The following is a 72,089-nucleotide window of genomic DNA, read 5'->3' as shown; positions in this document are numbered from 1 at the left end:
ATCCAATTCAGTGGTAAAAATATTGAACGGAAAGAGAGCTGAGGACAGAGTTCTCTCTGCCTACTAGAGGTTTCCCTCCTCCTTGACTTTAAGTCATGGATGGTTACTTTTTGGGTTTCATCACTTCACTAGTTCTCAATCTGCAATCTTCCACTCCATATCACCCCATCTATTCCACAAGCATGCATACAAAAGATGCTGCCGTAGTAATTGGAATGCTCAATTTGGAGTCAGAGAACTTGGGGTCAAATCTTTGCTCTGGCATCTGCTAGCCATTTAACTGATAGGAAAGTTACAATCTCTGTGAGTCTCAGTTTCCTCATTTGTAAAATGGGGATAAATAATGCTTGTAGCAAGTACCCTACAAGGTTATTGTCAGGATCCAATTAAGTAGTGTACATAAATTACTTTGCACAATTCAAAATGCTATATAAATCAGCTAATATTATTGTTCCTGTGGTTCTTTTACAGAATTTCCTACCAGTCTAGTAACCCTGTCAAAAAGAAAATGAGGCTACTTTGGCATGACCTTTGATCAAGACCATGCTGGCTTTTTGTGATCACTGCTTCCTTTTATAGATGTTCACAAACCATCCCTTTAATAATGCATTTTAGAATTTGCCAGAAATTGTAGTCATCATAGTTCTATGTTCTATAGACTGTATTCTTTTCACTTTTTTGAAAGCTAGTTCTTTTAGTAGCCTAAGGGAGGTGGTTTTGTCTGGAGTTGGCAATCTGAACTCATCAAGGACCATTACCTTTTTACTTATCCTGTGTTTCAACTCCCTATTTAAAAAAAACATACAAGCACACACACGTGTATATACATATAGATGTATATGTATGTGTGTATGTGTGAATGTATATATGTACATATATATAAGGGCAGTTAGGTGGTCTGGAGAACTCCTTTTCCTGAGTTCAAATCTGATCTCAGACATTTACTGGTTGTGTGACCCTGGGAAAGTCACTTAACCCTGTTTGCCTCAGTCCCTCATCTATAAAATTAGCTGGAAAGGAAATGGCAAACCACTCCAGTGTCTTTGCCAAGGAAAGCCCAAATAGGTTCACAAAGAATCAGAAATGACTGAAAACAACTGAACAAATTAAATATTTTTATCTTTCCAATCCAAAGATCTTATTCCTTGGCAGAGAAAACGAAAGCAAAATAAAAGTTTGAATAATTCTGTCTTCTCTATCGTGCTATTATTTTCCTATCCAACCAAAGCAGTGGTACTATCTCTTCTTTAATCCTCCTTCTCCGCACCCCACCCATAATGGCTGAAAAAGTCCTTCATTTTGTCCTTAACATTCATCACTAGTCTGTTTATTCTGAGTTTTGGCAGTCCTGACATTCTTACATAAAGATGTCATACTTTTATATCCATCTTCCTTTATTTGCCAAAATCTCATCTTGGCAAAGATCACAATAAACCCTAAAATTCTATTGTTTTAACTCATGAAAAGCGATTTCATCTCCACTGATGTGCTCACCATTGCTAAAGAATATTTGTGCTTTTGCCTTTTAATCCCTAGCACTTCCTTCAAATATTCTGGAATGTCACTAGAGGGGTTAGTCCACACATTCCCTAAGTCTACGTTTGATTTCATAAGCTGAGTCAAAGTTCCTGAGAAGAAAACAGCATGAATACAATAGGATGCTATCAGCACAACACAGGTCAAGCTTTACCCTATAATAACTGACTGATGTTTCTTGGCTAAGGGAAGCTGTGTCAGTACTCCTAAATTCAAAATGTACAGTCATGACATGATAGAAATGCTAAATGCTTTAGGAGTGAACCTAACTCAAACCATTATGATGAGTTGCATTTTATAATAATAACTTGCATTCTAAGTCATCTTCCAAATTTTCACAAATTCCCCTGGGAGAATTTCTGAGCAGGGAAGCAATGGATTGAAACAATCACATACCTTGTTTTGAAGGTCCAAGCCATAGTTTCTGCGGGGTTAAAGCCATTCTGCCACTGAGAGGCATTGCCCCTGTTGCCTTTAAATATCTCCAAGATGCAATCTGTTTAGGCTTAGTGTGATAGGGAGACTCTAAAAAAGAAAACAGATGATATTAGAGTGACAAAATACCATTTTCCCCTAGATAAATTTGCTATGAAACAAAAATTTTGCATAAAACAAAAGTTTCATAAGGGCAATCCCTCCAGGGAAAATTATTCTGCTCAAAATGGTTACATGCTATTAGAACTATAAAGCCAAGAAAAATTCAGAAAAAGTTTTTCCCTTCAGAAAAACAGGAAAAACTATGAATATTTTTCCTTTATTTTCTACATGTTGAATTTCTAAATTACCAGGTAGCATAATTCAATGATCAGACCAAGTTATATACAATATACTTTATATCCCTAATAAGGTAACTGTAAGTATGCGAAACCCAAACCATTTGAAAAACTGTATTGGGATGTTTATAAAAACCAAATTTACAAAAGCCCAAATTAATGTCTAATCAAATAAAACTAGATTGATCCAGCCTGAATATTTATAACACTCCCAAATGCTTGCCTTTCAGGGATAATAATGAGAAAATGACCATTGTACCTGAAAGACTATTCAGAGAGATGACTCAAAAATGAGAAAGTTTAAAAAGTTTATCTGCATTTTAAACCCACACCCAAGTATGTTCTTTTTATTTAATAATATAGCAAACTCTCAATTTCATTATTTATGCTAATGGAGAATAATGTAAAGTAATAGAAAATAAATATGTCTCCAAAATGTAACATATGCTTTTGGGGAGTAGTTTACTTTTCTAATTAAGTCTGGCTTAGGCTAATAAGAAAATGAATTTGTATTCCCCAAGTACATACCAGACAGAATTTGACATGATGTAAAGGGAAGTCGGTCTATAATTTAAATTGTGATATAGATAACTCCAAAGTAAATGATTCATAAACAGATGATTGAGAGTTGGTGGTACACATATTACAGCAATACCAAGTGAAAAACAGAACAAATATATACCACACATATCCACAAATATTATTATAAGTTTGATTATAAAAACATCTCTTTTGCTTACACACAAATGGCAGCTCTGGCGTATCAAGCACTTCAGTTATGGTATAGAGGCTACGACCAAGGAGGCTAAAGAAACTACTACTTAATTTTAATTAATAATTTATCTGATTAGCTGTGCTTTAAGGCAATTAATAATATTATTCACAACATGTATATATGAAAAATATGCTATTTATATATGAAAATAAACTGTAAGTCAGAGAGCTAGGTGTTAAAGAATAGAATATCTATTAAAAGTTACAGAAGGAACTGGAAACCTGTTCTTCTGAGGGTTGATCCACTGAGGGGAGAAGGGGGAGCCTGGGGAGGAGAGGGAACAGTTGAAGCTTACACAGAAGGTCAAGTCATCAATTCACAATATATTTACAAAGTCTACACTAATTGTTAAAACACTCTTCTAGGTGCTGGGGATACAAAAATGAAGACGAATACTGTCCTTACCCCTCAAGGAACTTCCCATCCAAAGGAGGGTCAGGGAAGGGAGTAGATATGTATACAAATAACTATGATAAAAGGCAAAGTATGATTAAAGGAAGAGGAGAGGACAAACAAGAGTGCTGTGATGGGTACAAGTTCGAAGGAGGTAAATTTAGGCCTGAGGTAAGGTAAAAAATCCTAACAAATAGTTATCTAAAAGTGGAATGGGCTGCCAGAGTTAGTAGGTTCCTCCACACAGGAAGACTTCAGCAGGCACTGGATAACCACTAGTCAGTTATACTGCAGAAGAAATCCTTTTCAGAGATAGCTGGATTATTAGGTGGCTCTGAGACCCCTTTCAATTTTGAGATTTTCCGCAAAATTTAAGAGAGAATACACTTCTAGCTAAAGGGATTAGGAAAAGCCTCATGGAGATAGGTCCTGAACTAGGCCTTGAAAAGAAAGATTTCAAAGTGTGGAGATGTGAGGTCAGAGTGTCAGTAGGAGAAGGTAGGGTGAGAGTACACAAGTGCCAATTGTCCAGTATTGGCTAGAGTGTAGAATACTCACTATATTGTGAAATACAGGTGGAAAGGTAGACTAGAATTAAATTACAGAAGATCTTGAAAACCAGCTGAAATGTTCGCTTTGAACTCATTTGACAGGAGAAAACCACTACACAAAGCTTTAAAGTGAGAGAAAAGTGACAGAATCAAAACTGCATATTAGGAAGATTACTTGGGCAGCTGTATGAATGATAGAAGGGGAGAGGCTAGAGGCAGGCAGAAGAGTTAAGTTAGGAGGCTACTACTGAAGAGGTAAGAAGGGCCCTGATTAAGATGGTGGCAGCAAAAATGGAAATGAGGCCTGACTGAGGTAGAACACAGATGACTGGCGGCTAATCTGATATAAGCAGTGAAGAAGGAACACTTGAGGACTGCTACAAGATTTTAAGTGGGTGACTGAGAGAATGATGCTATCCTCAACTAAAACAGGGAAATTAGGAAGAGAGATGATTATATTGGTGAAACAGCAAAGTGGTGACAACTGGAGACAAGTTAAAAGTAGCTGGAGTAATGATCACAGGTCACAGATTTGTAGCTATAAAGGAAAGCAAGGCTATTTAATCCAACTCCCCTTCATAAATGAAGAAACTGAGGTATAGGGCAATTAGGGAACCAAAATAGAAATGCCTGGAATTTAAGGCCCTCTACAATCTGGTACCCACCTACCTTTCTAGTCTTATTCCATACTACCCTTTATAAACTCTATGCTCTCACCAAATTGGACTACCAGTGATCGGCAATACCGGATACTCAATGTTCTACCCCGTGCCTGTACTCCTCTTGATATCTGTCCCTCGCTATCCTTGTCGTCTTTCAAGACTCAGCGTAGGCTTTCCCAAGAAGCCGGCCCTGATTCCCCATCCCCCCACTGAGCTGTTAGTACTCTGTCTTTCCTCAGTTCTTGAATTTTACTTATTTTTTGCACATGTTGTATCTCCCTTGAAGTAGAACTAAAGTTCCTTGAGACTATTTCATCTTTGTATTCCCAATGTCTAGGCTTGATGCCTTACAAATAGTCAACGCCTTAATGTTTAGGAAAAAAAAATGTAATCTGAGAGACATAATTAAACTTACCTGATTTTAAAATTAAGAACGTGGAAAATAAAACTTTAATAAATAACTAGAACAAATACTTAAAAGTATACTTCAATTCTATATTTAGGACATTACTAGTAGACATTGTAAAAAGAATGAAAAGGGAATTGAGGAATATCACCTTAGGGAAAAGAGGACAGAGAAACAAAAGAGGAAAAAGGAAGAGAAAAAAATGACACAGAAAAGGAAAATATGACATATTCGGGAGAGGAGAGAGTGAGGCCAGGTTAATGTGACTAGAGAAAGAATGGTAAGAGAGACAGGTTCAAAAGATTCCCAAGTTTGAGTAAATTATTCTTTGCACATTCTTCAGATTATTCACTAAGACTTTAGGGTAAATGAGTGTTTCAACTTCTTAACATTGCCCTTTCAAATCCTAATTAGTTGATGACTGCCGTTCTCAGCTCATTTGATTTTTATCCCTAAAGTTTCAGAGGTTCCTATTTTTAATAAGATGACCCCAGCAGCAAAAAGTGTAAAAAAGAGTTTATCTTTTGCTAGTAAAGAAAGTCACAAGGAAAACTAAGAGATAGTGGAGAAAAGGCAAGAACTCGGCCGAGCTCTCAAATTCTCTTCTAAACAACTTTAAAATGGGGGCAGCTAGGTGGCACAGTGGGTAGAGCACCAGCCTGGAGTCAGGAGGATCTGAATTCAAATGTGACCTCAGACACTTGACACTTACTAGCTGTATGACCTTGGGCAAGTCACTTAACCCCAATTGCCTTGCCTCCGCCCTCCAAAAAAAAAAGTAAACAAGTTTAAAATAATACCTCAAAACAAATTCTGGAGTGACAGAACCCACGAAAGGACAAGGTGAAACAATTTTCCAACCCAAGATAACTTAAAAGGCTGGCAGGAAAGGTCTGTTGCACTGAAGTGAGAGTACAGCACAGTTCAGCATAGGCAACACCTTGGTGGGCCAGCAGCAGACCTCACCTCTCCAAGCCAAAAGCAGGCCTTGGGAGCAACTGAATCAGCACAAGCAGTTTCTGGGCTTCCAGAACTCTCAGCCCAAAGATAGTAAACGAGTCAGACAATTGGGCAGAAGGAGATCACAAGGGTTGTCTCTTTACCCATATGCAGTTCCAGGTCCCAGTCCTAGGTCAGAGTACCAGGACAAAGAGAAACAGTAACACACCAGAGCTGGCAGCTACAGGGGATGGGGGGACCCTGGTCATAGTTTAGAGCAGAAGAGAATACTTGTGGTTGCTCACAGACCAGAAGAGAAGTAAACATATCTTCCCTTAGATCACACCACCTTGGAAAAACTGAAAATTTATAGACCCCCAGAACTAGCTCTGAAAACAGCAGCACAAAAACCCCGAAGCTTGGGACAGTGCCCTTTCCACTCTGGGAGCACAGCTTAACTTTATCATAAAGTTAAAAGACAAGAAATGGGCTAGAAAAATGAGCATGTACTAAAAAAAAGAACCAGACCACATAAAGTTATTATGGTGACAGGAAAGATCAAAACACAAACTCAGAAGACAACAAAGTCAAAACTGCTACATCCAAAGGGCCCTCCCCCACCCACAAAAGAAAAATGTGAATTGGTCTCAGGTCCAAAAAGAATTTCTGGAAGAACTCAAAAAGGATTTTAAAAATCAAATAAGAAAGGGCTATAAAAGTGTACGTACCCTTTGACCCAGCAAAACCACTTCTGGAGCTATATCATACAAATGGGAAAAGAACCCACATGTACAAAAATATTTATAGCAGCTCTTTTTGTGGTGACAAAGAACTGGAAATTGAGGGGATGCCCATCAATTGGGGAATGGCTGAACAAGTTGTGGTATATGAATATAATGGAATACTATTGTGCTATGAGAAATGATGGGCAGGTGGACCTCAGAAAAACGTGGAAAGACTTATATGAACTGATGCTGAGCGAGGGAAGCAGAACCAGGACAACATCATAATCATACACAGTTACAGCCACATTGTGTGATGAGTAACTTTGACAGACTTGGCTCTTCTCGGCAATGCAAGGGTCTAAGACAACTCTAAAAGGCTCATGATGGAAAATGCTAAACACATCCAGAGAAGGAATTACGGAGTCTGAATGCAGATCCAAGCAGACTATTTGTTCCCTCTCTTTTTTATTTTGTTTTGTTTCTTCTTTCTCATGGTTCATTCCATTGGTCAGAATTCCTCTTTACAACATGACAAATGTGAAAATGTTTAATGTAAAAGTATTTGTCGAACTTACATCAGATTTGCACACCATCTTAGGGAGGGGGGAGGAGAAAATTTGGAACTCGAAAGCTTGTGGCACTGAATGTTGCAAACTAAAAATAAATGATTTTTTAAAAAATATCAAATAAGGGAAGTAGAGGAAAAATTTGGAAGAGAAATGAGAATGATGCAAGAAAATCACGAAAAAAGAGTCAACACTTTGGTAAAAGAGGCACAAAAAAAAAAAATGAAGAAAATAACACCTTCAAAAACAGAATAGGCCAAATGTTAAAACAGGCACAAAGATCTACTGAAGAGAAATATTCCTTAAAAAGCAGAATTGGCCAAATGGAAAAAGATATAAAAAAATCCACTGAACTTCTTAAAAAGGAGAATTGGAACTGATCCAGACATTCTGGAGAGCAATTTGGAACTATGCCCAAAGGGCTATAAAAATGTGCATACCCTTTGACCCAGCAATGCCACTTCTAGGGCTACATCCCAGAGATCATACAAATGGGAAAGGAACTCATATGTACAAAAATATTTATACCAGTTCTTTTTGTGGTGGCAAAGAATTGGAAATCAAGGGGATGCCCATCAATTGGGGAATGGCTAAACAAACTGTGGTATATGAATGTAATGGAATACTATTGTGCTATAAGAAACGAGGAGCATGGGAGCAGCTAGGTGGTACAGTTGAGTAGAGCACTGGCCCTGGAGTCAGGAAGACCTAAGTTCAAATCTGACCTCAGACACTTGACACACTTACTAGCTGTGTGACCTTGGGCAAGTCACTTAACCCCAATTGCCCTGCCCCCCCTCAAAAAATTAAAAAAAAAATAAAAAAGAAATGAGGAGCAGATGGACTTCATTATAAGCTGGAATGACTTATACAAACTGACGCTGAGTGAGGGGAGCAGAACCAGGAGATCATTATACATGATTACAGAAACATTATATCTGTAAGGGCTAACTTTGATAGACTTGACTCTTCTCATCAATGCAAGGTTCAAAGACAGCTCCAAAAGACTCATGATGGAAAAAGCTATGCACATCCTGTAAAAGAATTATGGAGTCTGCATGCAGATTGAGGCAAACTTTTTGCTCTCTCTCTCTCTTTTTTTTTCCCCTTTTTTAATTTGGTTTCGTTTCTCCTTTCTCATGATTATTCAATTGGTTATAATTCTTCATTACAAATGGACTATTATGTAAATATGTCCAATGTGAAGGTATATGTAGAACCTACATTGGATTACATGCCATCTTGGGGGGGTGGGGGGAGAAGTGGGAGGGAGAGAAAATTTGGAACCCAAATACTTACAGAACTGAACGTTGTAAACTAAAAATAAAAAATAAATTTAAAAAGAAAAGCAGAATTAGCCAAATGGAAAAAGATGTACAAAAAGTAATTAAAGAACTCCTTAAAAAGTAGAATTGGCCAAAGGGAAAAGGAGGTACTCAATGAAGAAAATAATTCCTTAAAAATTAGAATTGGGTAAGTGGAAGCTAATGATTTCATGATACTTCAAGAAACAATAAAATAAATTCAAAAGAATGAAAAAAATGTGAAATACCTCGTTGGGGAAAAATCTGACCTGGAAAATAGGTCGAAGGAAATGTACTTTATTTTTTCCAATTACATGCAAAGATAGTTTTCAATATTCAGTTTTTATAAGATTTTTGAGTTCCAGTTTTTCTCTCTTCCTCCCTCTTCCTTCCTCCATGATGGCAAACAATCTGATATAGGTTATATATGTGCAATCTTGTTAAATGTATTTCCACATTAGTCATGTTGTGAAAGAAGAAACGGACAAAAAGGAAAAACCATGAGAAAAAAATATGTGAAAATAGTATGCTTTAATTGGCATTCAGACTTCACAGTTCTTTCTCTGGATATGGTAGCATTTTCCATCATGAATCTCTTAGAATTGTTTTGGATCATTGTATTGCGGAGAAGAGATAAGTCTATCATAGTTGATCATTGCACAATTTTTCTGTTACTGTGCACAATGTTCCAGGAGAGATAATTTTAAGAATTATTAGACTACCTGAAAGCCGTGATCAAAAAAAGAACCTTGACCTCATCTTTCAAGAAATTATCAAGGAAAACTGCCCTAATATCCTAGAACCAGAGGATAGAACAGAAATGGAAAGAATCTGCCAATCATCTCTTGAAAGAGATCCCAAAATGAAAACTCCCAGGAATATCACAGCCAAATTCCAGAGCTCCCAGGTCAAGGAGAAAATACTGCAAACAGCCAGAAAAAAACCATTCAAATATTGTGGAGTCATAGTCATGATAATCCAAGATTGAGCATCTTCTACATTCAAAGACTGGAGGGCTTGGACTCTGATATTCTAGAGGGCAAAGGAAGTAGGATTACAACCAAGAAGAATCTCCTACCCAGTAAAACTGCCTATAATCCTTCAGGGGAAAAAAATGGATATTTAATGAAATAGAGGACTTTCAAGCATTCCTGATAAAAAGACCAGAGCTGAATAGAAAATCTAACTTTTAAATACAAGACTTAGGAAAAGCACAAAAAGGTAAATAGAAAAGAGAAACCATAAGAGATTCAGTAAGGTTAAACTATTTATATTCCTATATGGGAAGATGATACTTGTAATTTCTAAGAACTTCATCATTACTAGGGCAGTTACAAGGAGTATACATAGACAGAGGGCATGTCTATGAGTTGAATATGATGAGATAATATCTAAAAAAAAATTAAGGGGTGAAAAAGAGGAATACACTGGGAAAAGGAGGGAGAGGTAGAATGGGATAAATTATCTCACATAAGAGAGTCACAAAAAGAGTTTTTACAGTGAAGGGGAAGAAGAAGGTGTTGGGAAAAAGGGGCAGAGCGTGTAGACCTTACTCTCATCAGATTTGGCTCAAAGAAGGAATAACATACATACTCATTTGGGTACATAAATCTATCTTAGCCTATAGGAAAGTAGGAAGGAAACGGGATAAGAGAAGAGGACGGGGACTGATAGAAGGGAGGGTGGATTAGGAAAGGTTGTAGTCAGAAGCAAAACACTTTAAGGATGGACAGGGTGAAAGAAGAGAGAGTAGGATAAAGAGAAGGAAAAATAGGATGGAGGGAAATCTACAGTTAGTAACTGTAACTGTGAAAATAATTTTTACAGCAAGTTTCCCTGATAAGGGCCTCATTCTTAAATAGTGAACTGAATCAAATTTATAAGAAAACAAGTCATTCACCAGTTGATAAATGGTCAAAGGATATGAACAAGCAATATTCAGACAAAGTAATCAAAGCTATATACAATCATATGAAAAAATGCTTTAAATCACTACTGATTGAAATATAAATTAAAACAACTCAGAGGTGCCACCCCACACCTATCAGATTGACTGATATGACAGAAAAGGAAAATGACAAATGTTAGAGGGGATGTGGAAAAACTGAGAGACTAATGCATTGTTGGTGGAGTTGTGAACTAGTTCAACCATTCTGGAGAGTAATTTAGAACTATGCCCAAAGAGCTATAAAATCATGCATACCTTTGTCCTAGAAATGCCACTACAAGTCTATATCCCAAAGAGATAAAAAAACAAAAAAGGAAAGGGACTTTAATGTACAGAGATATTTATGGTGGCTCTTTTTGTGGTGACAAAGAACTGGAAATTGAGGGAATGCCCATCAATTGGGGAATGGTTGAACAAGTTGTGGTATATGATTGTAGTAGAATACTACTGCGCTGTAAGAAATGATGAGCAGGATGCTCTCAGAAAAAACCTGGAAAGACTTACATGAACTAATAATGCAAAGTGAAATAAGCTGAACCAAGAGAACACTGTACACAGTGACAGCAATACTGTATGGTGATCAACTGTAAATGACTTAGCCATTTTCAGCAATACAATAATCTGAGACAATTTTGAAGGATTTATGATGAAAAATGCCAACACTACCTCCAGAGAAAGAACTGATGGAGACTGAATGCAGATTAGAGCATACTTTTAGAAACCTTTTTAGTTTTTCTTATGCTTTTTTTTCTTCTGTGCTTTCTTTCACAACATGACTAATATAGTATTTTGTTTGACTGCACATGTATGACCTATATCAAACTGCTTGCCTTCTCAGTGAGGGGAGGGAGAGAATTTGAAAATTTTAAAAAATAAATGTTGAAAATTATTTTTACATGTAATTGGGGAAAATAATAAAATATTAAACTATCAAGGGAAAAAGCCACTATAGCAATATTTTTGTTTTTAAATTTGTCAATGAAATGAAATCCTACTCTAAAGTCTGATTCTGGTACCTCATCATGATACAGCAATTCTCAAAAGTTATGCCAGCAAAGCATAATCCCTGGCAAATGCCAAAAACAGTTGAGCAAGGATCAGATGTGAGTAAAGGTCACCTGAAGACAAGCCTACCTAAGGTTAGACAGGCTCCTCTAGCCACCAAGTGGTCAAATGCTTTGGCATTGTCCCAGGAGGAGCTGGGGATACAAAGACAAATAAAATAGTCCCTGCCCTCAAGGAATTGCCATAGGAGCAGACAACATAGACATGTAAATAAATACAAATATGTGTAGCACATCTTCTGGTTACTCCCCCAATTTGCAATCACATTCATAATTTGGATCCCTAGAGGATAGCTAGTACTCCCACAGGTTCTACAGTACCCAGTGACCATAGTCTCTGACACTCAAGTGATGCCCATTAACAGGCAGTCAGTAGACACAGTTAGCTCTTACTAAGATATACTGGCACAAACAGTAGTTACAAAACATTTCCCTCTTAGAAACCTACCACAAATATAGTAACTATGAGGTGAGAGGGGAGTAACACAAAGTAAAATCTGAAAGGCTGGCTGGAACCAAACCAAGAGAACCCTAACTGTCAGGCTCAAGAGTTTCTATTTTATCCTAGAGTCAAGAAGTAACCATTGAAGTTTCTGAACAGAGAACCCATCACTTTAGGCAGGAAGATCTTTGTGAAAGCTATGGGAAGGATGGGCTGAAAAATGGGAGAGAATGGGGAAAGGAGGACAAGTAGGAGGTGATTAAAGTCATCTAGGAGAGAGCTGAGGAGGGCATGAATTAGGTGGTAGCAGCAGCACGGAAAAGCAAATGGATTTCCAGAGAAGCTGGACTAGATTTCCTTCTGCCACTGTTTCCAACTCTAAAATGATATAATTCAATGAAAGCCTAAGTCCTAACTCAGAGTCCACTATAAACATATGCCAGCAAGTTGAGCTGTCTGACTTTACCCATCTGTAGAAAGAAAGTATTTTGGCCTACTTCCTAGGGCACTAGTGAAGGACAGCTTAACGAAAAAGAAATGCATAACATTTCCAATGTAAAACAGTTTATGTGTGTCTCTATGCGTAGAAGATCAGAGGAAAAGAACTGTATCATACTTACTTGGTGATCTTGGTGGATATTTGTGAAAAGTTTTCTTTTTTGATTTCTGAAAGGCAGAAGAAATGATGTAAAAATATGTTGTGTTTTTCTGTTACAAAACAGTACCACTACTGAAACACTTAACATGTGACCTGTAAAAGAGTAATGATTTTCAGTAATATGTCAGCGGGAGTCTCATAGCAAAAATATGGGCAACTAACTTATCTGACTTAAAGGAGAAGACTGAGCAAAGGTGAAGGCTTATAACACAACGATCCATCAAAATAAGATCAGATTTAGCTAAACCTAATACTACATGGGGATTCAAAGTGACATACATAACAATACAAAGGAAAGACAGAAAGCATGACAACTTCAAAAGAATTAAGCCACATTAGGATGCTACCCAGAGAAGGATCTCAACAACTCCACAACTCCTTGTCTACAGTAACTAAGTAGTTATAATTCGTAGCTTCTCCTACTGCTCTTGAGCGCTACCACCACTACAAGCAAGTGTAAGTTCTGTTAATGAAGAGACAACCAATGCAAAAAAAAAAGTATTCTCTCTGAAACATTGTTTTCAACATAATAGAATGGCCTGCTATACATCTGTAGAAATTAAGACATGACAAGAACTATAAGAGCTTTCCTGCACAGAATTTGGATGTCCTTATTTTCTAATACATACAATAACCTTTACCATTTATTTGAACTCTGCCATTGAACAGTTTTCCTCCTTATAGATGAAATGCTGACCATTTGTTATTTAATTTGTAAAAATTACTCCTTTGAGCATCTCAAACCTGGTTTTTTCAAACCCTAAGTAATATTTAAAATTTCTACTCCAGAACCTGACCCATACAAAGTAAAAATGGGACCAAAGCACTGTCTAGGATGTTTACAAGATTGCATTTGCCAGGGTACTAAAGCATACAGCTGATTGGAAAGTGTTCACTTACCATCTCTAAGTCTGATTCGTAGGTATTCGCGGATAGACTGTCATCTCCCTAGAAAAAAGAGATGTGTATAACATCATTTTATTAATCTGGTTTGGCTCCTACTGCTCTCATCTCATAAAATCTCCTAAGCTAGCAATAGTTAATTTAACTATACTAAGAGAAGAAACCAGACCTGTGAATACACATACTGGTCTAGGGAACTCTCAACAAGGAAACTCCCTGTTCTGATGTTATCTATTCATCCATACCTGGCATTCTGCTATATGCCCTGACACTCCTCACCCCTATCCCACCTGGAATAGCACACTTCAGAACAGTCATCCAAAGACCACTTCTCCTCTCTCCTCCCAGGAAGAGTTAATCTACTCAGTTTTGGAATTCCCACTCTGGGGCTGATCCTGATTGTGAGTGTATACAAACTCACATACCCCAATATATCTAGGCAGCCCCAGGCCATGCTTCACATCTCATGGAGCTTTCCCCCATAGGCATCTGGATATCTGCCCTCCTTTGGACTGGTAGTCTGCTCCCCTTCTCCTTTCCACATATTGCTCTGGGCACAATAAGAAAATCAGTACTCCCATTGCTTCTGGAAATGATGTGGAAATGAAATGTCTCCCAAGGCCAAAACTCCCTTTGCGGGCTACCAATCCACTTGGTATCTATTAGATGCTAATAATTAGAATATTACATATATATATAATAATTCTAGTAATTAGATCATATATATAATTCTAACAATTAGAATATTATATATATAATAATTCTAATAATTAGAATATAAGTTGGGCTGCTAGGAGGTGCAGTGGAAGCGTGTTGGGCATAGAGTTAGGAAGACTCCTCTTCCTGAGTTCACATCAGGCCTGAGACACTAGCTGTGTGACTCTGGAAAGGTTACTTAAGCCTCTTTGCCTCAGTTTCTGTAAAATCTGTAAAACGAGGTAAAAAAGGAAATGGCAAACTACTCCAATTATCTTTGTCAAGGAAACCCCAAATAGGGTCACGAAGAGACCAACAACAGCAGAATATAAGCTTCTTGAGAGCATGATGAACTATCTACTTTCATATCTGCATCCTCCACATAAAACCTAAATAAATGCTTTTTCATTCACTCTATGTAGATCTGTACCATAAAGACAAAGTTCCCCAAGGCACTGAGTTAATTAACTTAGTCTGAGTTACAGAGCCTACATATGTCAGAGGTAGGAAGGACTTGAACTCAGGTCTTCCTGATTCTTAAGCTGGCTCTCTTTCCCTACTATCTCATATTGACTCTCAAGATTCTGGTCCAAAAAGAGGAAAATTCATAGATTGAATAGCTACTAGCTTATTCAATCTTGCTATCAAATCATATAGGTAGAAAGAAAACAGCCTGGTGATTCAATGACAATAAAACAAAGTGATGGCTTTCTATGGAATCCCTAGATCAGATTTTAAAATACTTCTAAATAAAAGTGCTTCATTTTAAAGAGTTGCTCTTATTTTCTCCTTCAATCAATGTACTTGGTGATGAGAAAGGCCATAGATGAACCTATTCTGTTAAACAAGGTGAAAATTCTGTCTTAAAAATCCACTGATATGACCACATTGGAAAGCAAGAGACTTTTATTTATGAAGGTCCTTTTCCACTCCCAATCTTTAGAGGTTATGTATTAGCTAACTGAATATGCTGTCAAGACAAAGTTGCCAAGTAGAAAAAAACATTTTCTCATATGTAAGAATATGCCAATTTACCTACTGCTAATCTAGATCCAGTTTTTCAGAAACAGAAAAGATGGAAGGTTTTCAATTCCTTTTGAATATAACGGATACCAAGTGCTGAAGATTAGGACTAGCACCTATATTATAAGACTAGCAACGTTACATTCAGATTTTACAGTAGGTATTTATATTTCAAGAGACATGATTTGTCTTAGGTATACTATTCAAGCCCAGGTAATAACATGCTGTTGGAGTCCTACTGCATTTCAAATTGCACGGGGGCTGTTCAAACGTCATTTACTGGGTTAACTACTGTTGCTTTATGGTACAATAATTTTATTGGTCCTACAAAATTTATTTAGATGTGTATGGCCATTGTTATAGCAGATCTATTTTATGGCTGCTATACATAGCTGACTCTATTATAATAACTTATTACCTGGATTTGGATAATCTCCAGATGATAAAAACACCTACTATAAAATCTGATCTTCAGCACTGGGTGCTTGACCTTAAACAAGGTCAGAATGTTTGGCCCATGCCAAAACAAATGTCTGATTACAAGATTATGCATAAACATTTCAACAAAGGAAAGAATATAAAGTAATTACAGCATCCCCAAGGGGCATCCATCTGCTTCTAACCTTTGGTCTAGTCTCCCTAAAAATTCTACATCCTAGTTAATAAACCCTAAAAAGAGAGGATCTCACAGTGGCTACTTATGTCAACACGGGTACAAATGATGATCATTTAGCTGTTTGAAAAAGAACAGTATTAATTAAAGTATTTACATATGATGAGGACATGGACTATTAAAGCACATTATGGTAAGTCCTAGGCTGTCTTCTTTCGATCTGCCCAATAATGTGTTAAAGCATGTTTCTGTTCAAAATTCAGTTAATAGTTACCAAATATCAACAGTGTTGGCTGGCACTATGATTACGTTCCATAATACTATAAGAGTGCAATAGTTCTACCCTCTTCCTTTATGATTTCAAATCATAAGATTTCGAACTAGAAAGGACCTCTGAGATTATCTAGTTCATTTCTCTCATTTTGTAGCTGAAGAAACCAGGGCCCAGCAAGGTGAAGATATTTGCTCATTAATCACACTGACGGCAGTAAGTAGTGGAAATGGGTTGTGAACCTAGTTCTTCTGACTACAGATGCGCTACACGGCAAGTTATTCAAATGTAAGCAATTGCAATGAGTTGAGAGGATTCTTCAATCTCATCTTTAAGTTCTTCCAGGAAAATGTAAGGTCCTTGAGGGCAGACTGTCTAATCTTTGCCATTATATCCAGCACCTAGCACAGATCCTGCACTTAGTAGGCACTTAATAAATACCTGTTGGCTGACTGATTCCAACATCCTAAATAAAAGACACTATCCTTATTGTTTATGTAAGTCAATTTAGGTGCTTCTGTTCCTTTCATGGTCCTTTCTGGTCATCATCTCTATCCTACAGTGAATTTATTTGATTAGAAGGGTAGTTTTTTTTTTAAAGGAATGAAAATGAGATCCTGGTGAAGCAAGGAAATGTTACTGGGTAGGGAATGAAAGACATCATTTACTGACATAATTTCAGACGGAGGAGGGACAAGTACCACATAGAGTGTTTAATTTCCCAAAGGAAGAATTCCTTGTAGCATACCTGTCATGTTATTACTCAGCTCCTTTATTAACATACTACTACATCTCTTCAGTTAATCATTCTGCTCCCTGCTGTGATAACACTATGCACAATGCCTAAACAGGGACATGAGTTGTTTCACAGGAGAACAAAAAATCAGGGCATTTGCATACTGTTACAGTATTTCCACACCCTTGCTTTCAATTCCTGCAAACTTTTTTTTGACATTTTTGCAGAAAAGATGAGTAGGAAATTTTATATCAGTAAAGCAGGCCCTCTTCACTCTGGATAATCCTTATTTAATGATCAAATTACGTGGCTCAAACACATTATTGTGCAGAATGTTACATTATTTTCAAACTAACCTAGAGATAATTTCACAACTTAACTACTCTAATTCACTCTTTATGACCTAAACTATTGGATAAAAAAAGACATAAAACATGTAACACTAATTAGAAACTTAGGGAGACATATGAGACTCTGTGAATATATTCTTAGACAAGTCTATGTAAACTCTGACCCCTCTTAATTCTTCTGAAACATAACTGGACAGCATGGGTTGGGTGGAGGACGTAGATAATCCATAAATCATATAATCCGTTCAAAGTTAACAGAGAGTTAAATAGGTTTACTACAGCATTTCAGCCTAGTGCTGCAACTCCTACTAAGCTTGAGGGTTACCTCTATGAAGGTGATGTGCTCTTTCACTTAACCCCTCAGCCTATTTCATCATCAGTCACATAATGGAGGGGTTTAACTCAATGGCCCCTAAGGCCCCCTTCCAGCTCTAGATCTACAATCCTATGATTCAGGCACATCTTATCCATTCCTTTCTCCCTTGAGCTCTCATAATCATCACCACTAAATCAAGCTGATTTTATCCACTATAAATTTATGAGTATATAAGGCAGTCTGAGAAAAACGGTGGTTTAGCTGGTATAGGCAGAGTCAGCCTTGTAGTGAGGAAGACCTGGATTCAAAACCTGCCTCTAACATAGACTAGCTATGGGACCATTGGCAAGTCATTTCTCTTAATGCTTTTCAGGCAATATACAAGCATTACGTAACAGTTCCTGGTCTGTATTAGCAGAGGGAGTTTCTATACTGATGAAATGACAGATCTGGACAAATCAAGACAGCTTAACTCTCACACTTTCTTGACAAATCTCTTGAGCTACAATTCAACTCACTAGAAAATTCTCCAGTGACTGTTCTAAATCTTTTCTTCTTTCAAGATTCCAACTTGATAAAATCCAAGGTCCTTTCTAGGTCTAATCTATGATCCTACGAACTGCATCTCTATCCCTAATACTTAAGAGCAAATTATAATCTCTTATTTCACTGAAAAGACTAGGGCCATCACACAGAAGCTCACATATCTCACAGCTTCTCAGCATTATCTGTACTTTAGGAAGATCACTTTGGCAGCTAAGTGGAGGATGTACTGAGGAGGGAGATGGAAGTAATTTAGGGTTGGGATTTGATGTGGTGTGAGAGTTAACAAGACTGAAAAAAAAAGTCTAGGAAGGAGAGCATAGTAGAGAGTTAAGCTAAGTCAAGAGTCAAGATCGTGAAAGAAGGAAATTAAAGCAAGAACATGGGTGACATATTGAGGGGTAAAATGCTTACCTTCACAATGAAGGTAAGAATAGGTTTAGGAGGAAGAAGGCAAAGTAAATAACAGGAGGTTATTACTAAATAAAGGAATTTGAGAGTTCTTTCTCACTGAAGTGGAATACTTGTACGTGATGGTGAGATGAAAGGTACAACCTTCCCTGTGTGTTGCCCAGGGGATTCAGAGAGGGGAAGGAGGGGAAGAATAGGTAATGGGAATTGAAGAGACTGAGGAACTGCAAAATTGAAGTATTTGAATATCAAGTTAAGTCCCCTTGTGTAAGTAAGAGAAGGGGTTAAGATAGTGAGAAAGTCTATGACCCAGGTACTGAATTTCTTGAGAAGAGGAAGAATGACATGGGGGCTGGTTGAAAAAAGCCACTAGGTTCTAGATTGGGTAATAAATTTGGATAGAGCGAATTTCCAAAGAGAACTTGTTGAACCATGGGAACAGAGGGAAAAGTGTGGAAATGGCAATGGGGATAAAACAATATTTCAATTTCTCCTCAAAGAACAGTGTATTTAGTAGATATGAAACAGTGCAACCAGTAATAGAAAGGATGGCCAGAGATGTGGTATTTTGGGGAAGCCAACTCTGAGAATTCCAGAAGGGAGAAAGAGGAGAAAAAGAAGTCAAAAATGAAGGGAAGCTCATTAATTATGGAATGGGAGTTCCAGAGGGCACAGTAGAAAGAGCAAGCAGAGCAGCAGTATGTCACTGGAGGAATAGGGTTAAGGTGGAGGATGAGAACAGTGTAGGGTTGGAAAGGGTGGTTTACTCTTAGGCAGTAGAGTCTTCACTAGGATTGGGAGAGTAAGAGTGTGTGGGAGTTTGTTAACCATAAGGAAATAGGACTTTTTCCATCGCAACTGCCTTGACGATGGGAATGGGGTTAGGATGATACTGTGCCACTACGCAGCCTCATGACCCAATTGTGCTGGGTTTCCCTTTGGTGGTGAAGGAGTATTCTGGCTGCACTGAGCCTTTGCGATCTTCAATCAAGACTCAGCTCAGGAGCCACTGAATGGTAGGATTCATTGAATACTTATATAAAGCTTTCCTCATTCTCCACCTGTGTACACGTTCAATCTATGAATAAACATTTATTAAATGCCTACTATGTGCCAGGCACTGAGGATAAAAAGACAAAAATGAAACCACTTCAGCCCACAAAGGGCTTACACCTTAAGCTCCTTACATTTAGTATCCCTCTAGTAAAATGTAAGCTCAATGAGGCCAAGTATGGTTTCTTTCTTTGTCTCTGTACTTCTAGAAACCAAAATAGTGCCTCACACAGGTGGCACTTCAATGTGAGTTGAATTAAACTGAATTCCCTATCTCTTCGCCCCTTCATCTATAAATTTCTGGAAATAGTTTATCCCCAAACTTCACTTCCTTCCCATCTACTGCTTTTTTACTGCTTTGCAATTTGGTTTCTGTCCACATCACTCTCCTAAAACTAGTCTCTCTTAAAAGTCACCAACGAGCTCCTGACAGATAAAATGACCTTTTTTTAGATCTCCTCTGACTTTCTATGCCATCCTTTTGGATACTGACTTCTTACTTAGATTCAAAGTTACCAAACTCATCTGTTTCTCCTACCTCACTTCTTCTTTGTATCTTTTTAAAATCTCCTCCTCCTCATTCCTCAAAGTTAGTGTCCCACAAATTCTCTTTGACCCTCTTCACTTTTCCCCTTCCTATCTTCTTACAGTTTCAACTATGTCCTTTATGAAGATGAATCTCAACTGACCTGACCTCTAGCCTTGATCCATCTTCTGTGCTCCAGACTCATCAGACTTCAAATGGCAAAAGGACACTTTCACCTTGATTTTCTACTCAAGCTTAACATGTCCAAAGTCAACTTTATTACCATTCTTGACTTTGCTCTTTCTTTTCAAGGCATCACCCACTCAACTGGCCTCTATATTTGAAACTTTAGTATTGTTCTTGGCTCTCCCCTCTCTCTCAGATCTCATAACCACTTAGTGGATTTTGTGATCCTTGCTTCTACCTCCAAATCTCACAAGCATCCTCTCAATTCCAACAATTTCAACACTAGTAAGGGATATTACCATTTGCATGGATTACCATGCAAGCCTCCTGACAGATTGCCAGTTTTCACTCTCATTCCTCCAAACCATCCATTTATCCGCCTCTACCAGATTAATCTTCCTCCTGTAAAGATCAGGTCTTGTCACTACTCATGTCAAAAATCTTCAGTGACTCCCTGTTGTATACTGAATAAAGTTCAAACAAATTTATTAGGCATTCAGAGACCTCCAGGATCTTGAACTACCTTTCCAGTCCTACCTTGTCCTGCCCCTCTCCAGGTACCCTACACGCCCTACACTACCTTTTACTATATAATGTCCTCTTGAGCTATCTTTTCCTATCAAATTCCTACTGAGTCATTAAAGGCCAACTCAAAAGAAGCCTTTACATGTGGGGCCTCAGAGACCACTTTTTTTTTTAGCTTTCTCTAAAGTAGAACAATAGCTAGAGTGCCTGGGGTCAGGAAGACTCCCCTTCCCAAGTTCAAATCTGACCTCAGACACTTAGTGGCTAGCTGCATGACCTCAGGCAAATCACTTAACCCCGTTTGCCTCAGCTTCATCTGTAAAATGATCTGGAGTACGAAATGGCAAACCTCTCCAGCGTCTCTGCCAAGGAAACACCAAATGGGGTCACAAAGAGTCATACACAACTGAAAATGTCTGAATAAAAAGGACTTGTGTTTTATAGTTGTCCATGTAAGAAGATATATTGTCTTCTCTAAATATTGTATCACTCCCCATCTTAGTGCTCTGGAGTTTAGAATCTAAACTAATAAGTATTTACTAAACATTTGAGTTAAATGTCACCAACAAATATTCATGGAACACCTAGTAAAGGAGAGGGAACTGGGCTGACAATACAGAGTCCTAAAGTACAATCTCTAACCTCAGGGAGAATAGGCTCTAACTGGGTAGCAAAACAGGTATAAAGAGGACAATATAATGCAATATTAAATGGGATAAGCTATAAGAGACAGTGTGGTATGGCGAGAACCCTAAGATTTTGGGCTCTGCCAGGTTTTCTAGCTGTGTGACCTTCGGCTAGTTGCTTCACCTCTCACGGTTCCAGCTGCCACCTCTGCAAAATGAAGGGACTGGACTAGAACTGGCCACCGGAAGATCTCTCAGTTTACTTCCAGTTCTGTGAGTCTATGGAATGCCACAGGCGATGAAGGAATACGAGGACTTGAGTCTGAATCCCAGCGCTGCCATTTATTTCCTTGGGGAAGTCACTTCCCACCCTCCCCTCCCTCGTCAATTTCCTAATCAGTAAAATGAAGATTAGAGGAGATTGGCCTATATGACCCCCAACGTCCCTTGCAGCTCTAAATCCTTTTCTTCTCCCCCCAAAACTTCAAAGTTAGAACAGATGAAATGAAACAGCTGCTTCCTTTTCCAGGTCCAAATGAAATAACAGATAAAAACGCTATTTTTTTTAAAGCATGTCGCAAAAGATTCAGTGCCTTTTCAAGTTTTCACAGCTTGACGTTGAGCTTTGAGATCTTACAGCTACACTAAGACTTTTGGGACGCTGTCTCCGCTTATCAGAGCTGGAGGGGCCCTCGGAGGTTATCCAGCTCCTTCCTCTTCATTGCACAGAGGAAGAAACTGAGGCCTAGGGAGGGAAAATAAGTGAACCAAGATTGTAACTATCAGAGGCAGCATTTGAACCCAGGTCCTCCGACGGCCCACGCCGTGCACCCACGCCCCTCACGACCCACACCAAGCATCGCATCGCGGAGGCGGAGTGTGGCAGTTGAACATGGAGCGGGGGAGGCCCGCTTCCTTCCCTTACCGCTTCCGAGCCCTGCTCACTGATTTCCTGTGACATAGTGGCGGCCGGGTGGGGGGCCCTGGGGAGCCGGGAATGGCGGGATCCCCGCTAGGAGGCGCAGCTAGTCACGGACTCGGTGGGCCTCTGCGCCCCACGTCCGCCATGCCCCCCACCCGCTGCCGCCGCCGCCGCCGCCGCCGTCGCCGCCACTGCCACCGCCGCCCGCCGAGTAGGCTGCAGGCACAGCCAGCGCAGCGGACAGGCCCCACTTCCGGGGAATGGTTTCCATGGCAACAGCATCAAACAACCCAACCAAGCTCCGGCCAGGCCGCCTCCGGCAGCTCCGGAAACAGAGAGCGACTTCCCGACTTCCCGGAGGATAGCCGCAGGGCTCCCTGGGAAAAAGGAGCCGGATGGAGGCGGTGGCTGGCTGGGTTGGGCCCACCGAGAGCGTGCCAGAGTTGGCAGTCTTGAACTGGAAGAGGAAATAAGCCCTGAAGGAATGCCCTAGTCGGGTCCTTAGCTCTGGCCGGTGATTGGGTTCTGGAGGATGGGGAAAGGAGGAAAGGATGAGACAGGAGGAAAAGGACCGTGGGGCTCGGTAGGCCTGTTAGCTGTGCGTATGGGATAGATCAGATGGAGACGGGCGGAGGGAGGGATGGATGTAGAGATAAATATATATATATATATATACATATATATGTATATGTATATATAATGCATATGTACTTGTAATATATATGGATATCTTGCTGTTGTTGGTCCTAAGGTTTCTCGGAGGACCGGTGACGTCACAGAGTGATGTCTCCACTTGCGCTTGAATTGACTCAAAGTGAGGCGGAGCAGCGCAAAGTCCTCAGCCTCCCTCTCTCTTCCAGGGCGGTGGAGGTCCTGGGGCAGGACCAAAGTCTGGATGACTGGCGTGGGCGGGGACGACCCCGGCGTCTTAGATGTCAGACGAATTTGGAACAAACATATATATATAGCATCCATAATATATTATCTGTTTTGTGCGTGTGTGTGTAATATATAATATATAGCATGTGTGGGAAGCTAGGTGGTACAGAGCTCGCGGTGCTAGGAATGGTGAAGTACCCCATTGCCCCATATGTCCTCCACGTGTTCCTCGCTAACATGACTTCAAATTCCGCCTGAGACACTAACTGTGTGACCTTAGGCAATTCACTTCACCCTGTTTGCCTCGGTCTCCTCATCTGTAAAATGAGCTGGAGAAGGAAATGGCGAACCACTCCAGTATCTCTGCCAAGAAAACCTCAAATGAGGGTCATAGAGAATCAGAAACGACTGAGCAACAAAAATAGCATCTATGTATTTTGAATATTTGAGATATGTTCAATATAACATTTCTATGTATTTTTAAGAATTTAAAATTTGTTAAGTATCATATAGTAATATGAACGTCTTACTATATACTAAAAGAGAAGAAGCAATAGTATTTTTGTTAACAATACGGTGGCTTACTTAGCATAGCACAACTCCCTAGGACCTAGAAGGCACTTAATCAATGTTTACCAATTGCTTGATTTACTTAAACAGCCCAAGAGATTTAACAACAACAAGGTCAAAACAATAACTTTAGTAAAGAGGCAGAAGGGCAGTAAAGAAGCTCTTTTTTTGTATCTTTATATCAAAATGCATCTATCAATAGTAAAGCTATTTTTAAAATCTATATAAAATAATTACAAAATGCACAAATACCTGGGAGTAAACCTGCAAGCATACACACAGGTTTTATAGAAATGCAACTACAAAGCACCCTTTACAAAAGTAAAGGAACACTTAAATAAATGAAGAGCTATTCATTGTGCATGGCTAGGCTGAGCTAATTAATATAATAAAAACCCACATGACATCCTAAATTAATTTACAGATTTAATCCAATAAATCTTATTACTGAAGGACTACTTTATGGAACTGGACAAAATAATGTTGATATTGAAAAAACAAGTGATTATAATAGAAACAATGAAAATGCTATAAATGAATTATACTGCAAAATAATAACAAAACAATTTGAAATTGTTTAAAACAGAGAACTAGATCAGTGGAACAGGCTAGCTAAACAAAATGTAGAAGCAAATAAAAACAATGCCACAAAGTTCAATTGACCTCACACAAACTACTGAAGAAAGAACTCTGTTCCAAAAGAAATACTGGGAAAACTGGAAAGCAATTTGGCAGAAAATAGGTTAAGAGCAAAAACTTATCTTATAACACAAGCTTCTAATGTAAGCTTCTAATGGATAAGGGACCATGAGATAAAAGGAAACATCGCAATAAATAGATAATGGACAGAGGTACCATTCAGATCTGTGGCTAGGTTGAGATTTCCTATTGAAATCATAAAAACTAAAACATTTTTATTACATTAAAAAGCTTTTGCACGAACAAAATCAAGTCAGAAAACAAGCTATAGATTGGAAACCCATAAGTATAGATAGATGTGAAGAGTGAAGTAATCACAACTAAAATAATGTTATATACACAATGACAATAATTATGTAAATGAAATCAACCCAGATGGGCTGCCTGACTCAGCCTAAATGCAAAGAAGAACATTGATTCCAGAGGCCAGATTATGAAATCCTCCTCCTTCTTGTTAGTAGACAGAGCAGGAACATGCTGACTGTGGAAAACGTGTGGATATATATTGCTGCATTGGTTGGTTCTAGTTGACTTTTTCTTTATTGTAAGAAAAGTTAGGGGGCAGAGAATGTGAAATGTTATATTTTAAATGACAATAAACTTTTTAAAATAAAGTAAAATGAAGGTATTTGAGTGGATTGTATTACTCCCCTGCTTAGAGGCTCCATATGCCTACTGAATACAGATACAGGCTGGTATTTGAGGCCAACCAAAATTTGCCTCCATCTGACCTTCCAGCTTTGCTTCTCCTTACATCTCTTTATCCTATGTTCCAGCTAAAGTCACCATTAATACCTCTGTCTCACCCTATCCTTTTCTGCGTTCATTCATTTGTGTGTACTGTGACCTATGCCTGTGACAAACAACCCTCCCCAAATGAATTCTGCCTATTCAATTCTTCTCTTTCTTCAAGGCCCAGCCTAGTTCCCACCTCCTTCATGAAACCTTTCCTAGGTATATTTTTATTTATAGTTTTTCTATCACCTTTTCTGTACCTTCTCTTAGTAGTCAGGTTTCCTAGAAAGCTGTCACTTAGGAGAATAAAAAAGAGGAAAAAACAGTTTGGCAAAACTAACCAACAGAAAGAAGAGTCTGATATTATTTTATGTGTTCCCTACTCATAATCCCCCAGCTCTGCAAAAAAAAAAAAAGAGAAGGACCTTATATCTCTTTGGGGGCCAAGCTTGGTCTTCGTAATTCCACAGCCTTCATTTTCTTTTCATTTCTAGTGTCTTAGATGTTTGGAAAGTAGTAATTCTTGCTTTTGCTGACTACTTTTCATCCGTTCGTATGTCTTCCCATGCTTGCCTGTACTGATCATATTCATTGAGTCTCACAGCACAGTAATATTCCATTGTATTCCTACACCATAACATGTTTAGACATTCCACAGTTGATAGGCATCTACTTTGTTGCAGTTATTTATAAATATAAAGAAAAGGGCTTCTAGAAATATTTTGATACAAATGAGATCTTTCTTCTTATCACTGACCATCTTAGGACATAAGCCTAGCAATTGACTCTCTAGGTCAGAGTACTACCTTTTTGGACATTTTAGTCATTTTCTTCACATAATTACAATTTTTTTGTCTCTGAACGGTCGTATCAGTTTTCATCTCCAACAACGGCATTAAAAGCGTTCCTATCTTTCCACAACTTCTGTAAACATTGGCTCTTCCCATCTTTGTCATTTTTGCCAGTTTGCTTAGTGTGAGATGAAATTTATCATTATTTTGATTTGCCTTTCTGTTATTAGTGCCATGCTCTTCTGGATTCACTCTTCCAACCCCAACTTGAACTGACAGATTGGGTTGCCAGAAGGCAATGTCTACTGCTCCCCTCAAGGTTTTAAAGCTCAACTTGAGGGGTTGTAGCTTCTAATGCTTTTTTTCATGAGCCCCCATCTGTTGTGCTTCTCTCAATTTAGAATCAATCAGCTGACATCAGTTAGCTATTATAAAAGAGATTTTTTACTGAGAATATACAACGAGAATGATAACTATAAAACCTCGTAAACTTAGGGGTACCTTCTCTGCTTGAACACACAAACAAGGTCTCTGGGAAGAATGTGCAAGCTTTAAAAAGTACTATGTTTCTGTTTTCTTTCACAATATGACTAATGTAGAAATATGTTTTGCATGACTGCACATGTATAACCTACATCAAATTGCTTGCCTTCTCAATGAGTGGGGAGAGGAGGGAAGGAGGAAAAAAATTTAGAACTCAACATTTTTTTAAAAATGGATGTTAAAATTTGTTTTTATATGTAATTGGAAAAAAATTTAAAAAAATTTTAAGTAGTTAAGTTTAGAAAATATTCTATCTAATAAAAGTAATTTAGTCCAAAATTTTAAAAATAATAAAAAGTACCATGTTAGTGAGGAACACATGTAGAGAACATGTGAGTCAACGGGGTACCTCACAATTCCTGGCACTAGGAGTTTTCTCCTTTCTTGGAGCCCCCACCAAGTTTGCTTCTCAGTGTTAATCTCACTTCCAGATGAATTAGTTCCTTGCTTAGCTGGGCTAGTTCCTTGAAGGATTAGTATCTCAGTGTGGGTCTCTGTCAGTCCACTGTTGAGCTTGATCAAGCAGGTTACTTCTCAGGGTTGGCTCTTCACTGAACTGAATCACTGTTGCTCCCAGTTCGTGCTTTTTGCTATCAGCCCTGGTTGTGTTTGAGACTTCAGATAGTTGTTCTGGCCTTTCAAAACTTCCAGTGTTAAAACCTAGTCAACTGTATTTCCAGATAGTTATTCACCCAGGATCAAGAAAGAGTAAACGCAAAAAGAAACACAGGCACCATGCATTCACAGACACATGATGGTCTGGTGGGAGATAGAACCTGTTGCCTCACCCCAATCCAGCTGAGTTATTGAATGAGTCCTGTACTTATCTGAAGCTACTTGGTAAACTTCATGAAGCACCATCCCCTCAGTCACTCATAGCTGGGAGTAGGCTCACCAAGGCTCCATGTGTTGGGTTGAAACAAGGCAGGGAGATATTATACACAATTGTATATGCTCCAAGTAATTCCAGGGATTGGGCCCTCTTTGGCCAGCCTCCATTATACACTAGTGATTTGAAGCATTCTTTCATATAATTGTTAATAATCTGCAATTCTGTTGAGAACTGTTGGCTCATATCCTTTGACAATATTGGGGAATGCCTCATAATCTTACATATTTTTGTTAGTTGCCTATAAATCTTGGATAGCAGCCGTTTGTTAAAAGTTATTTGATGACAAAGATTTTTCCCAGTCACTTTCCATTTTATCCAAGTTGTGTCCATTTTGTTCATGCAAAAGTTTTCAATTTCATGTCATTGATATTATCTGTTTTTGTTGCCTCTGCCCCTTATTTGGGTAAGAGTTCACCCTCGGGCTTTATTTTTAAAAGTTACTTCATCTTTTTTTTAAATGATTTGATCTTTAATATTTAGATCATATTTCAATTTTGAATTTATTGTAGTATCTTGTATAAGATGTTGGTCTAAACCTAATTTTTATTAGATTGCTTTCTTATTTTTCCAGCAATTCTTGTCAAATAGGGCATTCTTTCCTGGCATAATGCCCTTTCAGGTACTGAGGAGATATACACAATGGTGACTCTGCTAGGCAGGGTATAAATCCGCTTGAGAATGTTTCCCTCAACCCTTAAGAAGTTAGGTTTCATGTGGACTCAATAGGAGCAGCCTATGATTGACAGATGAAACTTCCTATCCTGAAGGGCAGAAACCATAGCCTCAAAGCATCTAAAAGGTGGAAGAGAGGTGAATAGGAGGGAAGTAGTGCAGCTGGTTCCCTGGGAAGCTGAGTTGGGAGACTGGGAAAGCAGAATCCTCCCCAAGGAAGTGAAAATGGGATAGCATCAACAGTACCTGAGGCATGAACCCTGTAGGGGTAGATCCTGTCTTGCTGAGATCATCCAGAGGGAGAGACTTAAGGCTGGGGATTCCTCCCTTCCTCCCTGGTTGGGAAAGGCATGCTTGTTTCCTAATCTCCATATCTTAAGAAACCAATATCATTAATGAATATCAGTTCAAAAAATTCAAATAAAATTCTAATAATACTAACAATAATTTATCAAAGAAATCATTCATCATCATCAGGTTAGATTTATACTAGGAATTCAAGGATAATTCAACATTAAGAAAATAACACAATCATATTAAAAACAGAAATAGCTAAAACCACATGATTAATGGATGCAGAAAATGCCTTTGACAAAATAATGCTAAAAACTCTACAAAGAATAAGCATAGATTTTTTTAATATTATAAAAACTATCTATATAAAACCAAGCATTTTATTTATTAAAGCAAACATATTTAAGGAGGAAATACTAGAAGTTTTCCTGATAAATATAGGAATAAATCAGGGATATTTTCCCCTGCCCTTATGGGACATAACTCTAGAAAAGCTGGCCACTGCGATAAAACAAGAGAAGCCAGGTTGAGAAGTTAAAGGAATAAAGATGGACAAAGGGGATAATTCATCATATTCATGTTTCATAATTTGTTTAACTGTACCTCCATCAATAGGCAATTCTTTGCCTTTACAAAAATGTGCTGCTATATGATAAATATGGAGAAGTATGGGAAGACATAGGAATGGATGCAAACTGAAAAAACATAGAATCAGGAGAATAATACACGTAACTACTACAGCAATGTCGATTGGAAACAACAGCAATAAAACCATTGAGACTGAATATGTCAGCCTTATAATGACCAAGTTTGGCTGCGGAGACAAGATATGAGAAGGCACTTCCCACCCTTCTTTGCAGAGATGTGTGGGGGGGATGGTGGTTATGGGCAGAGAACGCAGAAAAATCATGCCCCTCCTTAGTTTTGTTGAACTTCTTTTTTTCTCTGTTTTAAGATATGGCTCTCTGGGAGGAGGAGGAAGGACAGATATATGGGGAAATGTAGATGATGTCAAAATAAAAGATAACAATAAAATTCATTTTAAAACAAACAGTGCCAAATTGAGAAGCAGTATGGAGTGGTGGATATTGTTGTATTTGGTGTCAGGAAGACCTCAATAGCTAATATTTATATAGGACTTTGGCAAAACTCTTTAAAATTTCATATTTCATTTGATCCTCACAACAACGCTAGGGGGTAGGTACTATTATCATCATCCCCATTTTACAGGTGAGAGAAACTGAGGCCCAGGGAGGTTGTTAAGTGACTTGCCAAAAGTAATAAAGGTGGTATGTGTCAAGTGCAGGATTCTAACCCAGGTCCCTCCTGACTCCAAGTTCAGCACTCTTTCCACTACACAACAAATTCTATTTCTGATACTAACTCTGTGACCAAAAGCTTCAGTTTCCTCATCTGTAAATCTGTATCTATAGTTCCTATCTCACGAGGCTGTCGAAAGGTTCATAGAAGACAATGTGTGTGTACCTCCTCCCTCCCGCTTTGGAACATGCTCAGCTGTCATTTCTAGGTCGGGATGACCATATGGAAAATGGAGGAGGGGGAATAATTGGGGGGTGAGGGGTGAGGTGGAGACTGTATCCAACCATGCTACGTAGCCAGAATTGCTGACCGTGACTCAATGGATGTTATAAAAGGGAACATCCTGCCCACTCATCTTTCCCTTCCTCTCCAGCTTTGGAGTGTCGGATCCCAGGGAGCCAGGAGCCCATTCTCAACCCCAGCCACTGTGGGGCCACAAGCACATCACAATTAAAGCATAGGACTTTGCAGAGACTACATTTAGGCTGCCCTTTCTTTGTGTCCTTTCCTTGAATAGGTGACTCGAGCAGCAAACTGAAGATGGGTGTGTCCAGGATTGGAGGTGACCTTTGGAGCTCCACAGGTCTGGAGGTCCTGGGTCTCCTAGGGTTAGAAAACTAGTAGCAAGAACAGTTTATATATTGGGGAGCGTGGCTGCTGACAAGAGGACTGGCCCAAGCCTGGCTATTTTACCAGCGAGCATGCTTGTTTGGACAGTGCTAAGGAGAAATGTAAACTAACTAGTTAATTGCCCTGAAGACTGATTTATGTTCTAATGAGATTTGAGTATTAGCCTCCCAGTCTAGTATCTAAAAATAAAGTTACTGAATTCTGTTCTGTTAATATGTGCTTGTGATATTTTAATTTTTTTTTTTAGCATTTCTTGCATATATAGGAATAAATGACCTGTCCCATACCCAGGTCCTATACATTGAGTAGCTCTTTTTACTCCTTCTTTTTGGCAAGACCTAGATACAAGTCATAACCTGATATATAAGTAAATCATCTCTGGGAGTGCCAGGATAGGGGGAATTTAATAAGCATATGAGTGTGAGAAAAGGGAGTCTAACCCCCCCCCCCCACATTAGAAACAGGATCCTTCAGAACTAAACTGAATCCAAACCACATACCTGGGTACAGAACAGGAAGTAGTACAGTATTCTAGGCCCCTGTAAGCCATGCAGCACTTCCTCAAGATCAGAAGTGTTAAGTATTTTATAAACTAAAAAGCATGATGTAAATGTCAGTTAACATTATTATCATACAGCAAAGAAAGTCAAGTAGAAGTGATCAGACAAGGTCACCAAAACACAAAGAGGGTGGAGTATCCAGGAGGAGGGTGTGGTCGACAACGTCAAAGATTGTTGAGAAGTCGCTAAACCCAATCAATTGAATTGGGTTGTAGTTAACCTCAAGGCCCTTTCCTTCTAGGACAAATAGCCTGTGCCTGTGACAGTGGAGCAATAGCACCACCCCATGGCCATTTCCTATGATGTTAAAATAATTTATTTTGAGATTTTTCTCTTGAATTTGTTGAGTACCTGCTATTAAACGATTCAACAAACATTTAGGTTATGTGCCTTGTAAAAGCAAGGCATTCCGATAGGTGTCGGAGATGAAAACACAGAAATAAGATGTCTCTGCCTTCAAAAAACTTTCACTCTATTTAGGATATAGCAAAGGAGTATAAATTTAGAGTTGAAAAGAAATCATCCAGTTTAACCTCTCATTTTACATGAGGAAACTGAGGGCCCAGAAAAGTTAATCAATTTACCAAAGTTCACCCATATTACAAATGATTCAGGAGTTGAATTCAGGTTCTGGGGTTCAAATTCCACACTCCCTTCACTAGCATCATACCTACTTTTTATAAGTTGCAGAAAAGATGTTGAGCTGCATTGGTGGAAGGATTTTCCTCATCTGGTAAGTCCTACACCAGTGAAAAAAACGGGTCTGATCCCTATTCCTTTCAAGATTTACCCAACATTTTTAAAAATGCTTTTCTATTCACACCCCAGAGCTTAACAATAATGATACTATGATGACTAAGTATCTTTGTAGATCATTATGTCACATTAAAATTCAAAGATCCACAAACAAAAAGATCCATGTCATGAAAAGTAGATGTGGTCTTACTAGAAATTCTTGGCCATATACTAGCCTCCTTGGCAGAGGACAAGATGGATAGATAATGTTATGGAATCAGGGAACATAAGCTTGGACAGATTTAGGGAGAGAGTGGAAGATAGAAGGGCCTGGGAGGCTATGGTTCATGAGGTCAATAAGAGTCAGACACAACTGAACAAGTCATCTCAAATCATATTTCAAAGTGATCTCCTATTTAGTACAAGTCACTGCATTTCTATTAAGTTATGAAGGTACAGCCAGTGCAACCAGACTTAAACCCATTCAACTATTGGGCTGAAAAAGTTCTCCAAACAAATATTGGTCTCAGTGAACAGTTCTGAAAATTTCCATGGCTACAGTCTAATATATGATAAAAAAAGACATCATAAGAACCAAAATAAGAAGCAATGAATAAAAGCACCAACTTCATAAACTGGATGAGGGAGGAAGACAGGCAGGTATTATGATTATTTTACAGGTAGGAAAATTGAGGCTCAGTGAGGTTAAGTGGATTATGCATGATCACATAACTGATGCAGTCTAGATTCTGATCCAGATCTACTGACTTCCAGACTAAGACATCTGTGCTTGGCCCTGCTTCATATTTTTATCAATGACTTTAATAAAGGCACAGATGAGATGCTCAGCAAATTTACAGCTGATGTCAAATGAGGAGGGATACCTAATATACTGGATGACACAGCCAGGACTCCAAAGGATTTTTGCCAGACTAGAGCATTAGGCTGAATCTAAAAAAAGTAAATTCATTAGGGATAAATGTAAAGTCTTACACTTGTGTACCAAAAAAAAAAAAATCAGCTTTACAAGTATAAGCTGGAAGAGTTAGATAGCAGTTCTGAAAAAGATCTGGGAGCTTAAGTGGATTCCAAGCTCAATATGAGTCATCAGTGTGCTAATATAGATCTTAAACTGCATTAAGAAGGGCATAGTTTCTAGGACTAGGGAGGGGACAGTTGGATTTGTATCCTCTCTTCCCTAATCAGACGTTATCTGCACTATTGCATTCAGCGCTGAATACCATGGTTTAAGAAGGACATTAAGTCGGACAGAGGACTTGCATTCTGATCCCTCTCTGTCATGTACTAGTTGTGTGACCATGGACAAGTTGTTTCAACTTTGGGGGGGCCTCAAATTCCTCATCTATAAAATGGAGCAGTTGAATTAGATTCCTTCCAGCTCTAAATCTATGATTTTATGAGGATCAGTTGAAGGGCCTGGGGATATTTACCCTGGAGAAGAAATGACTGGGCTAAGAGAAGAGGAAGAGGGGGAGACATACCAGCCATTGTTCAAGTATATGAAGGGCTGCCTGATGTGAAAGGCAGAAGTGATGCTCTTTGTGAAAGAGAGATCAGACTTGCCCTGTTTGGCCCCAAAGGTCAGAATGGATGGAAGTTTCAAAGGTGCCATAATTTAGGCTTGAAGACAGAAGAAATTTCCCAACAAGTGGATCTTTCTACAAGTGGAATGCGCTATTCCCTCCTCCCCCCTCAAGTTACTGGGTCACTGTCCTTGGAATTCTTTCAACAGACTTGCCGACACTGGGATAGACCAAATGGCTTCAACTCTCAAAATTGTGCAAATCTGTGCCTACCGGCCCAACACTCTTCCCACTCACCACAAAAAACAACTCCCTCGCCCATTTTTATTTCAGCTATAGAGCTAGATTCTCTCGTCTCTAAGGTCCCTTACAGCTTTAAATCCTATGACCCCTGAACTTCGCCCGGTTCTCTCCCTTCACAACTTGAGGATTCCCGTAGACAGCTTTCCTAGACAGACAAAGCCCCGCCCCGTCTTACGTAACCCCGCCCACTTCCTAAGACGTGGTCCCGCCTACTGCGCGCAGCCTCGGCTTCGGCATCAACTATTAAGTGCGCAGACGGGGGAGTCTGATGAAATGCCTCTCTTTTTGTGTGCCATCTTGCAAAGCCCTGAGCAGGGTCACTACTACCAGAAAGATGAGAGAGATTTTGCTGCGATATATTCCTTAAAAATCCTTGATTCTTTTGCTCAAGTGCGAAGTTTCTTTCGGCCCCGTTCTCCCCCGGCCGCTCTCTGAGGTGGTCTGAGCCGGAGGACCGAGCGCGAGGGAAGGGGCGGGGCGAGGCGGCGCCGACGGAGCGGAGTGTAGCGGAGCTGGTGAGGGGCCCGGGGGTGGGCTGCATTCTCGGAAGGCCGGGTTTCTCTTCCCAGTCTCTATTCTGTCTCCTCACCTTCTCGGGAGCGGTGGGGATGGGGAGCCTGGCTGGGGGAAGTCCTATGGGGCCTCATCCCTGCCCGGCATTGGGGGGGGGGGTGTCTCCCAGCCCCAAACTAGGCGAGGCAGTGGTCGGGAGGAGCCCTAATTGGGGATTTCGGGGTGGCCTCCTCCTCGGCCCGGGGAGCTTTCCCACTCCCTTGCGAAGCCTCCCCGAGCTTGTGAGACCCCCGCCCCCGACCTTCATTCCCCCCCACCGCCCCGGCTCGAGGCCCCCTCCCCCCCATTCAGAGATCTCTTTTTAAGATCTTGGTGGGTCTCGTGCTCGGAGGCAAACGGGCCATCCGTACCCCCATAGCAGTGTGCCCCTGGTCCTTCCATACACTTGATCTTGACACATACCCCGCAAATAATCCCCTTGAAACAGGGACACACATAGAGACATCCACGAAACAGCCTCTGATGGTTAACACTCCGGTGTGGGTGGGGGGAGGGTAGTCTAGGGGGCCTCAGTTTAACCTTCACTTAACTTCCCTGAGCCTCAGTTTCCTTATCTTTAAAATGAAGGGATCGGACCACATGAGCATTTGAGTTTTCTTCCAACCCCTGCTGGAGATCAATGACCCTGTGAAACATACAGCTTGAAATCAGCTTATTCTTTTCTCCCCATATTTCCATCTCCTCCTTCCTCCGAAAAAAAAGAAAAAAAAAACCTGGGGTAAAAGGAAGGACCAACTAAAGGCCTTACAAACTAAATACAGCCCCAGGTCGGCCCATAGTCAGTTTTCTTGATCTGAGACCGAAATTTTGTATGATCCTGAGGAACTACCTCTTTAGGATTTTGAACAAGCAAACATTTATTTAAGAGTACTATGTGCCATGTACTGTACTAGGCCCTCAGGATACAAATACCGAAGCTAGCCGGTCCCTGCCGTAGAGGAGCTATTTTACTAGGGAAAGGAGCAGAGGATACACATTCAGGGCTCAGTAATCCCAGGGCTCTGGCCATTGACTCTGGTTAATGCCTCTCTGGTTCATTACTCAATCTGGCAGTTGCATTTACAGATTACTTGAAGAAATAAGAGATGAGGTAATTCTAGCCAAGTATACCAAATCCTATAACTTGAACATTGGTTTCTGCTGTGACTGTCCTTGGCCTTGAATATTGGGTCTAAGTGTTTTTTTCACATTTCATTAACAGGACCCACTGGATTCACTATGGACATTGAATGTTCACGGCTCCTACCTTCTGTCTGTGCAGTTTTGGTAGACCCAAAGCAGTTTGTAGCTGATGATACCTGTTTGGAAAAACTACTAGACTGGTTTAAGACAGTAACTGAAGCAGGTAATTGTGGTAGTGTTTGCTCCCTGTTTACCCATAGGCTGATGGATGTATTTAGAGAATTATGACATGGTACATGATGACTCAACAGTGCTCCACATGTCTAAATAAATGGATGTGCTGTCCACCATGCTTTACAACAGATTCTAAGGGAGAGAAGGCAAGTTGGATTATGCGGGAATTATTAGGGTTGTTGGTATTTTAAATTCTAATTTTAATTAAGATTCAAGAAGATCTTTAGTTTATGGTAGATGGTTGTTATGAATATGGATAGGCTTTTTAGAAGAGCAAGGATGAACACTTCTTGAGGGAAATGGGTACTTTGATATGGACAGAGGATACAAAATAGTTTCCCTCTCTAAAACGACAGGTAAAGGAAGAGTCATCCTTTTCTGATGCTTGTTTATTCCACAGAGTCTAGTCTGCTGATATTACAGGAGAATCCTTGCCTGACAGAACTGCTCTTTCATGTGCCGAAACTACAGGATGTGAGTTCCAATATCCTCTCCTTTACTCTACGACTTGCAGGAATATTTGCAGCCCATGAAAACAGCTTTCAGTATCTCCAGGTAAGTTTGGTGGTGACCTTGGATGCTGTGGTGGCTTGTAAAATTCAACTTGGCTGATAGGTAGTTGTAGTTACATGGAGTTTTACTAACATGTATACATATCCATACATGTGTACCATATACTTATATATTATACATACACACTTGAATAGATCCATTCTCTCATTTGTGTGGGTACGTCTTCCATTGACACAGATTTCAATCCATCTATTTCTTTTCATTCTATGTAATTCTTGTTCATGTCTATTTGTTTTTCTGTAATTTCTCCAGCAGAGATCCACTAAAACCACTGGTGGCCCACCTCTAATTTTTATATTTCTTTTATTGACTAAAGCAGTATTCTGGCCATTCACTTGAGATATATGCCTTTTCTCATCTCCTACTTGACTAAAGAAGCAGGATGTAGTTTTATAGCTTAAAACTGCACTCAGACTTTTGGAACACCCTAAGTATGTGTATACACATAGCGCACATGTGTATATGCACCCACATATATGTATAGACATGTACACAGTTCAAAGAAGCCTTTATTTGTAACTATTGTTATGTATCTTTTATATTAGAGTGAGACTTTGTGTGACCTTAATCCCCTAGCTGGGTTCAGTATAAATTATCTTGGAGGTATGGTTTAAAACTTGCATCTTCAAAAGTTAATTGACTTTATTTTGTATAAAATTTGTTGTATGGCTAGATGGCCATCTTTGAAGCCAATTTAGTATATGACCCTGGGAAAGTCAGTTAAACTCAGATGAGATGCCAGCCTGTATTAGCAGAGGGAGTTTTCTCTTTGGGAATTCAGTATTCCAATGAAATATTATAACTTGGTCCCTATTCCTATCTCTAGAGAATGGAGAAGTAATTAAAGATTGGTTTATAGGTTACTACATTGGCATCCACAAAATTTTAAGAACAAGAGAAAGATTTCCAATGCCTTATATAGATACTTCATAAATAATTTACAAAAAGACATGACTTGGTTCCTAGATTGATGGTAGATCAGGGAAATACTGTAGGTGTGTAGATTTTTATTAAAGCATTTGACAGAGTCCTTCCTAGGAAAAACATGGAGATGGAAGCTAGATGGTAGTACAGACCAGTATGTAGATTTGGACCTGGGCACATGGCTGTACCCAAAGAGTAGTCATTACTGGTTCCATATCAACATGGAGAGAGTTCTCCAGTGGAGTGTCCTAGGAACCCATGTGTTATTTATTTAATATTCTTACCAGTGAATTAGATAAAAGTATAGATGACATGTTTATCAAGTTTTAGATGACACAAAGCTGGGAGAGAGTGCTGGCTAATAGTGTATAACAGAATCAGCATTCAAAAAGATTTTTAACAGGCCAGAATAGTGGGTCCTATCAAATGGGATGAAATATAGGAATACATGGTAAAGTCTTACATTAGGGTTCTGAAAGTCATTTTTACCAATATAAGGTTGAGAAGTTGTGGTTAGATAGCAGTTCATTTGAAAAGATTTTTAGGGTTTTTGGTGGATTGTAAGCTCAGTATAAATCAGTAATGGTATATGGCAGCTAAGGAATTGAATAAGTCTTAGACTGTATTGAGAGACAGAGTATCCTGTACTAGGGAGATAGTGGATTCTGTTTCGATTAGACCACATCTGGGATATTGTCTTAAGTTCTGGGGGCCACGTTCTAAGAAGGACACCTATAAGTTAGAGATTGATGAGAGTGGGCCATCCAGGATAGTGAAGGGCTTTGAGATATGCCACACGGGAATTAGTTAAAGAGACTAGTGATGTTTAATTTGGAGACAAGAAAGCTTAAGGCGCATATGGTAGCTGTCTCCAAGTATTTGAAAGGATGTAAGTATAAGAGGGATTAGACTTCATGGCCCTAGAGGGTAGAACTGGAAGCAAAGGATGAATACTTCAAAGAGACATATTTATGCTTGATGATAATGGAAAGCTTCTTTACAATTACAGTTACCCAAAAGTGGAATGCTTTTGAAGGTGGTGTGGATCCTTCACCAAAAGTCTTTAAGCAAAACCTGAATGTCATTTTGTTGTTTTTGCGGTAGAGGGAGCTCTTGTTCAGGTATGGGCTGGATTAAATAGGCTCTGAGTCCCTTCCAGGGCTATGATTCTGTGAATGGACACAACAGGGCTGCTAGGCCCTTGAGGGAGTGTGGTTCAGAGGAAAAGGCTTTAGGTTTGGTTTTTGTTTTTGTTTTTTTTTAAATCCTAGGCCAGCCAGTTATTAACTTGTGTGAACTTTGGGCAAGTGAATTCAGTACTAACTTCAGTTTCCTTAAAGAATGTGGAACCTATCCATCTCAGAGATTACAAGGCCAGTTTGTGACCCTTGGTGTGTCATTTCACCTCTGGTGCCTCAAGCTTCAGACTCTGGTTTCTAAAACTACATGTTGGAGAACAGGTGCTGTTCTGACTGGTAGAGAGGATTTCCTCATGTGGAATTCCTTATATCAAGGAAATCACAGCTCTGATTAAATGAGCCCTTTGCTCTTGGAAAACCTCTACCTAGCTATACATCATCATTCCCATTCATGTTTGTAACTCTGTATAAGAATTAAAAATAGTATTAAAATGGAAAATCCCAAGCTCATAAATAGGACTCAGTAATTTGTCTAGCCCTCAAGGCCACAGCTTGAATAAATAGTGCCTTTGGGTGCCTAAAACCTACATGAAAGAGAAAACAAAAGAGTGAGTGACAAGGCAAGAAAAACAGGAAGGGAGAAAAAACATGAGAGAAAAAAAACTTCATAAAGTAGATAGTGGGGAAATGCCTGCCACCAGTAATTGCGACAGAGACTCTACTTAGTTTCTAGTGGCCATTCATAGAAATTATAGTACACAATGAAAATAGGAACCATTATGTTTTCTGGTTATGAAAGTAGCTTTTTAAAAAAATAATTTTTTCCCCAATTATATGTAAAAACAATTTTTAACATTCAGTTTTAGAAATTTTGAGTTCCAAATTCTCTCCTTCCCTATGTCCCTCCCCTCACTCTTCTCTGATAGGGTAAGCAATTTGATGTAGGTAATTCATGTGTAATCATGGAAAACATTTCCATATTAGTCATGTTGTAAAAGAAAATGCAGGCAAAAAAACATGAAAAAATAAAGTGAAAAATAGTGTGCTTCGATTTGCATTCAGACTCCATCAATTATGAGAGTAACTTTAAAAGATATTTAACCCTTGAAAAATAATATTTTTGAATATGATTCACTAAAGGTGAGTTACTGTTGCTGCTCCTTTTTTAAAAAAAACAAATGTAATTTATTGATGCATTTTGCCTTTAAATCACAGTTTCCTTTGTGGAGGATTTCCGGTCTTTCAGAGGGGGCATAGAAAAACAAGCTAAAGCTGAGTGACTTTTGACATGGGACTTTACATTCTGCCTGGTAGCCCTCCCATCCCAACATGCACCATTCTCTGCCATGATGAGGGAAATATTTGTTTTCCAGGACTTTTGCTTGTTGTTCCAGTTACTCAGAGTGTGGCTTCCTTTTAGTGATCTTTCCATTTACATTGTTAGCCACCGAGTATATTGGGTTTTCTTGTTTGTTTTGCTTAATTTCACTCTGTGTTGGCTCACATCTCATGTTTTTTAGAATTTGTCATATTTATCATTTCTTATTGCACAGTAATATTCCATATACCACAGGTTTTCTAGTCATTCACCAATCAGTGAATAACTATCTAGTTTCTAATTCTTTGCTACCACAAAGAATTTTGATATTTCTTGGACCCTTTTTTTCTGTCTTTGACATCCATTTTAAATCCTCTATTTGGCTTTTAAAGCCCTTCATAATTTAACCCCTTCTTACTTTTCCGGTCCTTTTACACCTTTCTCCCTCCATGTACTGCAGCCAGGTGGCCCAGTGAATAGTGCTCTGGATGTAAAGTCAAGGAGACTTGAGTTCAAATGTGGCCGTAAGTGCTTATTTATTAGTTGGGTGACCCTTAGTCACTTAATAGACTCTGTCTGCCTAATTTTCCTCCTCTGTAAAATGGGGATAATAATAGTACCCACCTCCCAGGGTTGTTAAGAGGATAAAATGAGTTAAAATTTGCAGCATAAAGTTCTTTACAAACCTTAAAGTGCCATATAAATGCTATTGTTATTATGAGTATTATTCTGTGATCCAATGACACTGCTTCCCTGCTGTCCCTCATACAAATCCCTCCATCTCCTATCTCCATTCATTGTCATTGGCTGTCCCTCACGCCTGGAATTCTCTCCCTCCTTACCTCTGCCTCCTGGCTCTTCTGAATTCCTGCAAGTCTTATTTCAAATCCTACCTTCTGCGAAAAGCCTTTGCCCAGTTCTTAATGTTAGTGCCTTCCCTCTGACCAGATCTTCAGCTCATCCTGAATGAATCTTGTTTGTATAGTTGTTACATGTTTGGTTATGCATAAATGCCGTAGTCGAATCTGATGAGGTATTCATCTCCCTGTTAGATCACGAGGGGCAAAGAGTGTTTTTGGTTTTGTATGCTTGTCGCGTCTGCCATGCACAGTGCCTGGCGTAGAGTGAGTAAGCATTTGACAAATGTTTGTTGACTTACTGACTTCAATCAATCAGTAAGAATTTATTGAGTATCTACTAAATGTCAGCCATCATGTTGGGCCCCAGAGATATGGGGACAAAAGTGAAAACCTGCCCTCGTGGAGTTAAATTTTATCAGGGGACCAGACGTACGTATATAGGTACATACGAAAGAGATAAAAGGTAATTTGGGGGGAAGGCACTAGCTGATGGGGAGCTCAGGAGGTTGTGTTTGAGCTGTGTCTTGATGGGAACCAGGGATTCTATGAGGTGAATGTTAGGACAGAATATATTCCAGGAACAGAAGATAGCTAGTGCAAAGGCGTATGATGGATGCAGGCCAGAATGGGTCCCTGATGGGCTGGACTGGACAGTTTGTGAAGGAGGCTTCTGAAGTGGAATAAGACTGGGAAGGGAATCTGGGGCTGGGGTGTTAGGAGCTCTGTAACTTTAATGTTGACACTGATTTACTATCTGGGATGCCTTTCAGCATAAATAATGTATTTTCCTTGTTTATGTTCTAAATCTTTGTCTTGTTTTGTCTGATAGCGTGATTACAACTCTTGGTCTTTTAGAAGCACCAAATGGATAATTAACTTTGTTCCCTATTTTTTGTTCTAGTTAAGAAGTCAAGCTAAATCCTCCTTCATATTCTTCAGTTCAGCTTGTTTTGTTTTTCATTTTCAGTGCTTTTTTTCTTAAAAGGATTTCTTTTCCTTATTCTTCATTATTTCTTTTCCCTTTCTATCTACTCTAGATTTTTATTCTTTGATTCATAAGCCGTTATTCTTTCCTTCTTTAGTCTCTTTCTTCCTAATGGAAGTAGGAGGAGGAGGTGGAAGAGGTGTAGGTGTAGTAGTAATAGCTAGCATTCTATACTGCATACTATGTGCCAGGCACTGTGCTAAGCACTTTATGATTATTATTTCTTTAGATCCTCACAACCCACCCTGGGAGGTGTGGGCTATTACTATCTCCTATCAGATAAAATATAAACTCCTCAGTCTTGCACTCAGGGCCCTCTACATTTCCTTCAATGTACCACTTCAGTTTTATTTCTTGTAGTTCCTTTTATGTGCTTAGGCTTCAACCAAACTGGATAACTCACTCTTCCCCTTTCTCATTGTGCCCTCTCCTACCTCTTTGCAGCATACTTACTGTTCCCCATCTTCATTTATTGACATCCTTCCCTGCCTTCGAGGTCCAGATTAGGTGTCACTTTTGTATGGAGTGTACCCTGCTGTCTTTCCCCCAAATTAGAAATGTTCTCTTATACCTTGAAGTCTCTTAGGTCCCTCTATTTGACTCTATTTCCTATATACCTAGCAATTTTAAAACATGTTGTAGTCATTACATACATATTTCATCCCTCTGCTTTTTTTATAAGTTCTTTGAGAGTAAGGATTGTATCCTTTTTCGTCTTTGTATCCCCAGTATCAGAAAAAAGCGGTTAGTAAATGTTTGTTGTATTGAATCAGGACGTAGGGACTGAAAGTTGAAGGTTAGCGAGCACAGCGAGTCAGAAGATAACTAGTTAAGGAGGAGAGGAAGAGAGAATTCTGTCTGGGGTGATTCAGTGAAGGCTTCATGAAATAGCAACATTTTGAGCTGGTGCATAAAAAATAGGCAATATTTCATTGGGGAGCAGCTTGAGCAAAGGCACGGGGACAGGTAAGCACAAATCGTGTGGGAAATGGAAAGGAGTGCAGCTTTGCTGAAATGTCAGGCTTATGTAAGGATGTCATAGGAGATAAGGCTGTCAAGGCAGGTCTGATTATGGAAGGTTTTGAATTCCAGGCTTAGGGCTTTATACTTGTCCTTTAGGCAATGGGGATCCATTGAAAGTTTTGAGTCGGCTTGACATTACAGTTGTACTTTAGGAAAGTTAATTAGGTAATAGTTTCTTTGTGGATATGGTAGTCCGAAGTGTTTCTTCTCCAAAAACTTGCCTTCCTCTCTTAAAGAGAACACTAATGAGGCTGCTTTAACTAAGACTTTATGGGAGAGAAAAACTGCTGCCTTGAACAAGTGGACATAAATATGTATTTTTGCTCAGACATATGGAAAACTAGAGTGATTTTCTCAGTGGCAGGCACCTGTATTAAAACATCTGAATCACAATATCTAGAAAAAGCTCTCAGATTGGATTTAAGCAGCAAGATGTTAAGATACCATAATGAGACATTGTGTTGGAAACATTTTGCAAACCTTAAAATGTTATGTAAATGTCAGCTATTACTCCCTCAACTAACATGTAGGAAATGTTAACTGGCAGGTCCTCACGTTTCTGCTTCTTTTTTGTTGAGTCAGCAGGGGGAGGTGTTGCTCAGCCTTTTCAGTGAAGCAGGGCCCCTCAGCAGGCCTGCCTGGGAGGATCCCTCTGTGCGCAGCGGCTGGATCCAGGGTGTGGGCAGCATGGTACAGCATGAAAGCGCCGTGCAGTTCCTGTGTGACTGTGGTGAGTACCAAAGCCTCTATCTTCCCAGGAAGCAGCTCTGAGGCCCTTTACCATTGGCTGCCTGTAGTTGTAGACAAAGTGGGCAGGTGGCATGAGAGTGCTGGGAGTTTCTCATGGCCCCATTCTCAGTTCAAAGAAAGCCTGTTCTGATAGCTGTAATTTCACCATTAGACATTTGTCCTTACAGGCAAAAATATGGCCTTTTGGTAATATATAGAAACCTCAGCTTTTAATATCTTAGTATGGATTAGTATGTCATAGCCTTTCTAGGATAGATATCTTAGAGCACCTTTCTTCAGGAGTCAAATGTGCATTGGCTTGAGGGGAATGAGAGAAGGAAGAGAAATTCCATGTAGGGCACTGCATGGTGAAGCCTTAACAGGCAGGTGCCAGGTTCCTGGGTAGTGGCAGAAGTGCCAAGAGATTATGCAAGAAACCGAAAGGTACCTAGCCCTGGGCTTGCTAGTGGGTTTTAGAAATGCCTGTTAAATTAATCTTAGTATAGTCAGTTCTGTTGTAGTTCGGCATGTATTCCCAACTGGCATGAGGGGCACAAAATTGAAAAACTTCAGTGACATAGAAATACATATTAAATGATTAAGAAGTACTTAAATACTATAATAAGTAGTAGTGGCCTCAGGTTAGCAAAGTCTTGGGCAAAACACCAGTCTTCTGGACTTCATAGCCAGAGTCTGGGCAGAACGTGTGTGTGAGGAAGTGTTTGAACCAGCCCTCGGCCCTCTTATGCCCACAGCTTCTATCGCACCAGAAGATATCCAGTAAATATGACACATTAAAAAATATCTGAAGTTTGCTTGTGGAAGTGGGCCCTGGAAGGGTTGCAACTTTTGAGTTATTGTTAAGTGGTGCAGTTTCCTACATTCTCCCTGTTTCTTGAGAAAGAAATTATGCACAAGCAAAATGAAATTCAAGTTAGGCTCAGAATGTTCCTTAATATATCAATTGCATTGGAACAAATTCAAGTTTTCAAAACAAGTGTTGTAGCAGAACTGACTGTAGTTCCACTAAAGAATTATTATGTGAACCTTTAGAAGCAGAGAAATAATAATCCACTCACGTAATCTGGCTTAGTAGGGAAATTTCTCAGTCTTTTAAATATTAAATTATAAGAGCTTAGACTCCGAAAAGATTGCAAGCTAAGCTATCCAGGCAACTTGGGACGGTGTTAAGTCCACTTCCATACCTCTACGTTAATTTTTTTTTTCACTGAAAAGAATGACCCTCCACAAAAGTCCTGTTCATATTTCCCTGTTGTGTGGAAATTATTCCACATTCTTGAAGGCTATGCCAGTGATGTCTATAGTAAGGACCCAGTGCCCAACTGTGTCTGTTTTACTAGAGGTCCAGCTAAGTGCAGAGAGTTTCATCTCCAGGAGGCTGGTCACTTACTGATGAATTCTTTGGCTACAGCTATCTACGAAACCAAGAAAAATCCCTAGTGGCCCTCACTCCCGCACACTTATGCTTCTGCAGTGACTGTGGCAGTGGTTGAAGGGGAAGGGGGGAGCAGATGGTACTAAGAATCATGTAGGTTTTAGAATGTCTGTAAACATTAATCTAACTGTTGGCCCTCTAATCTTTGTCTAACAAGAGTGGAGAAACTGAATTATATCACTATTGACATTATTATTACAAATAAGCCTAAAGACTTTACAGAAGGATGGCTTTATAGGTTCTCCTTGGAATTGGGTGCATTGTTTATCCAAAGACAGTGAAGATATCCCATTTTCTGGGATGCTTCGTCATCTTGCCTGAGTGAACATCAGCAAAAAGATCATCGGCAACAGAACTGAATCTTATCTGCTGACATACACTGCAGAAGATGCAGTATTCTACAGAGATTTTCATATATGAACTTTATTTACTTTAATATTTGGTGACTTCAGTGCAAAAATGGGCGTGGAGGATTGATACAGGAGAGGCCAAAGACTTGTAGGCCACACAGAAGGTTGTCCCTACATATAAATACTTGAAAACATTTTTAAAATTAAGAACTTAACTATCAATGGAAATAATATATTTTTCTTATGAACTTAATAACCGTCAAAGAAACATGAAAAATCTTGTCGTACATCCCTAGCCTTTGACAAGACAGAACTGAAAGTATGAATAAGCAAAGAAAATGCTTTTTCTGTGTCATCTTCTAGGCCTTCCTAGAGTCCTACTACTTTTGGCTTTGTTTTTCTTCCTCTCTTAAAGAAGAGAATCAGAATTAACAGAAAAGTGAAATGACTTTATCTTAACAGATAGGAAACAACTGTTACTGATGAGACAGACATTTTTGAATTACCTGATTGTATACAATCACCTGATTTGTATACATATCAGGCTGTTAGATCAAGGATTAAAGTCTACACCGAATTTGAAGAAAGGATAAAGACGAGAAGATATACTGTGTAAATAAAACAGTTCCATCCTGACCTATTTTGACGAGTTATTATATGTTTAAAAAAATGGAAAATAAATAAAGGATCAGACATAACACAGGGTATCACCATTTCCTACAGAAATTCAAGTGATGTAAAGCAGTTACTACCCCAAGTAGACCAAAAAAGGAAAGAAATCATCCCAGTTAGCAAATGCTTTGTCCTCTTTTCAAGCAGTGAGATGTAGCAGCCGAGCCCAATGTAGTTTTAGAGAATAAGTTCACTTGTAAGATCTCTTGGAGGGGGCAAGTAGAAGATCATGGGCAATGTTGCCTCATAGAACAGTAGGAAATAGTAGAGGCAAAAAATGAGTTTGCAGAAGATTTGGCGTGGGATTCAGTTCAGCCAGATTACCCTGAGTATTTCAAAAAGAAACTGAAAGGAGCACATCTGACAGAGAGTGAAGCAAAAAAAGGTATCACCAGTTCTGTAACACCTGTTTTCTTCATCAGTGATAGTGGAGCCACCACATTTTGATTTTAACACCTTAATCCCTAATGTGTCACATGCATAAGTAGAAAAGGGAGGTCAGCCAGCCTCTATTAAGCACTTTCAAGCCTAAGCATTGGAGATACAAGGTAAGGTAGAAACAGACACTGGTCTCTCAAGGAACTTATGGACTAGATGGAGGAAACAACATGTAAACAAATATGTACAAACAAACTTAAACAGGGTAAATTGGACATAAAGTTCAGAGGGAAGGTACTAGCATTAAAGGGGATCAAGGAAAGCAACTTGCAGAAGGTTGGATTTTAATTGAGGCTTGAAAGGGAAGCCAGGAGGCAGAGATGAGGAGGGAGAGAATTCCAGGCATGTGGGTCAGCCAGAGAAAATGCACAGATTCAGGAGACAGAGTGTCTTGTGTGAAGACCAGCAAAGAAGCCAGTGTCCCTGGATTGCAGAATGTGGCAGGTGGGATGGAGGGCAGAGTAAGGGATAAGAAGATGAATTATAGGAGGAGGGCAGGTTACAAAGGCCTTTAAAAGCCAAAAAGGCAATAAAGAACCACTGGAGTTTATTGTTTATAGGCGGGTGACATGGTCAGACCTGTACTTTAGTAAGATCATTTTTTTTTAGTGTCACAAACGCAAAAAAGTACACAAATAGCATAGGCAAGGATCATTTTAATCCTACATTTTCCTGGGGTGACATCCATTGCTGGCCAAACAAGAACTGCAAATGCATCTGCGCAGATCCTCAACACTGAGTATCTTGACACCAAGTTTACAAGTTGACACAGCGATACCCAGCCATTGTTCACCAATAGAACACATACACCACACATGCTAAATGGGTTTCCTGAATGTTTGCTTCTTAAAACAGTTAGTTGGGTATCTGTTTAATGAAATGCATACTTAATAGAAGTCTATTTTCTTAATTTACATTCTTACTATATATTACTTTCAAGATCTTAATTATAAAAAGGCCAGTACACTCAGGATTTCAATTTGCATGGGAAAAAAAAATACAATCAGCATTTTTTTCATGGGTGCTAAATTTAATAGCAACCTAAAAGATAACATTTTTTTTTCCAGTTGCAATGCCTGGCTTAGGGCCTTTATAAAAACAGTATAAATTTGTGGTTTCCTATTAGAAAAAAACAGATATTGCAAATGCTCTTTTCAGACTGATATTTTCGATCTAAGTATAAACATTTATTAGAGTTTTGTGACAATCGAATTCTTACTTTATTTGTAGACATTTGGAAGAGTTTTCAACTTCAATGGCCCAGTAGTCAAAATGAGCATTTTTTAAAGAAAAAAAAGGAAAAAAAATGAGCATTTTAATAAATGTATGAAATGGATTTCTGTTGATAATCAAATAGTAAAGTCCACAACAAATCTACAAGCTACCTTCCACCCAATGGAAGGCTAACACACTGGAGACTTAAGGGAGAAGCAAAGAGCCTGGCTTTGGTAATAAGACATCCAAATTCTTTTTAAAAATTGTACAGTGAATTAAAATAGCAACAGGTAAATTAAAATGCTCCCCACAAAAAGTCCAGAGTGTGCTGAGAAAAAAAAATAGTACCACATGACGAAAATTTTTTATTTAACTAAATCTCTATTTCATCTATAAGCATGATGGATTTCCCTAGTTTATTGGACTTTGGCAGTTTAAAAAATAAAACAAACAAAAAACCACAAGCAGCCTTGTACAGAACAGTGAAATGCCAAGGATAAGGGGTAGTCTACAGTCTTACTATAGGATAAATATATATATTTTTAAAGGCCTCCCTCCCTTTGGCTACATCAGCTATAACTTCAGGTCATTAAATACAGACAAATTTTTAAAAATCACTTCTTTACTTCTCTAACATCCTTGATGCTATCATCATCTACCTCTGGCCACTTCTCCTGAATTACATCAATAATGTCATCTGTAAAGTCTCCCTGAAGGATGATTTCATCCTCCCCTGTGACTAAGGTGCCACAGGAGAATTTCTGAGCAAAAAATCTTGGTGCTTCTTTAAGGTCAGCATCAAAAGTTGCAAGGCCACACACTCTTGTCACATATTTCTTCTTTGCTCTAGGAATTTTGGCTATCATAACCTTTTGTGGAACTGTCTTTTTTTGTTTTATCTGACCTCTTCCACCTCTTTTTTTGCTTTTTCTTCTCCCCCTCTCCTCCTGCTGTTCCAGGGCCTTCCCCAATGCCAGGTTCTTGTTTAGGTGAATTTTCTATAGTGAGTTTTGCAAACTCATTTGGAAGATTCTTTTCCAACCACTGTCTACATTTACCAACATCAGGCATATATTCACAGTACTCTGTTGGTAATGAACAGACTCCACAGTAAAGGACCTGAAGTGGATAATCTGTGTCTAGCTTGGTATTGCTCTTCAGATCTCCTTTGCAGCCAGGGTCAGTGGACTCAGGAAAGTCTGTAGCTATCTTACAAACCCATGTGCTCGCACAACCCCCGCTGTCTCCAGCCACAGAAGCGACATGTGCAACTCCTAATCCCAGTTCCGGCCCAGGCCCTGCAGCCCTGTCTACCCCACGGTCCCGGCCCCACAGACTCCACAGCTCCACTCATGGGAGAAGCCGGCACGGCCTGTGAGGCCACTGGCGGCCCAGGCAGAAAGATCATTTTGACAGCCGGGTAGAGGATGAACTGGATTGAGGAGAGGCTTGTCAGGGAGACTAACCAGAAGGCTGTTACAGTGGTCCAAGTATGAGATGATGAGAGGAGATGTCTATGAGATGTGGAAGGTGAGAAAGAGTGAGGAATCAGAAGATGGCACCTAGGTTGCATATCTAGGTAACTGGGAGGATGGGGGTACCCTCAAAGTAGCAGAGAAGTTTGGAAGAGGGGAGAACAGCAGGACCAGACCATGTATACACTGAAGAGGTCCATGTTGGATATGACACAGTTTTGAGGAATCAACAAACATTTTTTACATGCATACTTTTGCCAGGCACGGTGGTAAGTGCTGGGAATTCAAAGAAAGGTGAAAACAGTCTTTATCCTCCATGGTCTCACAATCTAATGGGGGAAACAACATGCAAATAACTGTACAAACTCTATAGTTTATTACATATGTGATATACAATATGCAACTGTATGTGTGTGTTATGTATGCACCTATACATATGTGCATGTATGAAATATTTGAGATAACCTCAGAGGAAAGCACTAGTATTAGAGGATATTATAAAAGGCTTCTTGCAGAAGGTGGGATTTTTAGCTGAGACTTTTGAAGGAAGCCAGGAGGTAAAAGTGAAGAGGGGTGAATTTATTTTTTATTTTTATTTGAGAAAAGGCAAGTTTTTTTAAAAAAAAATTTTTAAAAGGTAAGTTTGAGAAAAATTGTTTGAGGAAAGGCAAGTTTAAAAAAAATCACAAATTGTATTAACTTCCGTATTACATGAGAGCAATTGACATTTATCTTTGGCCAGGTATACTTTGTCCCCGGATACAAGTTTATAATCCTAAGAGACTGAATCAAAAGACAGGTATTTTAAAGATCCCTTTTACTAAGTACGTTCAGCAACATTATATAGGTGGAGCCTTCCAAATACCTGCCTATAGAAACTCATCCAGATCAATTAAAAAGCCAGCTTATTTGGAAATAAAACAGTTCAACAAATCCAAAGAGCTGCTCTGCCTTCTTGATACCAGTTCATAGAATTCACCTAAAAGGCATTTAGCCTCTCCTGTTCAGGATCTCTGTGACTAACACTACACAGGCACTCATTAACACTGTGGTAAGTACCCCAAAGCCTAAGGCCTGGGCAAAACTATTCCTAAGACAACAGGGTGTCAATAACTACTGAACGATGTGCTTACTTTCTTTTCTTTACAAAATCTTTTAGTGATCTATGTATTTACTAAGGGATATCTTTGATGAAATGTGAGGTTGGGACAGCCAGGCTTTTGCAAGTGATATCACGTAGCAAAGAATATTTTTATAGTTAGACAATTCAGTGTAAGAATTGACTGTTTGTATTTTGTAATTACATGAAAGCATTTGATATGGGAGAGTAAAATATAGTCTTAAAAGGTGTTGCCCTCTACCAAGGTCTGTCTCCCATATATGTATGTTCAGTTCAAGCAGGTTTGAAACTATGATAAAAAAGTGACTAAAATATTCTCAGTTTCGACTCAGATATCCCACTCCTAGGCATATACTCCAGGGAGGTCAAAGACAGAATGAAAGGTTCTATATACTTCAAAATATTAATATTAACACTTTTTTGGCAACAAATAACTTAGAAACAAGTAGATGCCCATTAATTGCAGAGAGGCTAAACAAATTATGGTATAAGAATATAATGGAATATTATTGCCATGTAAAAATAATGAATATGAAGAATACAGAGAAGTATGAGAAGACTTCTACTCAGTGATGCAGAGCTATGTAAGCAGAACTAGAAAACAGTATGTGCAGTGACTACAAAAGTGTGAGAGGAAAATGCATTTGCACGCACGCACATATGCACACAGACAATGTATGCCTGTAATAACAAAGATTGGCTCTGAAGAACAGATGACAAAATACATCTCCCTTCTGTACTGAAATATAGGGCACTACAGGTATAGAACATTGTGTATACTGTCAGATTTGATTGATATATTGATTAGTTTTACCAAACTGCTTTATTTTTCATTTTTAAAAACAAAGGATGGCTCAGTAGGTAGAGGAGAGGGAGAGTAATATTTTTAGAAATGAAGGTGATTTTTGTTTTTATAACAAAAAATATTCGTAAAAAAGAAAACTTTTCTAAAAGATTCAACAGTATTCCTAGGTAGATGTAGGGATTCCAGTAACTTTAACATTACTCTGATATCAGGCAAAGTACAAAGCTATACTCACCAAAGGTGTTTGCTACCACCATGGTGACCAAAAGGAAGTGAAGCTCCCTAAATATGTCTCATATTTGTGGGTACCATCATGCAGATTACGTGCTGCCCCAGAATACTAGAGGGTCTCCTAGATGAGATTCATATCTACTCAAGTTTGGAAAAATCAAGTGGGTGAAGAATGCCTCCTTTCTACATGATGATAGACTGATAGTTGGACAGTCCATTGAGCTGTCAGTCACATCTTGCACAGACACTGCAGATGTACAGTGAACTGGACCCAGAATTGAATAGGAAAAAGAGAGGAGACAGGGATTACATTTGAGAAATTGTGTAGTACTTTTCAGTGAACTGAAACTTTTCCCTGAAAACAAATAACAACCAAAAAAAACCCCACTCATCTTTTTAACAACACTGTTCTTCTGTTGATTCTATGTCATCATGCCATAGAACACGATCTCTAAAAGTATCAAAATTTTACATCACTCATACAGCAATGGAGACATAAATAGGCTGTAGAATGTATCATTAGTGCCTTATTGCAAGAAATAGCATAACAAATTATCATCTAAGAGACTAGATAGATGCTAATCTCCACCTACTGAAAGGAATACCTACATTGGTGAAGTCCTATGGTCCATTGAAGTACTGATATTCAGAAAGATAATCACAGTTGACATATATTTTAAGGCTCAAGATATCTGTTGTATCTTTGAACATCTCAGTGGCCCAATAAGTTTGATATTACAGGATTTTTTATTTGAGGCAAGCAAAGCTTGGATAAGTGAAGGAATTTGTCCAAGACCATACGGTATCAGAATCAGAATTTAAGCCCAAGTTGCTTGGGTCTAAATCTAGAGTCTTTTCAGCCACACCTATAGCTGACAGCCTAAACCAAAATGAGAGTTTGCTAATTAATTATAAATGAGTTGGGTTGGAGGATCACTAAGGTCCCTTTCAGCTCTTAACATTTCAAGAGTCTAAACACTATAGGTTTTGAACTCCAAGGTGTGAAGTGTTGGATTTGTACCTTAATCTTATAGGGTTTTTGTTTTTCCCCCCTCTTCTTACTGCAGGATTTATATAAACAAATGGTAGGTTTCAGTTGTTGGGTTTTTTTCAATTTTGTAAATTCTCATCATTCCTTCTGCTGTTTGAACTCTCACCCTTCCATTTAGAAAATTTATTATGTGTGGTTTTTTTTCAATCAGCTAAAATTTGCCTTCTCACGCTCCTGACCGTCCCAGTTGAGAACAAGAAGGAAAAAAAAAACCTATTAACAAATATATGTAGTCAAGCAAAATACATTTCTGTATTGGCCATGTCCAAAAAATATGTCTTATTCTATACTCTTGAGTCCTTCATCTCTGTCAGGAGGTGGGTACCAAGCTTCATCATTAGTCCTCTGCAATTGTGGTTGGTCACAGTGGTGATCAGAGTTCCTAATTCTTTCAAAGTTGTTTTTACTTTATTATCTTTGTATTAGTTGTTTTTACTAGTCTTATTCACACTGCATCAGTTCATATAAGTCTTCATGGGTTTCTCTGAAACCATCCCCTGCATATGCACACACATATATATATATATATATATATATATATATATATATATATATATAGAGAGAGAGAGAGAGAGAGAGAGAGAGAGAGAGAGAGAGAGAGATCTATATAAAATATATGTGTGTATGTGTATATATGTGTGTGTATGTATGTATGTATGTATGTATACATCACAACTAGCCATTCCCAAATTTATGGGTACCCTCTCAGATTTCCATTCTTTGCCACCTCAAAAAGAATTGTAAATATTTTTGTACATCCCTAGAGTTTGTTTTGCTTAGGACTAATCCATTAATCTATCCTCCTTCTAATACCTCCTTCCCCCTTTCCTCCTTCCCCTCCCATTTCCCTTTTAGGTGAAATGCATTTATGTGTCCGTGTGTGTGTGTGTGTGTGTGTGTGTGTGTGTGTGTGTGTGTATGTGTGTGTGTGTTCTTTGAGGAGGGAGTGCAGATGAGAGTGAAGTTGAAGGAGCATGCTTGTCCTCCTTGCCACCCTTGTTGTTTGTATAGGTATCTACTTGGGCACTCCAATTGTGTGAAATAATTTTCCCTTCCTTTCCCCCTAGTGTATTTCTTTTCCTCTTCTTTCCATTTTCTCTTAAGATCATCAAGACATCGCAGAATCACTCATAGGCCTTGTCAAATTAGACTCCTTCTCTGACCCCAGGTGATTTTATGGTTGAGAAGGGGACACGAGTATCATCTCATACTTAAAAGTAAGCAATCTATCCTTGTTTAATCCCTGTGAGTAGTCATTCCTGTTTCATTTTTTTTATGTAACTTTCCACTTCTGTGTTTGAACTTCAGGGTTTTCATGCAGCTTTGGTCTTTTCAACAGGAATGTGTAGAAGTCTTCTATTTCATTAAAGGTTCATTCCCCCCCCATTATATTCAGTTTTTCCACGTAAATTATTCTTGACTGTAAGCCTAAGTCCTTTGTCTTTTAGAATATTTATTCCAAGTTCTCCTCTCCATTATAGCAGTGGTTACTAAATCATGAGTGATCTTTACTGTGGCTTCTTGGTACTTGAATTCTTTTTCTGGCTTCTTGGAGTATTTTTTTTTTGACCTGGAAGCTCTGGATTTTGACTATCTTGTTCCTGGGAGTTTTCATTTTGGGATTTCTTCCAAGAGGACCAGTAGATTCTTTCTACTTCTCCTTAGCATTCTGATTCTAAGAAATTTGGGCAGTTTTAAGTTTTCTTGAAACAGAATGTCTAAGCTCTTTTTTTTTTTTTTGGTCTTCATATTTAGATAATCCAGTGATTCTTAAATTTTTTCTCTTCTATTAGTTTTTCCAGATCAGTTGTTTTTGCTATGAGATACTTTACAGTTTCTTCTATTTTTTCATTCTTTTGACTTTGCTTTAATATTTCTTGTTGTCATATGGAGTTACTGACTTCTCTTTAGCCCATTCAGATTTTCAGGGAGTTTGTTGGTTGGGTAAGGTTTTGTATCTCTTGTGCTATACTATTAATTCCCTTTCCAATTCTTTCTTTCATAGCTTTTATTTCTTTTTCATTTTTTCCCTCAAGCCACTCTCATTTCATTTATAAAAATATTTCAAACACTTTTTAAAGAACTATTTTTTCATCTCTTCCAGAAATTCTGGTTGAATGTAAGACAGAACTGTTTTTCTTTGAGGCTTTGCTTGTAGACATTTTCAAGTCATTCTCTTTTACATTTATGTCTAGTGACCCTCCCACCATAATATTTGTTTATGGTGGGATTCTTTTTTTGTTTTGTTTTCTTACTCTTCTACTCTGCATCCTAACTTTGAATATGATGGTAGGGCTGGGCTCTGCTCACTTCTGTAGGAAAGATCTGGGTCTTGTCCTGTTAATATTTTCTCCATATTGAATATTGTGTTATCCCAAGATCTCAGGCAAGCTGGTGACTGCAGGCCTTCAGTGCTGCTGAAATGGTCTCATTCAGGACAAACTGATTGCTACCCCTCCTGGTCTGAGATCTACAAGTTCCCTCTCTGGATGTGAGCAACAGTAGACTGCTATTGGACCCAGCCCTTATCAGCCTGGTAGATGGCTCTGCTGGTTCAGAGTAACAGAATTGTAGTCTCCCCATTGGTCTGGGATTTTTGCTCTGGTAGCAGGGTAGGCTTCAGACCGGTCTAGAAACTGGAGCTGATACCCTGCTTTGCTCCTGAGGTCTGAGTCATACTGGATGCTACTGGTTTCTGACCTGCTCCTTTCTTGGTTCTCACTGAGGACCTCCCTAACTGGGAACACCACCTAGGGTGGAGGTCCCTTAGTCCCTCCTCGCTGGATCTGTGAACCAGAACTGGGTAGGACAACAAAGCTGCCAGTTGGCACCTGTTCTTGCTCTCTGCAAGTGGTGTCTCGGTGTGGCTCTGTACCCTCTCTTGCCCCAATGCATTGCCTCTCCCTAGGCGCAGGATTACTCTGTATGCCATAGTCATACACCCAGCCAGACCCCATCCCCAGTGTCTGCAGACCTCTTTGTCGCTTCTTATGCCAGCCTGGCCTGGGCAAATGATTCACTGTGACTTTTTCAGGATAGCCCATCAAGATTACATCTGTTGCTTTTTCTAGATCTGTTTGGCAGACTTGTGTTTTTAGTTGTTTGTTTTCATTGCAGCAAGCGTTCACTTGATTGCTTCTGCTACTGTACTATATTGGCTCTGCCTATCTTATCTTCATTTTTAATCATCATATTTAAAGTATCCTAGAGGCACAGTGCTGAGCTTAAAGTCAGTTCAAATCTCATCTCTAACATCAGTTTTGTGATCCTGAACAAGTCCCTTAGGCAACACTGCTGTAATTATCTACTAAGTCATAGATGTGTGGTGATTTGTGTTTGTTGATAGAGGAAACTCCCATATTCTTATATTTGAAGTTGTAATAGACAACAGTCATGTCTCTTATTTTTCCACCTGGAGTGTAGTTATAGTTATCTGTCGTAATGTCACATCCACATTTTTAGATTGTAAACTCATCGAGGACAGGGACTGTATATTAGGAGGCAGCTAGGTGGCTTAGTGGATAGAGCACTGGACCAGGAGTCAGGAAGACCTGAGTTTCGATTTGATCTCTGATACTAGCTGTGTGATCTCAGTCTGCCTCAATTTCTAAGACTGTAAACTGGAGATCATAATAGCACCTACCTCCCAGGGTTGTTGTGAAGGTCAAATGAGATATTTGAAAAGTGCTTAGCACAGTGCTTGACACATAGTAAGTGCTTAATAAATGCTTTTTTTCTTCATTATCTAAACCTATCTCTTCTAGTTCTACCATGTAGATCTTTTTTAAAAATGTTTGTTGAATTGAATTTATATGAAATACAAAATTTGAATTGTAGTTTGGTAATGGAATTGTCTTTCTCTTTTCTCTGTTCCTGCTAGGTGCTATTGATGTGATCTTCTCCTTACAAGGAGATCCAAGCCTGTTTGTTGCTTCAGCGGCTAGTCAGCTGCTTGTGCACATTCTGGGATTCACTATGCATTCCCGGAGAGCTGTGCCCCTTAGTACACAGGACTGTGACTGGCCAGTGTGTGCTCGAATGATTGTAGGACACATAGAAGAATCCCTTCGCTCAGGATCAGTCCCTCAGATCACACAGGCATTGCATGTACTGACTACATTGTTTGGACGTTGCCATGACTCGTGGACTGAAGTCCTTTGGATGCGGATGAATCCGCTTGTGGGATCACTCCTGGAGAAAGAACCACTCTTGGCTGCACATTCCCTGGTGGATCTCTTCCTCAGTATGGCACGGTAAAGTTATAAAGAGTATGATTATTTCACTCTGGCTGAATCATTACTAAAGAATAATCCCTTGTAGACATGCTTTGTGGCAGGCTACAGAATGAGAGAGCTCACCCTGAGAACATCTTTTTAAATTAAAAAGGAATCAAAGGCATAGATTAAAAAAAAATTAGAAAAGAAAAGAAAAAGATAAGCATGTTTTGCTAATGTAAACAGGGGTAAAAATACAGAGTGCCATCACTGCATTCATAGGATTTTTGTGTAGGGCAGCATGTTACTGTCTCTCCTTGGCTCTCTGTCTTTGCAGTTCACCTGTGTTCAGCCATCTGGAATGTGATCTGTGGATATCGTCAACACGGGCCCTGAACCGTCTAAGCCCGACCCAAGCAGGACCCTTGGCTTTAGGCATTCTGAATCTCAAGGACTGGTATGGATTCTGATTTATGTTATTATATCTTTTGATCAATCACAAATATTTAAGTTAGATATTTATTAATTACCTGCAAGAAGTCCAAAACACACGTCTTCCCCTTGAGAAGCTAGTTGGGAAAATAAGACATTGGGACAAAAAATGTTAAATAATAATGTAAGATATTATTTTATTGGGCTGTTATTTTGTTAGATTATTACTTGAGTTATTATACGGCAGTCACATGCTGACCAGTAAATGGTAATGAAAATAAGTATTACAGGAGTTCGTAGGAGAGGTCACCATGGTTGGTAAGGGCTGAGAATGTTTCATGGAAGAGGTATTCGAGGTGGGTCTGAAAGGCTTGGGAATGGCTTTAGGTGGGCAGGGAGAAAGATCAAGGCAAGGAGGTGGTGTGAGGAAGAACATACAGTCAAAGAAATGACCTGCTTGGCCAGCCAAGGCCAGAGTTTGGAAAAATGGCAAACCGTCCCATCTCCCACAACGGCTTAGAAAATTTGTTCTTTATTTCCAGCTTGATTTTGCTAACAGAGACAAAGTAACATGGTTGGTAGAGAGCTAGCCTTGAATCGAGGAAGACCTGTTCAAATCCCATCTCTGACATACAACAGCTATGTAGCCCTGAACAAGACCCTTGAACTTAGTGCTTTAGGCATTTCTCTAAGACCGTAAGTTGCAGAGAAGGTGCTAACCTGCATTGGTAGAGGCAGTTTCCTCATTGGGAAATTCCTTATATCAACAAAGTCACAGATCTAACCCCTATCCCTATTCTATCCCTTGATTTTGCCAGGTTCAGACTGGAGAGGAATGATAGAAGAGCCCCAGAAATGACTAAAGGGATGGAAAGTAAGCCTCTATGGAGAGAATATAGGAGTTTGAGTGGTTAGCATAGAGATGATAAAGCTAAGGAATAACTTAATTTTTACATATATGAAAGGCTAGCATAAGGACATGGATCTGTTTCTTTCTGGGAACCATTTGAAGACTATGAACCTAAATTACATCAAAAGCTTTTTTATTAAATTTAAGGAAAAACTTTTTGACTCTTAAGCATGACTGAACACGTGAATAGGCTACCAAGAGAAGGTGTGAATTCACTGTCCCCAAAAGACTTTAAAAATAGACTAGATACTCATCTGTCTTATGATAGTTTAGGTGTTCACCTTCCTAGAGGCAGAAGGAAGAAATAGATGACTGAGGTTCTTTCAGTTTTATCATTCTATGGGTTGTTGGGAGGCAATTCTAATGTTAAGGAAGGAAATATATTTTCTCTCTTTTTCTTTTCTTTTTTTTTTCAAAGCCCACAGACATTAAGGACTCAGGCTTTTAATATCCTGCTTCAGCCACTAGCTTGTGTTCTGCGAGCTGCCTCGCAGTCTCCTGGATCCCCAGGTATGCTGCCCTGGTGAGGCAAAACTGGGAAAAAAGGTTATGTGGGCCCAGGAGGGCAACATGGAAAATTTAATTACAAAACATATTAGCTATCTGGGTAACTGTAACAATGAGAATGAGGGCCGGTAATGACTACAACATATACAGCCTCTCCACTTGCAGCTGATACATCGTTGAAGCATTTGTCTTTAAATAAAGATATTATCGAATAAGACAAGAGTTTCTAATAAGTGACCCAAATGCCTAGCTTAGGAGCGGGGAAGATACTTCCATGGGCACTGATATCATATGTCATTGATGTTAAAGTGACATTAACTCCACTTGTTTGCATTAATAAAATGGGCAGCCCTCATTATTCAAACAATCGATAGGTTTTTGGTCCTTATACAGCCGGTTGCTTTAAAATTCTTGAACAGTACATGGACCTGATGAGTAAGGACACTTGGTCCTAGTTCTCGGACCTTCTATGGGTTTGGTGTGACATTTAGACAATTTGATTTGTTTTGCTGGTGAAGTAGTTAGCTTCATCTATTAAATGGATTCATAATTGGCATCCTGTCTGTGTTTCTTAAGCTATGATGATGTCTGAAGCATACTTGGAGCTTCTTGAAATGTGGTCTAGTACCAGGTTGATGATCACTGGTATAGGAAGGCATAGAGAGTTTTGTGACTTTTTCATTGACTTTTCCTTGTTCATGAGTGTTGCTCTTCCTTTAGTCTTCTTTGCCTTGTGACACAGTCCTTGTCTATCTCTCGAGGTTTGCTGGATGAGTCTGTGAATGATTCTGTGATCACGGATATCCTCCTCTCCTCTAAATCATCATGCGCTGGTCTCTTGTGTCAGACTCTGGCTCATCTGGAAGAGCTGCAGCCTCTGGTATGGGAACACAGGGAACTTGCTTGTAATGCAACACATCCCTCAAGCCCTGATGATCATTTTATTTGTACTAGAAGCTTATCATTTCGTCCTTCTTCTCTGTCTTGCAGAGCCACTTGCTGGTGGATTGGCCCCATGTCCCTTTGCTCAGTGCTGCAGTGACAGTATTGCAGTTCTGTGGCGGTCTGGCCACCCCAGTCTCTAGCGTTGGAGATAGGCTCTGTGGGATCTTGATTGGCTGTTTCAGAGTTCAACGGTCAGCACTTGATTTCCTGGGGACCCTTTCTCAAGGGGCGAGTAAGTGAGATTTTTCTTTCCTTAGAAAGGATGACTATGTTGATTAAACTCCACAAGGCTATATCTTTGGTGAATGAATTCCAAACTCTATTTTTTAGGTTTTTTATCTCTTCCCTGCCAAGTGGAGTCTAGGAAGTCCCTTAAAAACATTTTTTTTTTTGGTTTCCTTTCTGGCATTTGTAATCTTTTAAGGAATTGGGCTCTGTTTAGTTTGCTATGTGGACAGTGACTTTATCCTTAAGACTTACACTTTACCAGTCTGACACAGAGTCTCTTGATGACGCTGATTTGGTTTGAAGTGATAATTGGTGTGGTAGAGGAATACTGGACTGGGAATTATTATTATGGGGATCCATTACTTAATAAATTTTTTACTTTGTCTAAGTAACTTCTGTATAAAGTGAAGAGGTTGGACTAGATGCTACAGAAGGCTTCTTCTCACTTTAATAGTCTGTGAGTCAGTGTGTAGAAGATACTGTGTAAACTTCAAAATGCTGACTCATAAACACGAACAAGTATTATTGTGGTGTTTCATACTCATCTCTCTGTTTTAGGCCCCAGTGCATTGGTAAGACGAGTAGTTGAGATCCTTCTGGTGTACCTCAAGAGCCCAGACTCTAGTCCTACAGTAAGTACAGAATGGAGGAAGAAAAGGAAAAGAAAGCTGCAGGCAGCAGTATCTTCTAATGAAAATTCATTCCAGATCATAGTACGACCTGGTCTTTCAAGCTGTGCTTCCAGTGAAATCACTTCTTCAGAGCTCATTCAGGATTGCACAAGACTGCCGTGCCAGTGCTTGTGGATTGGGATCACTAAGCAGTAGTGATCAGATAGAGGGAATGTATCATTGGAGTTAGGCCTTGAAGGGACCCCTACAGTTCATCTTAAAGCCCAACTCCCTTATTTCACAAATGGGGAAACCAGAGTAGTTAAGTGATGACTGTGAAGTTTGTAAGTTCTAGACTTGTGGGAATAAGTTAAACAGAACTCAGTCAACCTAGACTATTTCAGTGAGAAGGCAAACATGAGTGCCACCCACCAGTGCCAAAAAGTAGCCCTATTTTTTGTTATCAAGTTAGATGTTGGCCTTTGGCTTTGCCTTGCCTTGGTTCTAAAACCTCAGATCCAACTGCTTCCACCTTAGAGAGGGAACCCAACCTATCCTTAAAGCCATTGTTGAGAACTCATCATGTAGCAGATATGAAAGAAGCAACATTAACTAGCGATTGGGCTGGAAGAACAGCGGCCCCCTCTGATTTTTACAGTCATTCTTTGCCCTATTCCAGGTTCTGAAGAAGGCATTTCAGGCCACACTCAAATGGCTGCTGAGTTTGTCCAAAACCTCTACCTCCAGTGACCTCTGCCCACAAACCCAGCATTTCCTTAGAGGTAATTAAACAGTCGCTTTTGGAGTAAACTGAGAAGGAACCACAGCTACTGAGTGGTTTAATGAGTGACTGATCTTTGGTAGGCTTGTCCCACCCCCTGTGAATTCTGCATTAAGCGGTAATTGGCTAGAGACACTCGAGACTGATGTATGCAGTGGCAGTAAAAAGAGAAAGATGTGGACATTGGCTCAGGAGCCAGGAGCTCCAGCCCTGACTCTTGATTTGTGTCCTTCCTTTCGTTTTTGGACAGATCTCTTCCCAATACTGCAGAAGCGTCTGTGTAGCCCTTGCTGGGAGGTAAGGGACTCAGCCCTGGAATTCCTCACCCACCTAACGAAACACTGGGGAGGTAAGTGTCGAGGGGAAATTTAACCTTCCAGTGCCTGAGGAGGGCTACCTTACCCAGCATTTGGCCCAAGATAAGCCTGTATTGCATACTAGGCTGGTCTCCAGTCAAAACAAACCCCCATCTAGGGTGTGGCAGCTGCCCTAGACTCAAGATTTCATCCAGCTCAGTGTTTGGAAGCCTGCAGCTGCTCAGTGGGTTTCTGGCCAGCCCTGAGTGGTTGGATCCAGAGTGGAGCAGCATGGCTCTCTGGCAATGGGGGGTGCTGTCAGCTGGGAGTTAATAGGACAGAAAGGTGTTTGCATTGGAAACTACGTGGCTGTGTGGACCATTAAGCCTTGTTTTTGTGGCTGGATATATATCTCCAGGGCAGGCTGGATTCAGACAAGCTCTCCTCTCTTCGGAGGTGCCAGAGCTTGCAGAGGATCTCCTCCGAGATCCAGAGAGTTACGTCAGAGCAAGCGCCGTGACTGCCATGGGGCAGTTGTCCAGCAGAGGCCTGTGTTCAAACCCTATTGGCACCAAGAGCAAAAATGATGAAAAGGTAGGAGACAGAAGGAAACCTTGCTTCTCCACCTTAAGTGAATGACATTCGTTTATAATTATTTTGTTATCCACCTTAGCTGGCAATAGATAGTCCATTCTGGCAGTGAGAGTTAACACAAGAGCAGTTTATTTTCACTGCTTTCAAGCAAGCTGAGTGGTTCAGCACAAAGGAGGTTTAACATTAAGATAGAGTATACTTCTATTATCTATCCAATTCAGTACCATGCCTCAGTCTCCCATTTGCCCTTCTCATTCCTTGTATTTGCTCTCTCTAGAAAAGCCTGTTCTTGGAACTTCTAGAAATCCTCTCCACTGACTCAGAAGGCTTCCCTCGGAGGGCTGTGATCCAGGTTTTCACTGAGTGGCTGAGGGAAGGTCACACAGATGTGTCAAAGGATAAGGAGCAATTTGTAACCAAAGTGCTCCAGGTTGTGAGTTGTGACTTAGATTGGGAGGTTAGAGTTCAAGGATTAGAACTGGCTTTGGTTTTTCTTGTTCAGACCCTTGGGCAGCATGGGACCGAGTGTCCCTATGCTGTGGAAATGTCCTCAGTGACTCAGTCTACCCTGCTTACTGAATCACTGCAGATGCTCTGCCGTGTGAAGCTGTTTGAGTTTATATTTAGTGCTTTATGTGACTGCGACAGGCCAGTGGCCCGTAAGTCCTGTGATATTCTCCTGTACCTGAAGGCCAAACTGGCTCATCATGGCAGCCTGCAGGGGAGCGGGGAAGCTTGTACTACATCCTTAGGAACCCAGAACACTGCTTGGTTGGAAACAACTCTAAGGAAGTGGAGGGCGAGGGACCAGGGTCAACCCAGTGGGGTTGCAGACAGAGTTGATTGCCAAGAGCCTGATGATGTACTAGAAGTCCTAAGGTCAGTAGATTTGGAGGGACTTCAAGGGACACTAGCTAAGAGTAGTGACCACATTGAGAAAAGTCCTCAGTCCCTCTTGCAGGATATGCTGGCCACTGTAGGAATCCTGGAAGAAAACGAAGCTGACTGCTACTAACCCAGCAGGAAATAGCATATTCCAGAGCTGAAAAACAGCTTCCCTTGAAGGATATGCAAGGGGTGAGCATATAGCTCACTCTGAGGTCTCCTGGATGGTAGTGATTACTTGAGACTGTATGGCCAAGAGCAGGCCCAGTGGCCTGTTTCTGCACATGAGTTATTGAAAGTCCTGTTTAAATCAGGCTATAATTTTAAGCCTACCTAAAGAAGGCAAACCATGTGACAGATGAGGACTAAACAAAGGTGGCATGCACACACAGCAAATTTCAAACTATAGAATCTTTAGATTTCACAGGTCAAAAAATGTCTTATTTTTTAAACAAAATAAATTTTATTTGAAAATTACAGTGACTGTGTAGTTTGTTTTGAGACAAGTTAAATTTGGCTTCTTAGTCCTATTTAGGTCATATCTCAAAGTGTTAGTGCTTTGGGATGTAATGGAAGACTTGAGATTTAGAGAAGACCTTGAGATCACAGAAATGCATCTGGAGATGGAGTCCAGCCTCCAAGCTTGCTGAACACTTCCTGTAGGGGGACATTCCCACCTAAGCTCTTATCTCTCTGCCTAAAGGAGAAGACATAGGTCTGATAGTACACACCATTACCCTTGTATGATGTGACCCTACAGTTAATATTTTTTCCTACAACTTCAGGGAAGATACAGAATTTTCATGGTAGTTTCTATAAAAGTCAGTGGTAAATATTAAGTGCCTATTATGTGCTAGGCCTTGTGCTAAGCACTGGGGATACAGATACTTAAAAAGGGAGTCTTTGCTTACAATCTAATGTGAAAAAAAAAATTAGTTTTTATTTAGAGATGGCCCTTACCTTTCCCACGCTAGCGATTCTGGACTAAAAGAAAATGCACTGCAAGAATGTGTTGTTAAACTGTATGGAGTTTTCACTTTGATTTTAGTTAAGAACAGAACTGTCATAAAGCCTACAATTCTGCCTGAAGGGTCCACCAGAGAGGACATGATTATCTTTAATATTGTCCTGGATATCAGTCTCAAAAGTTAGGGCCATTGCTGTTGTCAAAGTCTCCCTTATTAGTTTAATTAAAATTAAATGTAGTTTAAAAAAAATCGAAGGATTTCATCTTGAGTGAATGTTTTTGTTTTATTATAGGAACTATCAGAGGCATATGTGCTTGGCCTCAGGAGCCTTTACTGTTAACCACATAGCTCTTATTTTTCCTGTTACTTCCAAGTGTGAAGTTGTACCCTCTAGCTCCATGGAGGTGCTTAATTTCACACCCTTGTTTCAGTACGTGCCTTGGACCCCCTCAGCCTGTCCACAGTTTTGTAAACCAACTGCTGTGAAGGCCTCAAATTCATCCTGGACCAGGAGCGCTGCTTAAATGTAGGAATAATAGCCAGCTGCAAAGGTGCCATCCCCCAAGATTTGGGGGATGCATTCCTCCTAGGGGAGAGGAAAAATGGGAGTTGTGAAACTATATTTCCTATCAAGTTAACATTCTTTCTTGTGGCAGATGATGCTTTAGGATGCATAGTGAATGTACTGTCTTATCTGTGAATAATTGCCGGAAGGGGATTGAGGCATTATCTGTTAGACTAAGCTTCATCATACTTTAATCAGTCTGGGATTGGGGGATGGGGGGCAGTGTGGCAGAGATGACTATCAATTACAATTCTCTTTAATAAATATGAATACTTAGATGCCAGGCACCGTGGGAGATTACAAAAGAAGCAAATGATACAATCCATGCTCTCAAGAAACTTAAAACTTTGGGGAAGGAGAAAAGGACATTGACATGAAGCTATCAGAAATATAAGAGACAGTATATAATCCTATCAAGATGGCAGCAAATGCTATAGACAATTAGAGGGGGGAGAACCACAGTCAGGATTCAGTAGTACTTCCTTTCCGAAGCAGAGGACTGTTGTATAGCAACATGAAAGGACAGTCTCTCAGTTTGACTCTGTGTTGGTTTTGTAAGGGGATATGAGAAGTGCCAAAGACATAGTATATTTCAACATGGTAGTCTTTCTTGGTATCCTTGTGGAGAGTATAGAAGAAAATGGAGTGGATAGTCGGGTGAGTTCATAGTTAAGCAACTGTACCCAAAGAATATTAATTCATCGATTGATGGGAGGCAATGTGGTACAGTAGTCTCATCAATTCCTGTGAGTTCAATTAACATTTCTGTGAAGATGAATTCTAGAACTGTATATCTAGCCCATGTCACACTCTCTTGAACTCCAGTCCTGTATCACCATCTACCTTCTAAACATCTAAGATTGGGTGGTATCTCAAATACAATATGTCCAAAAGAGAGGTCATTGTCTCTTCCCTTCTTCCTCACGCTCCTCTGCTCATCCAGACTTACTCGTCATTGTCACGAACACTACCGTCCTCTCAGTTACCAAGGCTCATACCTTCAGTATTATCCTCAACTCCTCTCACTCCACATAGCCAATCCACCGCCAAATCTTGTTTTTACCTCGCTTCTCGCCATCTCTCCTATAGATCCTCTTTTCTATGCGCACAAGCCACCACCCACTTTCAGATCCTTAGCACCATATGTATGAACTACTGTAACAGCCTGCTAATTGGTCTCCTTGCCTCAAGTCTTTCCCCACTCAAATTCATTTGCTACTCAGCTGCCAAAGTAATTTATCTAAAGTAAGTATGACCCCATCAACTATCTTAGTAAATTTCATTGTCTCCTTATTAACCCCAGAATCAAATATAAAAGCTCCTATTTGCCATTACAACTTGGGTCCTTCATACCCACCCATACATTCTTTTTTGTGCTTCTCCCCCATCCCCCCCACCCAGCTCTACAGTCCAGCTATATTGGCCTACTTCCACACACAAAACTATCCATGTCCATTCTCCATTTCTTTGCATCGACTATACACCCTATCCAGAGTGTCCTCTTCCCTCACCTCCTCCTCTTCAAATCCCAGGCTTACTTTAAGACTTAGTTTAAAAGCCAGTCATAGGGGCACAGTCTTTTACTTCTAGCACCCAGGGAGGCTAAGGCTGGCAGATCCCTTGAGCTCTGAAGTTTTGAGCTTCAGCGAGCTATGACAATCAGGTGTCTGTACTAAATCCAGTATTAATAGGGGGAGCTTCTGGGAGTAGGAGGCCACTTGCCTGAAGGGGGGCAAATTAGCCCAGGTCAGCAATGGAGTAGGTCAAAGCTCCCATTCTGAACAGTGGTAGGATTGGGCCCATAAAAAGCCCCTGTACCTCCAGCCTGGGGGAGATGGGGACAAACCCAGTCTTGTTTAAAAAAAAATCAGCATCAACAGCATGCATTCCCTTTGACCCAGAGGTTCCATTATTAGTCATATATGCCAAGCAGATCACTGATTAGAAGAGAGTCCCTGTATGCACCAAAATATTTATAACAGCACTTTTTTTTGTGCTAGCATAGAACTGAGAACAAAATGCCCTAAGATTTGGGGAGTGGCTTAACAGTCTGTATGTAATGGCATATCAGCGTGCTATAAGAAACCGCAGGTATGTTGAATGTAGAGAAGCATAGAAAGATTTACATGATACCATGCAGAGTGAAGTAAGCAGAGCCACGAAAACAATATACACAATAACTACAACTACATTTATAATGGAGAGAACCACCAACACAAAACAGTCAAAATTAAATGTTGAAAAATGACAAAGAACAGACATAGCCCCAGAGAAGAGAGGTGGGAGGTCAGTGGATGTGGAACAATTACATATATTTCATCAATTTTGCTGATTTTTAAATTTTTCTTTTAAAAAAGATAGTCTTTGTTATATGGGATAACTGTCAAGATGGAGAGGAAGGAATACTAGGAGAAATTTTAGCAATATGAAAAGAAAAAATGTAATAAAAACTTATTTTTTAAAAAAAGACCCTCAAATCCCACTTCTGTAAGAAGTTCCCCCCTAAGTGCTTTCCTCTCTCTCTCACTCTTTCTCTGTCTCTGTATATACATGTGTATTTATATGTGTATGTGTATATATAGTATATACTAGATATTTATATTATTTTCTCAATTAGAATGAGCTCTTTCTGGGCAGGGGCAGTTTTTGCCTTTTTTTGTATCCCTGAAGCTTAGTACATTGCCTGATAGATAATCACTTCTTAATATCTCTTTTTTTTGGCTGATTGACAGTTTGTAAGAATGCTGAGATTGGAGTCCGGAATCCTACCTCTGCCTGTGTGTGACTTTGGGCAAATCACTTAATTTCTTTGCATCTCAGTTTACATGTCTTCCAAAATAAAGACTTGGACTGGATGACCTCTAAGGCATCTTCCAGTTCCAAATCTCTGATTCTATGACATCAACCCAGAGGAAGGTCTTTCATGGCTTGTTCTCGGTTCTGTCAATATTTTTATCAAGTTTTAGAAAAGGCAAAGAAGGCATTGTTTATCACATCTTCAGATAACACCATTGGGAAGGATATCTGATACACTAGATGACAATCTAGATTCAGAAATATCTCAGCAGACTTGTATGATGAATAAAAACTAAGATAATGAAATGGAATAGGTATAAATTTAAAGTCCTGCCCTTAAGTTGGATAAGTCAACAATGGGTCCCAGGCCAAGTCCCACTTGGTCATCCTTTGGGTTATGATTAGCTCAGAGTGATTGTAAATTGTAATTGTTTCTGTTTTGGCCAGAAACCTTGAGGGTCTTCCCCTCCCAGATTGATTTTTTTTTTTTTGCTAGGTAAGAGAGATGATTCTTTGCCTCATTTCTAGATTTTAGCCTTAATCACTGAATGGGCATTGCCTCAGGGAAACTGGAGACCTGGGAAAGACCTCAGCTTAAAAAGGCCAAGGTCTTTTGGTCATCTGAGGCCATCTCCAGTCATCCTGAGCTGTATCTTGTCACTGGACTCAGAGGGCTCTGGAGGAGAGAGTGAGGCTGATGACTTTGCATAGCCCTCCCCAACTTAAATCCAATTCACTTGTAAGTCATGGCATCACCTTCCTGATGTCATGGTTCTCTTTGAAAGCGAAGGACAACAGTAGAAGTGTAGGATGTTGCAATCTAGGGGTCTTGGGGAACCTTGAAATTTGGGGCACGGGTCTGCCTCGAAAGAGTTCAACCACTCAAGCCTTATTTTAGTCAGAGACAGGGTTTGTTGTGTAGCCAGTAGAAAAAGGCCAGATTTTAAGAATCTGAGCAATTTAATGGGGGCAAGAGGGACACTTTTATACTAAAAGATTGTGGGAAGATCTGGGTGGGATTAAGGAGTGGCCTTAATAGCCTGCTGTGGTCTGGAGGCAACAGAGAAAGCGAAGTTGGACTGGGCTGGGTGGTAGGTAACAGAGATTGTAGAGTTGGTAGTGGGACACAACGAAAGGAAAGTTGAAAAGACTACTGGGATGATCCAGGCTGTGTGGGAAAGTCTGGGGACTTCTCCTTTTTGGGGTCCAGATGCCAAAGACACGGTCTTTTCCTTTTAGGGGTTCAGTGCAAATCCCATCCCCATCAATTAGATATTTATATACAAAAAACCTGGGGATTTTAGCAACTAGTCAGTCAATAGTTAAGTCAAAAAGTATAATACTATATATAAATATATATTATATATAATGTATACATACATGTATACATGTACACATATACATATGCATGTGTGTATATATATAAAAATATAATAGCAACATGGCAACCAGTCCCATTGCACTCTTTCCTAGTCACAACCCATTTCAGCTCCTATGTTATATGTGTGTATGTATGTATATGTATACGATGTATATATAAAAATACAAATTAATAGCAACACATTTTAAGAGAGACATTAACATGAAATAGAATGCATATGGGACGATGAGTAATCTGGAAACCATCAAACAAGGACTTGTTGAAGGAAATGTGAATGTTTAGCCTGAAAAAGAGAAGACTTGGAGGAAGATATCATAGTTGTCTTCAAATATTTATAGGACTATCAAGTGGAAGATGGATTAAATTTATTCTGTGTGGCTCCAGAGGGTCGCAGAGCAAAGGACAGGAGTTACAGAGATGCCAATTTATATAGATGAAATCACAGAATGTGAGGTAGTGAATTTGCTGTTACTAGAGGTGTTTAAAAGGAAGCTGGGTGACCATCTATCAGGTGTATCTCAGAATAGAATCCTGCCCAGGAGAGGAAGCTCAATTAATAGCATACCATAAAGTAAAGAAAGCCCTGGACTTGGAGTCAGTAAGAATGGGAATCCTGCCTCATACACTTACTACATTGTCCCCTAAGGACTCTCTGTAAATGAGGACAGTAAAGTACCTACCTCACAGGACTGTTGTGGGGATCAAATAAGATACAGATGTAAATCACTTTGCAAACTTTAAAGCTCTCTATAAATTCGGGTCCTCTCCACCCTTGAGTCTCTGGTTCTGTAATCATCTGTTAGGTGTTTGGGGTTGTTTTTTTGTGTGTGTTGCTATAGCAATGCTTAATTTCTTTCTTTTTTTTTTTTTTTAAGAAGATGAAAAAGGCCTTAGGTGTGTACTTCAAATGCAGGAATTGGGAGGTATTAGATAAAAGATTGTTGGTTGATTGCCTTTTTTTCTGACACAGCTGAGGCAAAATGGCCTTAGTGAAACCATTGCTAGAAGGAAATGGAGTACATTCTGTCTAAAGGAAGACATCATTCATTGAAAACAGTGAGAGCTTAAAGCTCTCATAGAGATAAAACAAGCCGGTCTCCCAGGGACTTTGTAAGAACTGTGAGACTACATGATCTACCAGACTTGACTTCCCCTTATGCAGAGCTGGGAGGGACTGTGAGCTTCTTGAGGGCGGGGACTGTTTTTTTGCTTTTCTTTCAACAGTTAAACAGAGTACCTGTTTGGTAAATTTTTCACTGATTTTGCTGACCAAGACAACTGCTTCAACCCAGCAAAGTACTCATACCTGATCTGCTTTATTAAGAAATCATTTGTGTGACCTTGGGCAAGTCACTTAACCCCAATTGCCCTGCCTTCCTCCCTCCAAAACAAACAAACAAACAAATAAATAAAATAAAAAAAGAAATCATTTGGACCAACAGGGGCCATGGCTTATAAGCAGATAACCTCAGCCTCAAAAATCAAAGCAGGAGCAAAACCACTAAGCTTTACTGTCACCCCGTTTCTGGAGTCCTTGCAGTGGTGGTGCCTCTAATGTCACTGCTATTTAGTCACAGTGGCACTGAGGTCCAGTGACTCTGCCTTCCTTGCCGTTCCTCCCGGGTGACACTCCCATTTCCTGGCTGGGCATTTTCTCCAGCTCCCTCCTCATCCCTGCCTCCTGGCTTCCTGCAGGTCTCAGCTGATGTCCCACCCTCTGCAAAGAGCCCTTCCCACTCTCAATCTTATAGCTTTCCCTCTAGGATTCTCTAATTTATCCTGCCTATCTCTTGTTCATACATAGTGGTTTGTGTGTCATATCCCCCATTAGACTATGAGCTCCTCCAGAGCAGGAACTTTTTTTTTGCCTTTCTTTGTATCCTCAGTCCTTAGCACTTAATAAATGACATTAGTCTCTCCCAACTCCAGTCCATCCTCCACTCAACTGTCTTTAAGTGATTTTCCTAAAAGCTCAGCTCTATTCCTATTGCCTCCAGGATGGAAAATAAAATCCTGTTTGGTATTCAAGGCCTTTCATAACCCATTGCCCCTCTACCTTTCTAGTCTTGTTACACCATATGCTTTCTCTGCCATGTACCTTTCAGTCTAGTGACATTGGCCAGTGTTAAGACATCCCCCCCACCTTGATGTCATTGTGTTGAAGTTTACCCGAAATAGCAACATACAGGTCCTGCCTGAATGAATTTGACTCAAGCCTTCTTTCAGCCAAAGAAAAAAGAGTTTATTAAAAATCCACCGTATTGGGCAGACTCTTAAGGAATCTGAGCATTTGTAACACCAATGTAAGCAGGCCAGATTGAATCTGAGAACCTTCATGGAGGCTGAGATGGATCTTACGTACAGAAAGACTGTGGGAGGGATCTAGGGTTGGCCAAATAGTGTGGGGAAGAGGGAGTCTAGGGAGGATCTTGGTGAGAGTGGCCAGTAGGCTGGAGTGACTAGAGGTCAGCTGCCTGGAACCCAGAGAATGGGGTTTGGATAGGATCAACGGTGGGAAGTAGCAGAACGCTATCTGGAGATAACAGACAATGGAGGGGGTAACAGAATTTGGCATAGCAATAATGAAAGGCTTATAGCCCTCAGGCAAATGCCAGATCAAGTGGGAAGATTCAAGAAGAATTCAAGGGGGTTCCCAGAGCCTGTCCCCCCCAATTGATCTTCTTTAAAAATAATGAACTGTGACATTGGCCTCTTTTCTGTTCCTTGGACAAGAATACCCCATCTCCTGACTCTGGGCATTTTCATTGTCCATCCCCCTTCCACGAGATGTTCTCCTCCTTCATCTCTGCCTCTTGGCTCTCCAGACTTCCTTCAAGTCCCAGCTATAATCCCACCTACAGGAAGCCTTTCCCAATCTCTTAATTCTAGTGCCTTTCCTTTGTTGGTTATTTCTAATTTATCTTGTATGCGTCTTGTTTGTATGTAGTTATTTGCATATTGTCTCCACCATTTGCTTCTAGAACAAAGACTGTCTTTTGTGTTTATATCCCCAGCACTTGGCACAGTGCCTGGCACATAGTAGGAACATAATAAATGTTTACTGACTGACCCCAAACATGTACAAAAAAGCTACAGTACAGTACAAATATGAAGCAAACAAGAGAAGGAAGGCACTAGAGTTAAGAGGCTTCCGGAAGGTAGGATTTTAGTTTGGACTTAAAAGAAACCAGTAGATGGAGATGAAGGTATGGGGAAGAACCAGAGAAAATGCCAACACCTGAGAGACGGAGGGTCTTGTTAGTGCAACATCCAGGAGGCCAGTGTCACTGATCAAAGAGTAGGTGTTGAGGAGTAAGGTGTAAGAAGTCAGGAAGGGTAGGAGAAGGGCTGTGTGAAGGGCTTCGAATGCCAAGCAGGATTTTGCATTTGCCAGAGGAGAGAGGGAACCACTGGAGCAGACTGAGTGGGGGGTGGGGGGGAAGACACGGTCAGACTTGCACATTAGGAGAATCACTTTAGTGGCTGAGTGGAGAATGGATTGGGGTGGGGAGAGACTCGAGGTAGGCACATTCACCAGCAGGCTGGTGTCCATCCTGGTGTGAGGTGATTCGGACCTGTACCAGAGTGGTGGAAGTGTTACAGATGAGAAAGGGGCATGTTTGAAAGCTATTGCAAAGGTGAAATGGACAGGCCTTGGCAACAGCTTGGATGAATGGGGAGTCAGAGATAGGAGCTGAGGCTGACACTGAGGTTGTAAGCCTGAGGAACTGGGAGAGTTGTGTTGCCCTCTATGGTGTTAGGTTGTCTGGGCTGTCCTATCTATTGTCCAAGACTTAGGCTTAAGTCTCACCTCATCCACGAAGCCTTTCACCTACAATGATCTCTCCCTCGTCTGAACTTAACAGTCTGAATTACTCAAATGGCAGTTAGCATATATTAACTTTTAAATTCGATATCTACTAAACACCTACCGTGTGTCAACAACCTATGACAGTAGGAAGCAAATTTCATGCTTCAATGTATGCACCTACCTTCAGTGTGTCTTCCTCCTCCTCTTCACCTTGCTGAATCCTACCTGTCCTTCAGATCCGCTCAGAATCTGTTCAGATCTAT

The 72,089-nt window shown here is 39.8% G+C and overlaps 2 protein-coding genes and 1 pseudogene across 5 annotated transcripts in view; 1 reads left to right on the top strand and 2 right to left on the bottom strand.

Moving 5' to 3' along the window:
* The window catches only part of IQCE (IQ motif containing E), a 79,149-nt gene extending 56,465 nt beyond the window's left edge, over positions 1-22,684 (bottom strand). For 3 of the 4 annotated variants that reach the window (XM_036741294.1, XM_036741296.1, XM_036741297.1), the window contains exons 1-4: positions 22,446-22,662; positions 13,643-13,690; positions 12,705-12,750; positions 1,933-2,061 (exon numbers count right to left, since the gene is read on the bottom strand). In XM_036741294.1, the coding sequence (XP_036597189.1) occupies positions 1,933-2,061; positions 12,705-12,750; positions 13,643-13,690; positions 22,446-22,481 (259 nt within the window). In that variant the 5' untranslated portion in view covers positions 22,482-22,662. Of the gene's footprint in view, positions 1-1,932; positions 2,062-12,704; positions 12,751-13,642; positions 13,691-22,445 lie in introns of all 4 variants that reach the window. The other variant, XM_036741295.1, reaches the window with a different exon arrangement.
* Positions 22,685-34,079: 11,395 nt separating this feature from the next.
* BRAT1 (BRCA1 associated ATM activator 1) lies at positions 34,080-62,783 on the top strand. The gene is made up of 14 exons (XM_036741292.1): positions 34,080-34,124; positions 35,384-35,527; positions 35,939-36,093; positions 42,943-43,090; positions 55,783-56,155; positions 56,454-56,573; positions 57,877-57,968; positions 58,727-58,845; positions 58,956-59,142; positions 59,697-59,770; positions 60,429-60,531; positions 60,781-60,879; positions 61,245-61,420; positions 61,698-62,783. Exons 2-14 carry the CDS (start codon positions 35,401-35,403, stop codon positions 62,433-62,435), a joined length of 2,511 nt encoding a protein of 836 aa, XP_036597187.1. The 5' UTR covers positions 34,080-34,124; positions 35,384-35,400; the 3' UTR covers positions 62,436-62,783.
* Positions 47,835-50,877, bottom strand: LOC118858963 (annotated as a pseudogene).
* Positions 62,784-72,089: the final 9,306 nt, after the last annotated feature.

The sequence above is a fragment of the Trichosurus vulpecula genome, chromosome 1 (assembly GCF_011100635.1).
Source record: "Trichosurus vulpecula isolate mTriVul1 chromosome 1, mTriVul1.pri, whole genome shotgun sequence".
Classification (NCBI taxonomy): Eukaryota; Metazoa; Chordata; class Mammalia; order Diprotodontia; family Phalangeridae; genus Trichosurus; species Trichosurus vulpecula.
The sequence above is the reverse complement of the archived record's forward strand: the minus strand, read 5'-3'. Positions and strand labels throughout refer to the sequence as shown.

Excerpts from the sequence above, each read along its gene's own strand:
- BRAT1 (XM_036741292.1), top strand. The coding sequence starts at position 35,401 with ATGGACATTGAATGTTCACGGCTCCTACCTTCTGTCTGTGCAGTTTTG. Across the intron at positions 56,574-57,876 it reads ATTCTGAATCTCAAGGACTG|CCCACAGACATTAAGGACTC; the intron begins GTATGGATTCTG and ends TTTTTTTCAAAG. Across the intron at positions 57,969-58,726 it reads GCAGTCTCCTGGATCCCCAG|GTTTGCTGGATGAGTCTGTG; the intron begins GTATGCTGCCCT and ends CTATCTCTCGAG.